We start from the raw sequence: 72,089 nt of genomic DNA, 5'->3' as shown, positions 1-72,089 counted from the left end.
GCCCTTTTTGTTTTTTGCCTTGGGTTTCTCTGCCCTCCACTTTTACTATTCTCCTTTCTATCTTTTGCTTCTGCCTCCATTCTATTTCCACCTGTCTCCCTGCATAGGTTCCCATCCCCCTGCCATGTTAGTTTAACTCCTCCCCAACAGCACTGGCAAACACTCCCCCTCGGACATTGGTTCCGGTCCTGCCCAAGTGCAGACCGTCTGGTTTGTATTGGTCCCACCTCCCACAGAACCAGTTCCAATGTCCCAGGAATTTGAATCCCTCCCTTTTGCACCATTCCTCAAGCCACGTATTTATCTGAGCTATCCTGCGATTCCTACTCTGACTAGCACGTGGCACTGGTAGCAATCCTGAAATTACTACATTTGAGGTCCTACTTTTTAATTTAGCTCCTAGCTCCCTAAATTCGTCTCGTAGGACTTCATCCCGTTTTTTACCTTTATCGTTGGTACCTATATGCACCATGACAACTGGCTGTTCACCCTCCCTTTTCAGAATGTCCTGCACCCGCTCTGAGACATCCTTGACCCTTGCACCAGGGAGGCAACATACCATCCTGAAGTCTCGGTTGCGGCCGCAAAAATGCCTATCTCTTCCCCTTACAATGGAATCCCCTATCACTATAGCTGCCCACTCTTTTTCCTGCCCTCCTGTGCAGCAGAGCCACCCATGGTGCCATGAACTTAGCTGCTGCTGCTCCCCCCTGATGAGTCATCCCCCTCAACAGTACCCAAAACAGTGTATCTGTTTTGCACGGGGATGACTGCAGGGTACCCCTGCACTACCTTCCTTGCACTGCTCTTCCAGTTGGTCACCCATTTATTATCTGGCTGTGTACCCTTTACCTGCGGTAAAACCAACTCGCTAAATGTGCTATTCACGTCATTCCCAGCATCGTGGATGCTCCAGAGTTCATTCACCCGCAGCTCCAGTGCCGCAATGCGATCCATCAGGAGCTGCAGGTGGATACACTTCCCGCACACGTAATAATCTGCCTTCCTGTTTTTGCCACCAAAGTGGATAATCTCACACTTATCCACATTATACTGCATCTGTCATGCATTTGCCCGTTCACCTAACCTGCCCAAGTCCCCCTGCAGCCTCCTAGCATCCTCCTCACAGCTCGCATTGCCACCCAGCTTAGTGTCATCTGAAAACGTGGAGATATTACACTCAATTTCTTCGTCTAAATCATTAATGTATATTGTAAATAGCTGGGGTCCCAGCACTGAACCCTGCGGCACCCCACTAGTCACTGACTGCCATTCTGAAAAGAATCCATTTATTCCCTCTCTTTGCTTCCTGTCTGCCAACCAGTTCTCTGTCCACGTCAATACATTACCCCCAATATCATGTGCCTTAATTTTGCACACTAATCTCTTGTGTGGACCTTGTCAAAAGCCTTTTGAAAGTCCAAATACACCACATCCACTGGTTCTCCCTTATCCACTCTACTAGTTACATCCTCAAAAAATTCTAGAAGATTTGTCAAGCATGATTTCCCTTTCATAAAACCATGCTGACTTGGACCGATCCTGTCACTGCTTTCCAAATGCGCTGCTTTACAGCTTTAATAATTGATTCCAACATTTTCCCCACTACCGATGTCAGGCTAACCAGTCTATAATTCCCTGTTTTCTCTCTCCCTCCTTTTTTTAAAAGTGGGGTTACATTAGCTACCCTCCAATCCATAGGAACTGAAACAGAGTCTATAGAATGTTGGAAAATGACCACCAATGCATCCACTATTTCTAGGGCCACTTCCTTAAGTACGCTGGGATGCAGACTATCAGGCCTTGGGATTTATCGGCCTTCAGTCTCTTCAATTTCCCTAACACAATTTCCTGACTAATAAGAATTTCCCTCAGTTCCCCCTTCTCGCTAGACCCTCGGTCCCCCAGTATTTTCGGGAGGTTATTCATGTGTTCCTTAGTGAAGACAGAACCAAAGTATTGGTTCAGTTGGTCTGCCATTTCCTTGTTCCCCATTATGAATTCCCCTGATTCTGACTGAAAGGGACCTACATTAGTCTTCACTAATCTTTTTCTTTTCACATATCTGTACAAGTTTTTGCAGTCAGTTTTTATGTTACCTGCAAGCTTACTCTCATATTTTATTTTCCCCTTCCTAATTAAACCCTTAGTCCTACTCTGTTGAATTCTAAATTTCTCCCAGTCCTCAGGTTTGCTGCTTTTTCTGGCCAATTTATATGCCACTTCCTTGGATTTAACACTTGCCCTAATTTCCTTTGTTAGCCACTGTTGAGCCACCCTCCCTTTTTTATTCTTACGCCAAACAGGGATGTACAATTGTTGTAGTTCATCCATGTGATATTTAAATGTCTGCCATTGCCTATCCACCATCAACCCTTTAAATATCATTCTCCAGTCTATCCTAGCCAATTCACATCTCATACCATCGAAGTTTCCTTTCTTTAAGTTCAGGATCCTAGTCTCTGAATTAACTGTGTCACTCGCCATCTTAATGAACAATTCGACCATATTATGGTCACTCTTCCTCAAGGGGCTCCGCACAACCAGATTGCTAATTAATCCTCTCTCGTTACACAAGACCCAGTCTAGGATGGCCTGCTCTCTAGTTGGTTCCTCGACATATTGGTCAGGAAAACCATCCCTTATACACTCCAGGAAATCTTCCTCCATAGTATTGCTACCAGTTTGGTTAGCCCAATCAATATGCAGATTAAAGTCACCCATGATAGCTGCTGTACCCTTATTGCACGGGTCCCTAATTTCCTGTTTGATGCCATCCCCAACCTCCCTACTACTGTTTGGTGGTCTGTACACAACTCTCACTAATGTTTTCTGCCCTTTGGTGTTTCACAGCTCTAACCATGTAGATTCCACATCATCCACACTAATGTCCCTCCTCACTATTGCGTTAATCTCCTCTTTAACCAGTAACGCTACCCCACCTCCTTTTCCTTCCTGTCTGTCCTTCCTGAATATTGAATACCCCTGTATGTTGAGTTCCAGCCTTGGTTACCTTGGAGACATGTCTCTGTAATCCCAATTACATCATATCCGTGAACAGCAATCTGAGCTGTCAATTCATCCACCTTATTACGAATGCTCCTCGCATTGAGACTCGGAGCCTTCAGGCTTGTTTTTTTAAACTCTTTGTCCTTTTAGAATTATGTTGTAATGTGGCCCTTTTTGATTTTTGCCCTTGATTTCGCTGCCCTCCACTCTGCTTTTCCCCTTCCTACCTTTTGCTTCTGCCCCCATTCGACTTCCCTCTACCTCCCTGCATAGATTCCCATCCTCCTGCCTTTTTAGTTTAACCCCTCCCCAACAGCACTAGCAAACACTCCGCCTAGGACATCAGTTCCGGTCCTGCCCAGGTGCAGACCGTCCGGTTTGTACTGGTCCCAGCTCCCCAAGAACCAGTTCCAATGTCCCAGGAATTTGAATCCCTCCCCCTTGCACCATTCCTCAAGCCATGTAGTTAGCTGAGCTATCCTGCAATTCCTACTCTGACTAGCATGTGGCACTGGTAGCCATCCTGAGCTTACTACCTTTGAGGTCCTACTTTTTAATTTAACTCCAAGCTCCCTATATTCAGCTTGTAGGACCTCATCCCATTTTTACCTATATCGTTGGTACCTATATGTACCATGACAGCTGGCTGTTCACTCTCCCCCTCCAGAATGCGCTGCAGCCACTCTGAGACATCCTTGACCCTTGCACCAGGGAGGCACATACCATCCTGGAGTCTCATTTGCGGCCGCAGAAACGCTTATCTATTCCCCTTGCAATAGAATCCCCTATCACTATGGCTCTCCCACTCTTTTTCTTGCCCTTCTGTGCAGCAGAGCCACCCATGGTGCCATGGACTTGTCTGCTGCTGCCTTCCCCTGATGAGTATCTCCCCCAACAGTACCCAAGGTGGTGTATCTATTTTTGAGGGAGATGCCCACAGGGGACCCCTGCACTACCTTCCTTCCACTGCTCTTCCTGATGATCACCCATTCCCTATCTGCCTGTGTAACCAATACCTGCGGTGTGACCAACTAACTAAATGTGCTATTCATGACATCCTTAGCATCGCGGATGCTCCAGAGTGAATCCATGCGCAGCTCCAGTGCCCCAATTAGGTCTGTCAGGAGCTGCAGCTGGATACACTTCCTGCACATGTAGTTGTCAGGGACACTGGAAGCGTCCTTGACTTCCCTCATAGCACAGGAGGAGCATGACATGGGTCTGGGCTCTCCTGCTATGACTTAACCCTTAAATTATTTAATTTGGCAACAATGCCAAAGGTTTCTTACTGCTAAGAACAAGAAAAAAGATAAAGAAAAAGAAAACTACTCCCCACTCAACCAGCCAATCACTTACCTTCTTGGCTGTGACATCACCCTTCGATTACTTTTTACTTCTTTCTTACTTTTGACCCTGCTGCAGCTAGCTGCTCCCGAACTGCCGCCGATTTCGGACTGCCACTAGGCCTTTATAGGCCGCCGCTGGTCCTCCTCCAGCCACTGCTCCCGAACTGCCGCCGATCCCGGATTGCCACTGGGCCTTTATAGGCCGCCGCTGCTCCTCCTCCGGCTACTGCTCCCGAACGCGGATGTTCCACAGAGCACTAATGCGCAACAACGCTCCTCCCCTTCGATTAAGGGGAGGGCCACTGCACACTTTGGTAGGCCCTTTGGTGGCCACCACAGGTCCACTAGGGCAGTGTGAGACCGGGCCAGCAGCATTCCGAAACCACCCGGCCAATTTCCCAGGAGGATGTAGTGCCCCCATCTCCTGGGTGAAAACTGCCTTGCACCCTGTTAGCGCACCGCCCCCCCTGCCGCCGGAGGCACTATAAAAGGGGGCAATTTCATCCTCTTGGCATTTGCACTCCAGGAAGGAAGTGGTGCACTAAATCAAGCGCTCCACTTCTTTCCTGGAGTGCTACAGGACACAGGCGGGGTGGTAGTTTTGCAACAATGCGTTCCAAGGCTCCTTCCCTCCCTTAAAAAGAAGAGTATTACTGCAGGCCCAGTGAGCTGGACCCCGACAGCAGCCGCGATCCAGCTCAATCAGCTTGATGCACTGCAGCAGAGTGCCGGGCTGATCGACAGCGGCCTAAGAGGAATGAATAAATTGAAACCACCATTCTTTAAATATTAAGAACATAAGAACATAAGAAATAGGAACAGGAGTAGACCATACGGCCCCTCGAGCATCCTCCGCCATTCAATAAGATCATGGCTGATCTGATCATGGACTCAGCTCCACTTCCCTGCCCACTCTCCATAACCCCTTATCCCCTTAGCGTTTAAGAAACTGTCTATTTCTGTATTAAATTTATTCAATGTCCCGACTTCCACGCTGTCTGAGGCAGCAAATTCCACAGTTTTACAACCCTCTGAGAGAAGAACTATCTCCTCATCTCAGTTTTAAATGGGTGACCCCTTATTCTAAGATTATGCCCTCTGGTTCTAGTCTCCCCTGTTAAGCTCATAATAACGTAATGCAACTGAGTACAGCGTGGGAGGCCTTTCTTAGGCAAAACCATGCGATGACCCCACAAAAGACAGTCCGCCTGTATGGACATTTCGTCTTTGCGCCGCTGGAACGGCTTGATCTCTTCATGCATCTCTGCTGTGATGCTGGACCAGCTCCCATGGAGGACACAATATTTTACAAGGGACAGTAAAGGATCCTGGCTGGTCCAGGTCCTGATCTGTCGGGCCGTAACGTGTGACTTTTCGCTTTCAAATGCATCCATCACCAAGATGAGGGAATTGAGTGTAATATCTCCAAGTTTGTAGATGACACTAAGCTGGGTGGCGGTGTGAGCTGTGAGGAGGATGCTAAAAGGCTGCAGGGTGACTTGGACAGGTTAGGTGAGTGGGCAAACGAGTGGCAGATGCAGTATAATGGGGATAAATGTGAGGTTATCCACTTTGGTGGCAAAAACACGAAGGCAGAATATTATCTGAATGGCAGCAGATTTGGAAAGGGGGAGGTGCAATGAGACCTGGGTGTCGTGGTACATCAGTTATTGAAAGTTGGCATGCAGGTACACCAGGTGGTGAGGAAGGCAAATGGTATGTTTGCCTTCATAGCTAGGGGATTTGACTATAGGAGCAGGGAGGTCTTACTGCAGTTGTACAGGGCCTTAGTGAGACCTCGCCTGGAATATTGTGTTCAGTTTTGGTCTCCTAATCTGAGGAAGGACATTCTTGCTATTGAGGGAGTGCAGCGAAGGTTCACCAGACAGATTCCCGGGATGACAGGACTGACATATGAGGAGAGACTGGATCGACTGGGCCTGTATTCACTGGAGTTTAGAAGGATGAGAGGGGATCTCATAGAAACATATAAGATTCTGACGGGACTGGACAGGTTAGATGCGGGAAGAATGTTCCCAATGTTGGGGAAGTCCAGAACCAGGGGACATAGTCTTAGGATAAGGGGTAAGCCATTTAGGACTGAGATGAGTAGAAACTTCTTCACTCAGAGAGTTGTTAACCTGTGGAATTCCCTACCGCAGAGAGTTGTTGATGCCAGTTCATTGGATCTATTAAAAGGGGAGTTAGATATGGCCCTTACGGCTAAAGAGATCAAGGGGTATGGAGAGAAAGCAGGAAAAGGGTACTGAGGTGAATGATCAGCCATGATCTTATTGAATGGTGGTGCAGGCTCGAAGGGCCAATTGGCCTACTCCTGCACCTATTTTCTTCTATGTTTCTATGCAGGCTGTGCCATTTCCACCACGGTGGTGGGCAATGGTAGCCGGCTGAGAGCATCAGCGCATTTCTCTGTACCTGGTCTGTGGCCGATTAAATAGTTGTATGCAGTCAGCGTGAGCGCCCATCTTTGGATACGGGCAGAGGCATTGGTGTTAAACCCTTTGCTTCCTGAGAATAGCAATATGAGCGGTTTATGGTCAGTTTCTAATTCAAACTTGAGACCAAACAGATACTGGTGCATTTTTTTCATCCCGTAAACGCATGCCAGAGCTTCTTTTTTAATCATGTTGTAGGCTCTTTCGGTCTTGGACAAACTCTTGGAAGCATAGGTGACTGGTTGTAATGTTCCCGATTCGTTTGCTTGTTGTAACACAAACCCGACCCCGTATGAAGATGCATCGCAAGCTAGCACTAAACGTTTACATAGGTTATACAGAACAAGCAGTTTGTTGGAACATAACAGATTTCTGGTTTTCTCTTGTGATTTCCCCCATACCCAATCATCTCCCTTGCATAGCAGCACATGTCGGGGTTCTAGCAAGGTGCTTAACCCGGATAGGAAATTACCAAAATAATTGAGGAGTCCCAGGAATGATCGCAGCTCCGTCATGTTCTGTGGTCTCGGTGCGTTCTTGATGGCCTCCATCTTCGCGTCGGTGGGTCTGATGCCATCTGCCGCGATTCTTCTCCCTAAGAACTCGACCTCTGGCACCAGGAAAACACACTTCGAGCGTTTCAACTTGAGCCCCATGCAATCTAGCTGACTTAGAACCTATTCCAGGTTCTTCAAGTCTTCGATGGTGTCCCGACCTGTTACCAGTATATCATCCTGGAAAACCACGGTGCGCAGAACCGACTTTAGCAGGCTCTCCATGTTCATTTGGAAAATTGCCGCGACCGATCGAATCCCAAATGGGCAGCTATTGTAGATGAATAGACCTTTGTGCGTGTTGATGCAGGTGAGGCCTTTCGAAGATTTCACCAGCTCCTGCGTCATGTAGGCCGAGGTCAGGTCCAACTTGGTGAACGTCTTTTCTCCAGCCAGGGTCGCAAACAGGTCATCTGCCTTGGGTAGTGGTTACTGCTCCTGTAGCGAAAAACATTACTTTATAGTCCCCACAAATTCTGACTGTGCCGTCACATTTGAGAACCGGAATAATTGGACTGGCCCACTCGTTGAACTCCATTGGCGCGATGATGCCTTCTCGCTGCAGCCTGTCCAGTTCAATTTCCACTTTCTCTCGCATCATATATGGCAACGCCCGTGCCTTGTGGTGGATGGGTCGTGTACCGGGAACCATGTGGATCTGCACCTTCGCCTGTGAGAAACTTCCAATGCTTGGCTCAAACAACGACGGGAACTTGCTCAGAACCTGGGCACATGAGGCGCCTTCGACGAACGAGAGCACTCAGATGTCATCCCAGTTCTAGTGGATTTTTCCCAGCCAGCTTCTGCCGAACAGTGTGGGGCCATCTCCTGGTACAATCCATAGTTGGAGTTTGTGCACTGCTCCATCATAGGAGACTTTTACTGCTGTGCTGCCAATAACAGGGATCAGCTCTTTAGTGTAAGTTATTAGCTTGGTATGAATGGGGCTAACCTTGGGCCTGTGTGCCTTGTTGCACCACAACCTGTCGAAGGTCTTTTTGCTCATGATAGACTGACTCGCACCCATGTCCAGTTCCATGGATACTGGAATTCCGTCCAGTTCGACTTTTAACATGATCGGTGGACATTTCATGGTGAAGGTGTGTACCCCGTACACTTCTGCCTCCTTGGTTCGAGACTGTAGTTCAGCCTGATCCATCTTGGATCGATCCTCCTTTGCAACGTGGTGGTTTGCAGGGTTTGCAGCTCGTCTGCACATTCGTGGAGGTGTCCCATTGTTCCATAGCCTTTGCACGCATAGTATTTGATGCGGCATTGATGGGCTCGATGATCATCTCCGCAGTGCCAACAAGGTGTCAACTGCCTCGCATTAATGATTGATGGTGGACTCTGGGTCATCTGAGGTCATGCAGCACCGGCGTGTACGTTCTGCCATATGCATTCCTGCCTGAAAACAATGTTACTTTGTGTACAGTACTAGCCGAAACCTCTTTATGCTGCAAAATTTGTTTGGTGTTTTCATTGGTGGACATAAATGCCTGGGCTATCGTTATGGCTTTGCTCAGATTCGTTGTTTCACAGTCAATAGTTTGCGAAGGATAACTTCATGGCCAATGCCAAGCACAAAAAAGTCTCTTAGCATTTGCTCAAGAAATCCATCGAATTCGCAAAGTCCTGCAAGGTGCCTTGGTTCGGCGACGTAGCTCACCACTTCCTGGCCTTCAGACCATTGACACGTATAGAATCGATACCTTGCCATCAAAACGCTTTCCTTCGGATTTAGGTGCTCCCGGACCAGCGCACACAGTTCTTCATAGGATTTGGTTGTTGGTTTCACCGGAGCTAGAAGATTCTTCATGAGGTCATAGGTTGTTGCCCCACAGACAGCTAGGAGGATCGCCCTTCGTTTGGCAGCGTTCTCGTTCACTTCCAACTCGTTGGCCACGAAGTATTGGTCGAGTCGCTCCATGAAGGCCTCCCAATCATCTCCTTCTGAGAATTTCTCCAGGATACCAACAGTTCTTTGTACTTTCGTGTGGTTGTTCGTTATCTTGTCGCCAGTTGTTAAGCTCATAATAAAGTAATGCAACTGAGTACTGTAGACAATAAGTAAGTGTGACCTTAGCTCCTTTATTCAAACTCCAGAGTGCTGGTACAGCATGGGAGGCCTGCTTATATACAGTGCTCCCAAGGGATGCTGGGATCCCTTGGGACGCCAACAGGTAAGCCCTCTCGTGGTTGTATGATACAGGTTGCCTAGGGTTACATACCTAACATCCCCCATCAGTGGAAACATCCTCTCTGCATCCACCTTGTCAAGCCCCCTCATAATCGTATACATTTCGATAAGATCACCTCTCATTCTTCTGAATTTTATTGAGTATAGACCCAACCTACTTAACCTTTCCTCATAAGTCAACCCCCTCATCTCCAGAATCAACCTAGTGAACCTTCTCTGAACTGCCTCCAAAGCAAGTATATCCTTTCGTAAATATGGAAACCAAAACTGCCGCAGTATTCCAGGTGTGGCCTCACCAATACGTTATATAGCTGTAGCAAGACTTCCCTGCTTTTATACTCCATCCCCTTTGCAATAAAGGCCAAGATTCCAATGGCCTTCCCGATCATTTGCTGTACCTCCATACTATCTTTTGGTGTTTCATGCGCAACTACCCCCAGGTCCCACTGTACTGCAGCACTTTGCAATCTTTCTCCATTTAAATAATAACTTGCTCTTTGATTTTTTTCTGCTGAAGTGCATGACCTCATACTTTACAACATTATACTCCATCTGCCAAATTTTTGCCCACTCACTTAGCCTGTCTAAGTCCTTTTGCAGATTTTTTGTGTCCTCCTCACACATTGCTTTTTCTCCCATATTTGTATCGTCAGCAAACTTGGCTACGTTACACTCAGTCCCTTCTTCCAAGTTGTTAATATAGATTGTAAATAGTTGGGGTCCCAGCACTGATCCCTGCGGCACCCCACTGGTTACTGATTGCCAACCTGAGAATGAACAATTTATCCTGACTCTTTGTTTTCTGTTAGTTAGCCAATCCTCTATCCATGCTATTATATTACCCCCAACCCCGTGAACTTTTATCTTGTGCAGTAACCTTTTATGTGACACCTTGTCAAATGCCTTCTGGAAGTCCAAATACACCGCATCCACTGGTTCCCCTTCATCCACCCTGTTCATTACATCCTCAAAGAATTCCAGAAAATTTGTCAAACATGACTTCCCCTTCATAAATCCATGCTGACTCTGCCTGACCGAATATTGTCCTTACCTTGGCAACCTCCCCTTTAAATTTCGCCCCCGAAGAACCCGGCCTCCCAATCAAGGCCTCCTGCAGCTACCAGTATTTTCATCCAGTGACCAAAAATCAGGTCCAGGGTGCTACCAGGACAATGTGCACAACAATGATGTCACAATTTCCAAGCAAAGGAGATCAGGGTGCAACATCCCATCACACCGCAAACCTTCCGCCAAAGTTAGCTGGAGTCATTCATCTTGCCGCCCCGGTTGGTTAGTCATTACCACCCTCGCGGAGGCAATAACAGAAGGCACTCAGGAGGCCAATTTCTCAGCTTAGCTTTTAATTCCAGATTTTTTAAAGTTTTAATTAACTGAATTGAAAGTCCCCAGTTACTGTGGTGGGACTTGAACATATGTTGCTGGATTGTTAGTCTAGGCCTCGGGATTACTAGTCCAGTAACATAACCACTATGCTACCATAATCACATGTTAGTCAAACATGATTTACCTTTAACAAATCCATGCTGATTTTCATTTATTAGCCCATATTTTTTCAAATGCCAATTAATTTTGCCTGGGTTTATCCCTCTTGCCTTTTAGAAGCTGAGGTGTAACATTTTCAATCCTCCAGTCCTCTGGCACCACTCCCATATCTATGGAGGATTGGAAAATTGTGGCCAGAGCCGCCATAATTTCAACCATTACTTCCTTTAAAAACCTACGATGCATCCCATTTGGACCAGGTGACTTTTCTACTTTGAGGATTGCCAATCTTTTAAGTACATCCTCTTTATCTATTTTTATTCTATCCTATATCGCTACTACCTCCTCCTTTACTGCTACATTGGCAGCGTCCTCTTCTCTGAATACCAATGCAAAGTATTCAGTTAGTACCTCAGCCACACCTCTGTCTCCACAAGAATATATTCTTTTTGGTCACTAATCAGCCCCACCCTTCTTTTGACTACCCTTTTACTATTTATATGTTTATAAAAGACTTTTGGGTTCCCTTTTATGTTAGCTGCTAATCTATTCTCATATTCTCTTTGCCCCTCTTATTCCCTTTATTGATATTTCTGCTGAGCTTTCTTTATTCAATCTGGTTCTCTACTGTATTATATACCTTTCATTTGTCATATAGAAAGACTTGCATTTATAGAGCGCCTTTCATGACTACCGGACGTCTCAAAGTGCTTTACAGCCAATGAAGTATTGGCTCTTTTATCTGTCTCATTTTAATCTCTATGGGCTAGATTTTCCCTATGTTTCCGCCTCTGTTCGTGCCGCAGAGGGGCAATAACGGCAGCGGAGATAGTGTCCAGGCGGGTGGTCAGCTTCTTGCAGCCGGCCAGAAATTTTTTGCCGGTTTTGCGGGGGCACAGAGCAGCACCACCGAGGAGTGTCAAGCCAGCATGCAATGCCGCTGGTTTCAATTGTGCGGTGAACTCTGTTGCACGCTCACCAGATTGCGCCCCGTAGCGGACCATGGTGAGACCGCCTGGAAAACCAAGCGGTCAGAGCTGTCCCAGCGGGGGTGAGGGATCGAATTGGTGAATGAGGTTAGTTTGATTGTTTTGTTAAGTTTTATTTTTGCAATGTAGCATTTTGTGGGTTGTTTAAGGTATTGGGAATGCTTGATGTGTTTTTAGATGCAACTTTCTTTTCCACAGAGCCTCTCTTAGGGTACACCGAGGCCAGCTCTTTAGCAATGGATTTTCAGTTGCTCAGCTGGCCTTGCACCCTAAGAGGGGTGGGTAATGCCTCCCTTAGCACTCCGCCCCACACTCAGAGCTCAGTTGATGAATTTTGCTGACTGAGGCGCAAATTTTACCGCCCCGCCACCATTACCGCCCCAAAATGACCAAAACTGAAAATTCAGCCCCAAATCTTTAGTCATCCGTGGAGCTGTAACTTCAGATGCTCTTCCTTTCCCCCTTGTAGAAATGTATCTATTCTATACCCAAACCGTCTCCTCTTTGAAGGCCTCCCATTGTTCAATTACTGTTTTTCCTACCAATTTATGATTCCAATCCACCTGGGCCAGATCCCTTTTGAACTCACTGAAATTAGCCCTCTTCTAGTTAAGTATTTTTATGCTTGATGGTTCTTTGTCCTTTTCCATAACTATTCTAAACTATGTGATATTATCACTGTTCCCCAAATGCTCCCTCACTGAAACATGCTCCACTTGCATCGCTTCATTCACCAGAATTAGATCCAGCACTGCTTCCTGCCTCATTGGGCTGGAAGCACACTGATAAAGCAATTTCTTTTGTACACAGTTCAGGAATTCCTCCCCTTTTTTTGCCCTTTGTACTGTTACTATCCCAATCTATATTAGAATCATTGAAGTCACCCATTATCAATACTCTGCTTGCATCTTTCTGTTATTTATCTGTAAATGTTTTCCTCTATCTCCTTTCCACTATTTGGTGGCCTATAGTATACATCCAGTAGCATAATAGCTCCTCTATTGTTCTTCAATTCTAATCAAATAGATTCTGTTTTGATCTCTCACATACATCATCCCTCTCCAGTGTTATAATAGTTTTTTGATCAAAACTGCCATCCCCTTCCTTTATTCATTCCCTATGAATGTTCTATAGATATGTGAAGAGGAAAAGATTAGTGAAGACTAATGTCGGTCCATTGCAGTCAGAATCAGGTGAATTTATAATGGGGAACAAGGAAATGGCAGACCAATTGGAAGACACTAAGGAAGACACAAAAAACCTTCCTGAAATACTAGGGGCCGAGGGTCTAGCGAGAAGGAGGAACTAAAGGAAATCCTTATTAGTCAGCAAATTGTATTAGGGAAATTGATGGGATTGAAGGTCGATAAATCCCCAGAGCCTGATAGTCTGCATCCCAGAATACTTAAGGAAGTGGCCCTAGAAATAGTGGATGCATTGGTGGTCATTTTCCAACATTCTATAGACTCTGGATCAGTTCCTATGGATTGGAGGATAGCTAATGTAACCCCACTTTTAAAAAAGGATGGGGAGAGAAAACAGGGAATTATAGATCGGTTAGCCTGACATCGGTGGTGGGGAAAATGTTGCAATCAATTATTAAAGATGTGATAGCAGCACATTTGGAAAGCAGTGACAGGATCGGTCCAAGTCAGCATGGATTTATGAAAGGGAAATCAAGCTTGACAAATCTTCTAGAATTTTTTGAGGATGTAACTAGTAGAGTGGACAAGGGAGAACCAGTGGATGTGGTGTAATTGGACTTTCAAAAGGCTTTTGACAAGGTCCCACACAAGAGATTAGTGTGCAAAATTAAAGCACATGGTATTGGGGGTAATGTATTGACGTGGATAGAGAACTGGTTGGCTGACAGGAAGCAAAGAGAGGGAATAAACGGGTCCTTTTCAGAATAGCAGGCAGTGATTAGTGGGGTACCACAAGGTTCAGTGCTGGGACCCCAGCTATTTACAATATACATTAATGATTTAGACGAAGGAATTGAATGTAATATCTCCAAGTTTGCAGATTACACTGAGCTGGATGGCAGTGTGAGCTGTGAGGAGGATGCTAAGAAGCTGCAGGGTGACTTGGACAGGTTCGGTGAGTGGGCAAATGCATGGCAGATGCAGTATAATGTAGATAAATGTGAGGTTATCCACTTTGATGGTAAAAACAGGAAGACAGAATATTATCTGAATGGTGACAGATTAGGAAAAGGGGAGACCTGGGTGTCATGGTACATCAGTCACTGAAAGTTGGCATGCAGGTACAGCAGGCGGTGAAGAAAGCAAATGGCATGTTGGCCTTCATAGCGAGAGGATTTGAGTATAGGAGCAGGGAGGTCTTACTGCAGTTGTACAGGGCCTTAATGAGGCCACACCTTGAATATTGTGTACAGTTTTGGTCTCCTAATCTGAGGAAGGACATTCTTGATATTGAGGGAGTGCAGCAAAGGTTCACCAGACTGATTCGAGGGTTGACAGGACTGACATATGAAGAAAGACTGGATCAACTAGGCTTGTATTCACTGGAATTTAGAAGAATGAGAGGGGATCTCATAGAAACATATAAAATTCTGATGGGATTGGACAGGTTAGATGCAGGAAGAATGTTTCCGATGTTGGGGAAGTCCAGAACCAGGGGTCACAGTCTAAGGATAAGGGGTAAACCATTTAGGACTGAGATGAGGAGAAACTTCTTCACTCAGAGAATTGTGAACCTGTGGAATTCTCTACCATAGCAAATTGTTGAGGCCAGTTCGTTAGGTATATTCACAAGAGAGATAGGTGTGGCCCTTACGGCTAAAGGGATCAAGAGGTATGGAGAGAAAACAGGAATGGGGTACTGAAGTTGCATGATCAGCCATGATCATATTGAATGGTGGTGCAGGCTCGAATGGGCCGAATGGCCTACTCCTGCACCTATTTTCTATGTTTCGATGTTTCTTTGTTTCTTGTAGCCAGGAATATTAAATTCCCAATCTTCCCCTTCTTTGAGACAGATCTCTGTTATCATGTCCTCAAGACATCCCAGATGCTTTACAACCAATGAAATGTAGTGATTGTTATTATGTAGACAAACACAGCAGCTAATTTGTACATAGCAAGATTTCACAAATAGCAAGGGCCTTGGTTTAATGTCACTTCCAAAAGATGATACCTTCAACAATACAGCACCCACGCAGTACTTCACTCAATTATCAGCCTACAATTATGTGTTCATATTAATAGATGAGGCTTGAACCCACTGGCCTTCTGATTTAGAATAGAGAGTGCTACGAACTGGGCCAACTGGCCAATGCACATTTGTAAATGGTACATTCTAAGAAATATGGCAAGGTAAGACCACACAATAGTATCATGTACTGGGTAGATGGCCCAAGACTTTGTGTCACAAAGTGTTCCCCACCATCCACCTCCCATTACAACCTCTGACACACCAGCTCCGCATACCAAGATCACCCGTTGACCATGACCACACCCCAGCAGCCCTCTTCCTTTCGCACAGCGAACACACCATTCACAGTTCTGCCAAGCCCTGTTTCCCCTCATTATTCCCATCCTAAAGACTCCCTTTCAAAATAAACATCAGACCCCATTACCCTTCCATACCACACTATTGCCCCCTCTCAATACTTCTAAACCTCTCAACCAATCTGCAAACCCTGTCAAACCACAACCTCCCCCATTCTGCTGCACATCTTTTACATACTTGTACCTTTAAATATCTTTCTTCCTATCTTCTAATATAGCCTACACTTCAAAAAATAGGTCAGACAGTAAACTGAATATATAACAACAATATCAACTAGCATTTATAAAGCACCTTTAACGTAGTGAAACATCCCAAGGCGCTTCACAGGGATATTATGAGATTTTTTTTAATTTGACACTGAGCCGCATAAGTAGAAATTAGCACAGGTGACCAAAAGCTTGGTCAAAGAGACATGTTTTAAGGAGCGTCTTGCAAGAGGAAAGAGAGGTAGAGAGATGGAGAGGTTTAGGCAGGGAGTTCCAGAGCTTGTGGTCTAGGCAACAGAAGGCACAGCCACAAATGGTTGAGTGTTTATAATCAGGGATGCTCAAGAGGGCAGATTAGAGGAGCACAGACATCTCGGAGGGTTGTGGGGCTGGAGGAGATTACAGAGATAGGGAGGGGTGAGGTCATGGAGTGATTTGAAAATATAGGTGAACAAATATACTATAATAATCGAGGCCATTCATGTACAATCTGGGGTTGGGGACAAGGACTCCCAAAGCCCAGAGATCCCATGTCCTTGGAGCGGTGGAACATTGGCAGCGGAATGCCTGGCACATTACCAAGTGATGATTGTGGTCCAAACCAAGACATCCAGCCCGAGATGCAGCATGGACCCATAAAGATGTCAGACATGTGAGCAGACTTTGGGCCTCCTTTAAAAGGGGCCAATGAGCAGGACCATTTCAATTTCTGGGGACTGTCCCCTCCTCCCCCAAAGTGAACCAACCTTGGGTGGAATTTCCAGTCTCCTCGGGTAACCAAGTGCCTGAGATGTGTCCTTAATAGTGCAGGTGCCTGCCATACAAATAAAGGGACTTCCTCCTGACAATACAAACTTTGGCAGGGTCAGCGGCCAAGGTCTGAGACAGGTGCATCCCTGCACTTACACAAGGATATTCTCTCTTCACCGAATTTTGGCCCCAATTTTGAAACTGTATACAATATAACTGCTCCCCAATTTCTCAACACGGCTGCACATTTTTCTGCCTTTCTGATGGACTGCTGATTCTATGAAAGTAAACCATTGACATAAAACCTTCACAGACATGACATTTAAATACCTAGACAAAAGCATCAGATCTGAGTGTCCCAAAATAATGGCATCATTAAGTGTGACATCATTAGTGTTGCAGGCCGCAGAAGTGCTTTTGGGAAATAACTTTTCAGAAAGAAGCCATTTGAAGTGAGTTTGCTATTTGTAAGTACAATAACTACCATGAATTGTACAAACCACTTTTGGCAGAACCTAGACATTTCTGTTGAACTGCAGCTGGTGGCATTAAAACAGCAGCACTTAACTACTTAAGTCCTATTTGCACCAAAGCTACAAATTCATGGGTCATGCTCATTTGTGGCTAAGTTAGAGCAGCATTAAGTATTATTTTATTGATTCAGTGCTCTTAACCTACCCCTTACGTCAGTCAAATTTCCAAATCCCACGCCTTTGGCCCTTCCCTCGTCATGATGCCTCCACCGTTGGTGGCTTGCTTGACCACTTCACCACTATATCTGCCATGATCTTAGTCGAAGTAAAGCTAACATTGTTTCACAACTTTATTATTCCTTCTGGTACAGCATCCATTTTTTCACTCTGTCAAGTGAGGGGCACAACTGACCACCCATCAACTGATCATGCTCTCCTCAGTAGAAAGCAAAGATCACTCCAGGATTATCCTGGAGGGCAACTATAACCCAAGGCTCATGTTTTCCTTTCCTCCTTAAATCCTTCTCCTAGCCCCTTCATTCTCATCTCATGCATTCAAACTTGTCATTTATGTTCAAAAAACATGTTCAGAAAACAGTATTCTGTTGGATTTGCCTTTTTGGAAGTTACGTTGAAGGTTTATAGTGAATCTTTTAAGTGATATAAACTTTTTATTATACATTCTGATTTACTATGTACTGTTCCTATTATTTCCCAGCAATCAATTTACAGTGGTTATGTTACAATCATTCATTGTTCCACTGTGAACATCATCATACATAGATGGCTGAACTGTACTGACTGTCAATGTTCACTATGTCAGCATGTCAGTAAGAAAATGTATCCCAAAAATTGAATAAAATCATCTCACAATAAATATATAAGAAGAAATAATAATACCCTGAAGTCAATTCAATTTATAATCTTCTGTTAAGGTTTCAACATCATCATAGGCAGTCCCTCAGAATCGAGGAAGACTTGCTTCCACTCTAAAAGTGAATCCTTAGGTGGCTGAACAGTCCAATACGAGAACCACAGTCCCTGTCACAGGTGGGACAGATAGTCGTTGAGGGAAAGGATGGGTGGGACTGGTTTGCCGCACGCTCATTCCGCTGTCTGCGCTTGATTTCTGCATGCTCTCCACTTAGGGCAGTCTTTGGCCAGGTACTCCCAGGTGTCGGTGGCGATGTTGCACTTTATCAGGGAGGCTTTGAGGGTGTTCTTGTAATGTTTCCTCTGCCCCCCTTTGGCTCGCTTGCCGTGAAGAAGTTCCGAATAGAGCGCTTGCTTTGGGAGCCTCGTGTCTAGCATGCGAACGATGTGGCCTGCCCAGCGGAGCTGATCAAGTGTGGTCAGTGCTTCAATGCTGGGGATGTTGGCCTGGCCGAGGACGCTAACGTTGGTGCGTCTGTCCTCCCAGGGGATTTGTAGGATCTTGCGGAGAAATCATTGCTGGTATTTCTCCAGCGACTTGAGGTGTCTACTGTACATGGTTCATGTCTCTGAGCCATACAGGAGGGTGGGTATTATTACAGCCCTGTAGATCATGAGCTTGGTGGTGGATTTGAGGGCCTGGTCTTCAAACACTCTTTTCCTCAGGTGGCTGAAGGCAGCACTGGTGCACTGGAGGCGGTAGTGAATCTCATCGTCAATGTCTGCTCTTGTTGAAAAGAGGCTCCCGAGATTTGGGATATGGTCCACGTTGTCCTAGGCTGCGCTGTGGATCTTGATGACTGGGAGGGAGTGCTGTGTGGTGAGGATAGGCTGGTGGAGGACCTTTGTCTCATGGATGTTTAGCGTAAGGCACATGCTTTCGTAGGCCTCAGTAAATACGTTGACTGTGGCTTGGAGTTCAGCCTCAGTATGTGCGCAGACGCAGGCGTCGTCCGCGTACTGTAGCTCGACAACAGACTTTGGGGTGGTCTTGGACCTGGCCTGGAGTTGATTTGAAACTACCCAAGTTCCTTTTTAACAGCTTATGATGTTATCTGAATCCTATAATAAGATTATTGCCTAATATTCTCTATTCTGCCCATTCATAGTCTAAGGGCTAAATTTTCCCCAATTATCAGCGCCCTTTTTTTGGCGTGCACTGTTTTTTTTTGAGAAAATAAAAACATAATTCCATTAGGTACGATCTTTTTAGGTTATGATTGTTTTGCGTCATGGGGGCGTAACCTGATGTCTGCGCCAGTTTTTCACATTTAAACAAGTTTGGCCAAATTACATTTTTCCTCGGACGGCGTATGTGACTACTCCCAAAAAACCTTCTGGGCACTTAACAAAAACCAACGCACATTACAAAATTGGCGCAGAAAGACACCATTGTTTTAGGCGAAGTTTTGGAGGGAGTCAAGAAGGGAAAGGATATGCATCATGAATCTTAATTTTTTCAAAGTCAAAAGGGAGAAATTGGAAGTCTAATGCAATTCTTTAATTTTTGATTTTTTTCAAAAGTACCACCCCACCATTGAACGTCTCGTCACCTGGCTCGAGGGTCGGAGCGTCAGCCGGCAGAATTGCTCCTTTGCCTGGGCACAGAGACTCGAGGCTCACCTTCAAAAGAAGCCCGGGGGAGTGGGGTGGAAGCCGAGCCCCGAGCCCCTGGGTCCAGGCGAGGGAGCGATTCTGCCGGCCTACGCTCCAACCCTCGAGCCCGGTGAGGAGACGTTCAGTGGTGGGGTGGTACTTCAAAAAAAATCAAAAATTAAAGAATTGCATTAGACTTTGTTGCCCCACATGTCTTCATTGAATGCCTAGCTTCCCATTCTAAGCAAGCCTATTGCGCATGAGCAGACCAGGGTGTGGTCCATACAAGGGCATCCACCTTGGAGAGCGAGAGAAAAGAAGAGGTTTGAGTGCTTTGTCCTGCTGTTTTGAGCTTGTTGCAAAGCTACAATTAAATTATGGGGCAATATTGACAATGCCATACCTCATGCAAGCCTTCTGCATGATGGTGCTGCGGAAGAGAAGATTGATTAGGCATCATCACCTGAGGAACCTCAGAGCACATAGGATGATGGGCAGGAAGCCTTACCCACATTGGGTATATCGAGACAGGCGTTCATACCTGCACCTGAGTGATGCAGACTGTGTCAGAAGGCTGCGTTTCCACAAAGAAATTGTAACTGAGATCTGTGAGTTAATAAAAGCAGACCTGCAACCTAGAAGCATCAGGAAGACTGCTTTGTCAGTTGAAGCAAAGGTTACAGCTGCACTTTCATTTTATGCATCTGGATCATTCCAGGCCACAACTGGGGATTTGTGTGCCATTTCTCAACATGAAACACAGATCTGCATTCGGCATGTGACTACTGCACTATATTCCCGGAGGAATGACTACAAAAAGTTCCCCATGACCTCCCAGCAATGCGTGACAGGGCTGTGGGCTTCACCAGGATTGCTGGCTTCCCAAAGGTACATGACAGCATTGATTGTACCCACATCGCCTTGTGAGCACCTTTGAAGAATTCCGAGATGTATCGGAACAGAAAAGGCTTCCACTCCATGAATATACAGCTCGTCTGTGACGACATGCATCGCATCTTGGCAGTTGATGCGAGATATCCTGGGAGCACCATGATGCATTCATCCTACATGAGAGCATGATATCTGCCATGTTTCAGCAGCAGCCAGAAGGGCAGAGCTGGCTGCTGGGGGATAAAGGGTACGGCCTCGCCACCTGGTTCATGACGCCTCTACACGTAACTCGGACAGAAGCTGACCGGGAATACAACATGTCGCACATTGCGACGCGGAGCATAATAGAGAGGACCATTGGCATCTTGAAACAGCGTTTCCGATGCCTGGACCATTCCGGAGGCTACTTGCAATACTCCCCTGAGATTGTCGGTCAGTTCACTGTTGTCTGCTGCATGCTGCACAACTTAGCCACCATGAGGCAGCAGCAGCTGGTAGGAGAAGACCCACCTGAGGTGAGAGTGGCCGATGATGACGAGGAAGATGCAGATGATGAGGAGGATGAGGACGAGGGCGGGCCGTCGTGCACCTTTAACGATTGCTCGAGCCTTGCACCAGCAGCTCATCCGTGAACGCTTTGCTGCCTGAAGGCTCAACGGCAACTATTCCAAATGGACCATGTTTACTATTTGGACCTGTTCCGTAATGTTGTGTTGTGTTAATGGAACAAATAATGGAAACGATTCTTCTTTAGTTCAAAAAATTGTATTAATAATGGAACAAATAAAGTAAATGATTCAGTTATAATTTAAAATATATTTTATTCAAAATTTTAACACTTGTTTGTACTTAACTTAACTTTAATAAAAATATTCTTGCATCAAACTATGAAGTATTCAGTTAAGATCACTTACAAACTTTAAGATCATTTACAACTTTAAGATCACTTACAATCTTTTAAACTTGTAAATTTATATCACTTTCAAAAAACTTTTAAATTGAGAATAGTTACAATAGTAACAACAATAATAACAACAACAACAACAACAACAACAGCAGCAGCAGCAAAGAAAGGCTGCAGCCATCTCTCCTCCACCTTATTTTAAGACCACCCACTGCGCTTAGTGTTGGTGACTCCATCCCTGCCCGCAGGCGGTGCGCAGCGTTTCTCGGGTTGGTACCAAGCTTATTCTTTCGAGCATCTTGGGTAATGTGCACTTCTTGATGGGTGCATGGGCAGGCGGTAATGTGGAAGGCCCAGCTTGGGCCTCTTCAGAGGTTGGTCTGGGGATTGGAGTGGGAGTGGCAATTGATTCTGGCAATGGCAGTGGGGTCTGGCTGTGTTCCCTTTTTGCAGCAGCTACCTGAGACATTCCCTCCCTAATGTTCACAGACAGTGTATCAGCTACCTGCAACATTTAGCAGGATAGCTTAGATGAATACGTGGCTTGAGGAATGGTGCAAGAGGGAGAGATTCAAATTCTTGGGACATTGGAACCGGTTCTGGGGGAGGTGGGACCAGTACAAGTCGGACGGTTTGCACCTGGGCAGGACTGGATCCGATGTCCCAGGGGGAGTGTTTGCTAGTGCTGTTGGGGAGGATTTAAACTAATAAGACAGGGGGATGGGAATCTATGCAGGGAGAAAGAGGGAAGTAAAATGAGGTCAGAAGTAAAAGGTAGAAAGGAGAACAGTAAAAGTGGAGGGCAGAAAAATAAAAGACAGTGATCAAAAAGGACCACATTACAGTATAATTCTAAAAAGACAAAGGGTTAACTGCGCAGATAGCTGTAAATAGATAAGATGTAATTGGGATTGCGGAAACTTGGCTCCAGGATGACCAAGGCTGGGAATTCAACATCCAAGGGTATTCAATATTCAGGAAAGATAGACAGAAAGGTAAAGGAGGTGGGGTAGCGTTGCTGGTTAAAGAGGAGATTAACGCAATATTAAGGAAGGAGATTAGCGTGGATGAGATGGAATCGGTATGGATAGAGCTGCAGAACACCAAAGGGCAGAAAACGCTAGTGGGAGTTGTGTACAGACAACCAAACAGTCATAGTGAGGTTGGGGGTGGCATCAAACAGGAAATTAAGGATCCGTACAATAAAGGTACAGCAGTTATCATGGGTGACTTTAATCTACATATTGATTGGGCTAAGCAAACTGGTAGCAATACGGTGGAGGAGGATTTCCTGAAGTGTATAAGAGATGGTTTTCTAGACCAATATGTCGAGGAACCAACTAGAGAGCTGGCCATCCTAGACTGGGTGTTGTGTAATGAGAGAGGATTAATTAGCAATCTTGTTGTGCAAGGTCCCTTAGGGAAGAGTGATCATAATATGGTAGAATTCTTCATTAAGATGGAGAGTGACACAGTTAATACAGAGGCTAGGGTCCTGAACTTAAGGAAAGGTAACTTCAGTGGTATGAGACGTGAATTGGCTAGAATAGACTGGCGAGTGATACTTAAAGGGTTGATGGTGGATAGGCAATGGCAGACATTTAAAGATCACAAGGATGAACGTCAACAATTGTACATCCCTGTCTGGCATAAAAATAAAATGGGGAGGGTGGCTCAACCGTGGCTTAGAAGGGAAATTAGGGATAGTGCTAAATCCAAGGAAAAGGCATATAAATTGGCCAAATGAAGCAGCAGCTCTGAGGACTGGGAGAAATATAGAATTCAGCAGAGGAGGACAAAGGGTTTAATTAGGAAGGGAAAATAAAATGAGAGTAAGCTTGCAGGGAACATTAAAACTGACTGCAAAAACTTCTACAGATAGGTGACGAGAAAAAGATTAGTGAAGACAAATGTAGGTCCCTTACAGTCAGAATCAGGTGAAGTCATAATGGGGAACAAGAAAATGGCAGACCAATTGAACAAATACTTTGGTTCTGTCTTCACTAAGGAAGACACAAGTAGCCTTCCGGAAATACTAGGGGAACGAGGGTCTAGCAAGAAGGAGGAACTTAAAGAAATCCTTATTAGTCAGCAAATTGTGTTAGGGAAATTGATGGGATTGAAGGTCGATAAATCCCCAGGGCCTGAAAGTCTGCATCCCAGAGTACTTAAGGAAGTGGCCCTAGAAATAGTGGATGCATTGGTGGTCATTTTCCAACATTCTATCGACTCTGGATCAGTTCCTATGGATTGGAGGATAGCTAATGTAACCCCACTTTTTAAAAAAGGAGGGGGAGAGAAAACAGGGAATTATAGATCAGTCAGCCTGACATCGGTGGTGGGGAAAAGGTTGGAATTAATTATTAAAGATGTAATAGCAGCGCATTTGGAAAGCAGTGACAGGATCGGTCCAAGTCAGCATGGATTTATGAAAGGGAAATCAAGCTTGACAAATCTTCGAGAATTTTTGGGGATGTAACTAGTAGAGTGGACAAGGGGGAGCCAGTGATGTGGTGTATTTAGACTTTCAAACAGCTTTTAACAAGGTCCCACATAAGAGATTAATGCGCAAAATTAAAGCACATGGTATTGGGGGTAATATACTGACGTGGATAGAAAACTGTTTGGCAGACAGAAAGCAGAGAGTCGGAATAAACAGGTCCTTTTCAGAATGGCAGGCAATGACTAGTGAGGTACCGCAAGGTTCAGTGCTGGGACCCCAGCTATTTACAATATATATTAATGATTTAGACGAAGGAATTGAATGTAATATCTCCAAGTTTGCAGATGACACTAAGCTGGGTGGCAGTGTGAGCTGTGAGGTGGATGCTAAGAGGCTGCAGGGTGATTTGGACAGGTTAGGTGAGTGGGCAAATACATGGCAGATGCGGTATAATGTGGATGAATGTGAGGTTATCCACTTTGGTAGTAATAACAGGAGGGCTGATTATTATCTGAATGGTGACAGATTGGTAAATGCAGAGGTGTAATGAGACCTGCGTATCATGGTACATTAGTCATTGAAGGTTGGCATACAGGTGCAGCAGGCAGTGAAAAAAGCAAATGGTATGTTGGCCTTCATAGCGAGAGGATTTGAGTATAGGAGCAGGGAGGTTTTACTACAGTTGTACAGGGCCTTGGTAGGGCCACACCTTGAATCTTGTGTACAGTTTTGGTCTCCTAATCTGAGGAAGGACATTCTTGCTATTGAGGGAGTGCAGCAAAGGTTCACCAGACTGATTCGAGGGTTGACAGGACTGACATATGAAGAAAGACTGGATCGACTAGGCTTGTATTCGCTGGAATTTAGAAGAATGAGAGGGGATCTCATAGAAACATATAAAATTCTGACAGGATTGGACAGGTTAGATGCAGCAAGAATGTTCCCAATGTTGGGGAAGTCCAGAACCAGGGGTCACAGTCTAAGGATAAGTGGTAAGCTATTTAGGACCGAGATGAGGAGAAACTTCTTCACTCAGACAGTCGTGGGCATGTCCAATTCTCTACCACAGAAAGTTGTTGGGGCCTGTTCGTTAGATATATTCAAAAGGGAGTTAGATGTGGCCCTCATGGCTAAAGGGGTCAAGGGGTATGGAGAGAAAGCAGGAATGGGGTACTGAAATGCATGATCAGCCATATTGAATGGTGGTGCAGGCTCGAAGGGCCAAATGGCCGACTCCTGCACCTATTTTCTATGTTTCAATGTTTCATCCCTAATGTGCCTGGACAGTGTTCCCATTTCTCAAGAGAGTGTTGTTACTTCTCCCAACAGTCCCAATACCTCATCACGCACCCCACTGATGGTGTCCAGGTGTGATCACGTAAGGTCAATGCTCTCTTCACTCATTGCCATCATCTGAACCACATATGTTACATCCTGCACCTCAGGAGAGCGCTGTCGAGCTCTCCTTCCCCTCCTCACCCTGGGTGTGGCCCGCTGCTCCCCACTAAGAGCCGCAGCCTTGGACGGTGGGGCCCTGGGTATGGCTTGCTGCACCCCACTGGCACCCACAGGCTCGGACTGTGTGAAACCATGGAATGTCCCAACACTCGCACCACTCAGGAAAGGGGCTGGCACCTCAATGGGCGGCACCAGCACCTCCTCCAGAGTGCGTACAACAGTGGGGGCTTCATCCTCGCCCTCCCTCTGCCCCTCCCCTCCCCTTCCTCCTTACCCACATCCCCATGTTCTTGGTCTGGAACGTCGAATCTGCATTGGCTTCAGCCTCGTCAGGTTGGCCTCAAGTTCTGCAGAATAGCACAAAACAGACAAATGGTTAGCAGCAGAGGAGGGGGCAGGGTGGCATGAGTAGCCTCACACAGCGCAGGCAGCAGGCTCATTTGAAGGACAACGATGAATGATAGCACATTGCATTAACCGAAGCGTAGCTGACGGAGACATCCCCATGAACCGAAGCATGGCTAGCCCGCGCAAGTACTTAACATTTTGCAAAGCCAGACTGTGGAATTTGCAGGGCTTACCCTCTCCCTCGAGTGTGGGCCCAGCTTGTGCAGTGGTGGTTGCTTTTCTCCAGGCAGGACCCATCAAAGCAGCGACCCTGTCTTCCAAGGGTGTCAGTGGGTGAAGATTTGCCGGACCTCCTTCTGTACGAGTTCTCTCTCTTTTGTTGTGTGCGACCTTCCTCTGCAAAGATGAAAATATAACTTTTTAGAGAGGGTGATGGGTGGGACAGATAGATGGTCACATTTACAATTGCAATTCCAGTGAATAAATTAAAATATTACTTGCACTAACTGCTTGACCAAGATCCTGCCATTTCTTTTTGCACTGGCCTCCAGACCTCGGGGTGGTCACCATTGCACAGTAATCTCGTGAAAGTTGGTTCCAGTGTTTCTTCATTTCTTTTGGTGAAACTTTTATTTGACCTCTGCTGGTGTCCAGCTCAAGACATCTGGCCTCAATTACAGTAATCAGGGCTTCCACTTCGTCCTGTGAGAAATTCTTGGTCCTTGAGCCACGTTGCAGCTCCGATTTTAAGTTCTCACACACCGCTGAGAATTAAAGTTCTCAAACACAACTGGCTCTTTAAAAATGTCTGAATGCAGACTGGGAGGTGTACTGGGCACACGCGCCCACAGCAGTCACGTAAAAAACATCATTTACTTTTTCGCACATGTGCAGAAGTGGGGGCATCCTTTTTTTGGTGCAGACATTAGGCTCCACTCCCCGAAGCTAAAGGACAGGCTGCGCACCGCCAATTTCAAAAATTAGAACGGGGAAACTTTCACATTTTTTTTGGCTTGGACGGTCCCCCAAAAAACGGAAATATGCCAAAAAAAACAGCATTGGGGAAAATTGAGCCCAATCGACTGAAATCTAGCACATTTGATTTTCAATGTTTTAAATTTTAATTTACTAATAACTCACCATCAGAAGAAAGTATTTAGCTGTGTTAACAGGCTGAGAGAGATTGGTGTAACCTCTAGAGCAAGTAAGAATAACAGACGTCCTATTACATCGCACCCCTCCAAAGCTTTCGTGCAATCTTGCAGCTCTCTCAGTGCTTAGCGTATATGGTCATATAACCATATGTACAGGTTGAAACTGTTGTCAGATTTAAATCTTAAAAGGGCTTCATAAAGCAAATCCTTACAATACACCGTAACTACATGATACATGGCCAGTTACTGACACAAAGTTGGGCACATGTCTGTCAATATATGTACTTCTTAAACTTAAAACACTTCAATATTACTTCTCTACTTGCAGAACAAAATAACACATAGTAAAAGGAAACAGACTAGAACTAGAAGAGTGGCCAGAAATTGCATGCTCTTGACTTCCTCTGAGGAGGCTAGCCTGGGTATCTTTGTCTACCGGAGCACTGAGGAAGTAGACCAAGGTGAAGCTGAAAGTCAGGCTCAGGGTGTCATCTGGCTCTTGTTAGTCTACTTTGCCTTTCTCATTTACTGACACACACATAAAACAGGAGGAGGAACAGGAGGGAATCAGTTGTCCGGATGGCTGTATGGGCGCCATCAGTGACCCTAAATACTTTGGGAAATAAAGCAGTGCAGTGAAATTGAGCATCTGTATTGTATTCGTATTTCTTTCTGAAGGAAAGGAAAAGAAAATGCTATCTATCCTCAACAATACATCACTCCAAGCAAATTGGCTGCCACTGCTAATCATCCCTGAGCTGGTCTGGAAGGAGGTAAAGACAGAAAAGTTGAAGGTGGAGATGACCTTTATTGCATTGACAGTGCCGTCCCTGTGATAGAGAAGGTGTCCTTTCAGCAGCAGATTCAGCTCTTCAATTGCCACTGTATTGAACTGGAGCCTGCAGAGGCAGTTGCACTCAGTCATCGCTAGGTGCAGGCATCGTCCACTGGTGTTATCTGATCCCCTGGCATGCCTTCATGCCTTCTTGGATCGTCTTTGGTCTCTTTCACAAAATCAGTTGACAGGTCATTTCGATTTTGCAATAGAATGGTAGGTTTAAAAAAATTACAGCACACTATTAAGAGTTCACTTCCTGACAGGCAATAACCTTGCTGGTCTTTAACCCCCATTTTAAATAGCCAGATTTTGTCCTGGGTGGGAAATCCAAGAAATTAAGGGGTGCATCATAGTATTCTCATTTGAACTGAATGTCAATGTCCAATAAAGCTCTGGCAAGCAATATCGGTAGAAAACCAGATACAGTCAGCTGCACAGTGCGCAAAACAAGTGGGGAGGCAGCAAGTTTCAGAACTCGCTGTTTTGTGGGTTCTGTTTGTCCAGTTCCCACTGGTGAAACTGCATTCACCTCCAGGAATTTTTACCCTGTATTGCATTGTTTCAAGATAATTTAAATAAAACTGTTGCCATTCCACAATTTTAGCACAGTTTTTTGCTTTCAATTAACCTTGCAGGTATTATTTTCTACTATTCTGAAAGAATATGCATATTAAATATTTTACCAGCTTCCGTGTATGCAAGTAATTGCATCATTGAGCTTTTCAATATTCAGCCAGAATTAACCACCCCTAGCAAGACAAAGAGGTGTCCAGAAAGATACATCTCACTTTCATTGAAAATTAATAGTAAATTAGTAGTTACATAAGCAAATCACTAAGGTAATTACAAGAATTGTTCAACTAAAGCAATAATGAGCATGAAGGTGTGTATTATTAATGGCTGTTACATATTGGGATGTCACAGTGTTTGATAAAGTACGACTGCTACAATCCTACATATGTGCATAACAAACAGACCTATTAACACAGGCTTTCTAAAACTGATGGTGCCTTACACTGCAAGTTTTTTTTTAAACAGTCTTAAGATAGAGACATATACAATTGGTCATAAGAAAAGGTACTGCACAAGTCCCCTAGTAGTGAAGCAGTTGAAATGCTGATTTCATACAATAATTTACATTTATATATCATCTTTAATGTAGCTTCACAATTGGGGGTCAAGACAAGGAAAGGAATATTTGTTTATTTGTTCTGGGATGTGGATGTCGCTGGAAAGGCCAGCATTTGTTGCCCATCCCTAATTGCCCTTGAGAAGGTGGTGGTGAGCCGCCTTCTTGAAATGCTGCAGTCCTTGTGGTAAAGTTAGGGAGGTAGTTCCAGGATTTGGATCCAGTGATGATTAAGGAACGGCGATATACTTCCGAGTCAGGATGGTGTGTAACTTAGAAACATAGAAACATAGAAATTTACAGCGCAGAAGGAGACCATTTCGGCCCACTGTGTCCACGCCGGCCGACAAAGAGCCGCACGGCCCTTGGTCAGCAACCATAAAGGTTACATATGAACAATGACGGAAAGGCAAAGAGTACCCAGCCCAACCAGTCCGCCTCACACAACTGCGACACCCCTTATACTGAAACATTCTACACTCCACCCCAACCGGAGCCATGTGATCTCCTGGGAGAGGCAAAAACCAGATAAAAACCCAGGCCAATTTAGGGAGAAAAAATCTGGGAAAATTCCTCTTGACCCATCCAGGCGATCGAAACATTTCCAGGAGATCACCCTGGCCGTATTCTATTCCCTGCAGTACTTACCATTATATCTGCACCGTCCAACAAAAGGTCATCCAGTCTAATCCCAATTATCAGCTCTAAGTCTGTAACCCTGCAGGTTACTGCACTTTAAGTGCCCATCCAACCATCCCTTAAAAGTGGTGAGGGTTTCTGCATCCACCACTCTTCCAGGCAGTGAGTTCCAGATCCCCACAACCCTCTGTGTAAAGAAGCCCCCCCCCTCAAATCACCTCCAAACCTTCCACCAGCCACCTTAAAACTATGCCCCCTCGTAATAGACCCCTCCACCAATGGAAATAAACCCTTACTATCCACTATGTCCAGGCCCCTCAATATTTTGTACACCTAAATGAGGTCTCCTCTCAACCTCCTCTGTTCCAATGAGAACAAACACAGCCTATCCAATCTGTCATCATAACTAAGATTCTCCATTCCAGGCAGCATCCTAGTATATCTCCTCTGCACCCTCTCTCGTGTAATCATGTTCTTCCTATAATACGGTGACCAGAACTGCACACAGTATTCCAGCTGTGGCCAAATCAAAGTATTATACAATTTAAGCATAGCCTCCCTGCTCTTATATTCTATGCCTCAGCCAATAAAGGCAAGCATTCCGTAAGCCTTCTTAACCACCTTATCCACCTGGCCTGCTACGTTCAGGGATCTGCGGACAAGCACTCCAAGGTCCCTTTGCTTCTACACTATTAAATGGCCTACCACTTAATTGTGTATACCCTTTCCTTATTAGCCCTGCCAAAGTGCATCACCTCACACTTCTCTGAATTAAATTCCATTTGCCACTGCTCTGCCCACCTGACCAGTAGATTGATATCCTCCTCTAGCCCATGACTTTCCTCTTCATTATCAAACACAGCCAATTTTAGTGTCGTCTGCAAACGTCTTAATCATACTTCATATTCAAATCCAAATTGTTGATATATATCACAAAAGCAAGAGACCCAGTATTGAGCCCCGCGGAACCCCACTGGAAACATCCTTCCAGGAACAAAAACATCCATCAATCATTACCCTTTGCTTTCTGCCTCCAAGCCAATTTTGGATCCAACTTGCCCTGGATCCCATGGGCTTTAACCTTCATGACCAATCGACCATGCGGGACCTTATCAAAAGCCTTGCTAAAGTCCATATATACTACATTGTACGCACTACCCTCATTGATCCTCTTGGTTACCTCCTCAAAAAATTCAATCAGGTTAGTCAAACACGATCTTCCCTTAATAAATCTGTGCTGACTGTCCCTAATTAATCCTTGCCTTTCCAAATGCAGATTTATCCTGTCTTTCAGAATTTTATCCAATAATTTTCCCACCACTCAGGTTAGGCTGACAGACCTATCCCTTTTTCCCTTCTTAAACAAGTGTACTACATTAGCAGTCCTCCAATCCTCTGGCACCATGCCCAGATCCAAAGAGGACTGGAAAATGATGGTCAAGGCCTCTGCTATTTCCTCTTTTACTTCGCTCAACAGCCTGGGATACATTTCATCCGGGCCTGGGGACTTATCTACTTTCAAAGCTGCTAAACCCCTTAATACTTCCTCTCTCACTATAGTTATTTCATCCATAATATCAAACTCCTCCTCGATAGCAGTATCTGCATTACCCTTTTCCTTTGTGAAAACAGATGCAAAGTATTCACTAAGAACCCTACCAACATCTTCCGCCTCCACACAAAGATTTCCCTCATGGTCTCTAATAGGCCCTACCCTTTCTTTAGTTACCCTTTTACTCTTAATATATTTATAGAACATCTTAGGGTTTTCCTTACTTTTACTGGCCAAGAATTTCTTGTGCTCTCTCTTAGCATTCCTAATATCCTTTTTAATTTTGCCTCTTAACTTCCTATATTCCTCTAAAGATTCTGAAGTATTTAGCCGTTGATATATGACATAAGCCTCCCTTTTTTTCGTTATCCTCCCCTGTAAGTCCCCAGACATCCAGGGGGTTCTAGAATTATTTTTCCCAACCTTTTTCTTTAAGGACACATGTTTGGCCTGAACCTTCCAGATCTCCTCCTTGAATGCCTCCCACTGTTCTGACACTGATTTACCCACAAGTAGCTGTTTCCAATCCACTTGGAGGGGAATTTGCAGGTGATGGTGCTCCCATGCGCTTGCTGCCCTTATTCTTCTAGGTGGTAGAGGTCGCGGGTTTGGGAGGTGCTGCCAAAGAAGTCGTGGCGAGTTATTGCAGAGCATCTTATACATGGTACACATTGCAGCCACGGTGCGTTGGTGGTGGAGGGAGTGAATGTTGAAGATGGTGGAAGGGGTGCCAATCAAGCGGGCTGCTTTGTCCTGGATGGTGTTCTTGAGTGTTGTTGGAGCTGCACGTATCCAGGTAAATGGAGAGCATCCCATCACACTCTTGACTTGTGCCTTGTCGATGGTGGAAAGGCTTTGGGAAGTCAGGAGGTGAGACACTCACTGCAGAATAGCCAGCCTCTGACCCACTCTTGTTGCCACAGTATTTATGTGGTTGGTCCAGTTAAGTTTCTGGTCAATGGTGACCCTTAGGATGTGGATGGTGGGGAATTCAGCGATGGCAATGCCGTTGAACATCAAGGGGAGGTGGTTAAACTCTTGCCTTTGGATAAGGTCATTGCCTAGCTTTTTTTTGGCGTGAATGTTACTTGCCTCTTATCAGCTCAAGCCTGAATGTCGTTCAGGTCTTGTTGCATGCGGGCATGGACTGCTTCATTATCTGAGGAGTTACGAATGGAACTGAACACTGTGCAATCATCAGCGAACATCCCCACTTCTGACCTTATGATGGAGGAAGGTCATTGATGAAACAGCTGAAGATGGTTGGTCCTAAGACACTGCCCTGAGAAACTCCTGCAGTGATGTCCTCGGGCTGAGATGATTGACTTCCAACAACCACAAACATATTCCTTTGTGCTGGGTATGACTCCAGTCAATGGTGAGTTTTTCCCCTGATTCCCATCTCTTTCAATTTTACTAGGGCTCCTTGATGCCACACTTGGTGAAATGCTGCCTTGATGTCAAGGGCAGTCACTCTCAACTCACCTCTGGAATTCAGCTCTTTTGTCCATGTTTGGACCAAGGCTGTAATGAGGTCTAGTGCCAAGTGGTCCTGACAGAACTCAAACTGAGCATCGGTGAGCAGGTTATTGGTGATTAAGTGCCACTTGATAACACTGTCGACGACACCTTCCATCACTTTGCTGATGATTGAGAGTAGACTGATGGAGTGATAATTGGTCGGATTGGATTTGTCCTGCTTTTTGTGGACTGGACATACCTGGGCAGTTTTCCACATTGTCGTGAAGGTGCCAGTGTTGTAGCTGCACTGGAAGAGCTTGGCTAGAGGCGCAGCTAGTTCTGGAGCACAAGCCTTCAGCACAACAGCTGGGATGTTGTCGGGGCTCACAGCCTTTGCTGTATTCAATGTGCTCAGCCTCTTCTTGATATCAGGTGGAGCATGATAAGATAATAAAGGATGAAACTGAGTACTGTGTAAAATGAGCAAGTGTGACCTTAGCTCCTTTAATGAGACTCCAGAGTGCAGGTACCTTGTGGGTGGCCTGCTTATTTACCGTGCTCCCAAGGGATGCTGGGATCCCTTGGGACTCCAACCGGTAGGCCCTCTGGTGGTAGTGTAATACAGGTTGAAATGGGTTAAATACATAACATCACTCCCTCATGAAGTCAACAGTACACTTATTTACAAGGCGAGATGATCTGGGGCTTTACGCTCCCTTGTCGATCGTCTCGGTACAAATGTGGGTGTGGGTGAGTTGATTAGTTCTTCACTGGGCTGCTGAGCAGCTGGCCTTGCCGGGCTGCTGGGGATGGTGAGTTCGGCTTCGCGATCAACCACGATGTCAGTTGCCACTTGTGTGTGTGTTGGAGGGTCAAAGTTGGTGGTGTCTTCTTCGGTTTGATCGTAGCTATTGGTGAACTGCAATTTGATTGGTCCACATGTTTTCTGTCCGTTAGTCCATTGGCCAATTTGACCTGAAGCACCCTATTCCCCTCTTTAGCTGTGACCGTGCCAGCGAACCATTTGGGACCATTTCCATAATTGACTAAAACACAGGATCATTGATCTCAATATCACGTGACAAATTTGCGCAGTCATGGTACAGTTTGTTGATGCCGCCTGCCCTCCACGTGATCCTGGAGATCAGGGTGGACAAGAGAGAGCCTTGTTTTGAGCGCCGTTTTCATGAGCAGCTCGGCTGGGGGAAGTCCGGTGATGAATGGAGTCTGGTGCAGTAGCTGAGCAGCAGTCAGGACAACCGGGTCTGCAGGGAGCCTTCCGACACACGTTTCAAGCTTTGCTAGATGGTCTGAACTTCCCGTTCTGCCTGGGCGTTGGATGCGGGCTTGAACGGGGCAGATGTGACGTGCTTGATCCCATTGTGGGTCATGAATTCCTTGAATTGAGCACTGGTGAAACAAGGCTCATTGTCGCTGACCAGGACATCAGGCAGGCCGTGCATGGCAAACATGGCTCGTAGGCTTTCAATAGTGGCCATGGATGTGCTTACAGACATTATCACAAATTCAATCCATTTTGAGTAAGCGTCCACGACAACCAAAAATATTTTGCCTGGAAATGGGCCTGCATAGTCCACGTGGATCCTCAACCACGGTTTGGAGGGCCACGACCACAAACTTAGCAGTGCCTCTCTGGGTGCATTGCTCAGCTGAGAGCAAGTGTTGCACTGGCGCACGCATGACTCTAAATCTGAGTCGATGTCGGGCCACCATACATGGGATCCGGCTATGGCTTTCATCATTACTGTCATGTTTGTAACTACAATGTAACACCACTGTATTACTGTATACACTCAACTTAGATGCACACCTTGACCACAGGGGATGAACTTGTGGGAGACACTCCTTACCTGATCACACAGGTATATAAAGGGAGGTCCCATGCAGGGTCATCACTTCTGGAATCCTGCAATGAAGAGTTAAGGTCACAGAGTGGCCTTGTCCCTGGAATGTGCCATATGTGGTTTCATACTGTAGAGTAAGGACTTTACATTGGCGACGAGAAATGGGAATTCACGACCACAAGAATGGCCACCGGTAGCATAAAGGAACGGTACTGTGTTGGGGAAGACTGGGACGATTTTGTCGAGAGGCTTCAGCAAAGCTTCATTCCGAAAGACTGGCTGGGGCCGACAAGCGACGGGCTCATCTCCTGACCAGCTGCGGGCCAAAGACTTATGCACTCATGAAGGACTTACTGACACCCGAAAAGCCTTCAGACAAAACCTTTGAAGAGCTTAGCAAATTAATCGGGGAGCATCTCAAACCGGCGAGCAGCATACACATGGCTCGACATAGATTCTACACCCACCGATGTCGTGAAGGACAGAGCATACCGGACTTTGTAGTGGACCTCCAGCGTTTGGCCAGCCTCTGTAAGTTCACAGACGCCTGCAGGGGAGAGATGCTAAGGGACTTCTTTATCAAGGGTATCGGTCATATGGGAATTTTTCGCAAGTTAATTGAGACCAAGGAGTTGACCTTGGAAGCAGCAGTGTTGTTAGCTCAAACTTTCATGGCGGGGGTGGAAGAGACGAAAATGATTTACGCGCGCAATTCTACCTCTAACGCGGCGATGGATCAGGGAGTCAACATTGTCAATGATACTCAGAGCCCCGCAGGCAGGCAGGGGCAGTCCGACATTTACCAGGCAGCAATAGACCCCAGAGCAGGACCTCAACAGAGACAATGGCAGGCTGAGCGGACGATCACGCCATCACAGTGGACAAGGCGGCCCGGGATGGGGCCATTGACACCCACTAATAGGGTACTTAAGAACAGTCAAAGGGACAGTCAGCGCAGAATTCCTGGCCATAGTCCCTTTGTCCCCGACACCGGAAACTTTAAATCATGCTGGAGGTGTGGGGAAAACACTCAGCCAGATCTTGCAGATTCCAACAGTTTGTCTGCAGAACCTGCAATCTCAGTGGCCACTTAGCTCGAATGTGCAGGAAGTCTGCAACCAGACTAATATATGAGGCAGATGGACCAGAAGAGGGTTCTGTGAGGGAGGATGACTTTTGGGGCAAATCGATGAACCATGCGGGTCCATGTGGCGAATATTCACAGTTCATACACCAAAACGCCACCAATGATGATGAGGGTTCTGTTGAACGGTATCCCAGCACACATGGGGCTGGACACTGAGGCCAGCCAGTCACTCATGGGCATTCAACAATTTGAGAATCTATGGCCACTCAAAGTCAGTAGACCCAAATTAGAACGTATTGAGACACAATTACGGACTTACACCAAATAAATCATTCTGGTGCTAGGCACTGCAATGATGGCTGTCACACATAATGGGTTAGTGAACCGGCTGCCACTCTGGATTGTCCCGGGCAATGGTCCCGCACTGTTGGGGAGGAGCTGATTAGCCGAGATGAACTGGAAATGGGGGGATGTTCACGCAATGTCCTCGGTGGAGCGAAGTTCATGCTCACAAGTCCTACAACAATTCGAGTCACTATTCCAACCGGGCGTCGGGACTTTCAAAGGCACTAAAGTAGTAATATATATCACCCCGGACGCCAGGCCAGTGCACCACAAAGCTAGAGTGGTGCCGGATGTGATGCGGGAAAAGCTCAAGAGCGAATTGGACCAGCTGTTGTGAGAGGGCATCATCTCGCCTGTTGAATTCAGCGACTGGGTGAGCCCCATCGTTCCCGTTCTAAAAGCGGATGGCTCCGTCAGGATCTGTGGCGACTACAAGGCCACCATCAATCGGGTGTCCCTACAAGACCAATACCCACTCCCAAGAGCGGAGGATCTTTTCACCACGCTGGCAGGCGGCAAGCTGTTCACCAAATTGGACCTCACCTCAGCCTATATGACCCAGGAATTGGCCGACGAATCCAAACTACTGACCACCATCACCACGCACAAGGGACTGTTTGCATATAACAAGTGCCCATTTGGCATTCGATCAGCAGCCGCAATCTTTCAACATAACATGGAAAGCCTGCTTAAATCCATTCCGGGAGCGATTGTATTCCAGGACGACATCCTCATCACGGGTCGAGACACCGAGGAACACCTCCACAACCTGGAGGAGGTGCTATGCCGACTGGACCGGGTAGGCCTGCGACTTAAGAAGTCTAAATGCATGTTCTTAGCTCCTGAGGTTGAGTTTCTGGGCAGGAAGTTTGCTGCAGATGGGATTCGGCCCACCGAATCCAAAACAGAGGCAATTCGACGAGCACCCAGGCCCTGCAACACATCGGAGCTGCGTTCATTCCTGGGACTGTTGAACTATTTCGAGAACTTTCTGTCGAACTTAAGCACATTGTTGGAGCTGCTACATGTGCTCCTGCGTAAGGGCTGTGATTGGTTTTGGGGGGACTGTCAGGAACGGGCTTTTGATTGGGCGCGAAACCTAATTTGTTCAAACAAGTTGTTGACCCTGTTCGACCCCTGTAAACGTGTAGTTCTGACGTGATGCATCGTCCTATGGGGTTGGGTGTGTGTTGTAGCAGGGTAATGCTGAGGATCAGCTATAACCTGTGACTTATGCCTTCAGGTCGCTTTCTCAAGCAGAATGGGGTGGTCGAGAAGGAAGCGCTTGCATGTGTCTATGGTGTAAAAAAAATGCATCAGTACCTCTTCGGTAGGAAATTTGAATTAGAGACGGACCACAAGCCACTCACATCCCTGCTGTTAGACAGCAAGCCTGTCAATGCCAACGCATCAGCTCGCATACAGCGGTGGGCTCTCACGCTAGCTACTTATGACTACTCCATCCGGCACCGGCCCGGCACTGAAAACTGCGCTGACGCGCTCAGCAGGCTCCCACTGGCCACCACCGAGGGGGCAGCTGAGCAAAGCACTGAGATGGTCATGGCTGTCGATGCCTTTGACAGTGCGGGCTCCCCCATCACAGCCCACCAGATCAAAATCTGGACAAACAGAGATCCCCTCCTATCCCTGATTAAGAAATGTGTCCTGACTGGGGATTGGGCGCCCGCACACGGAGCATGCCCTGAGGAGGTCAGGCCGTTCTACAGACGGATGGATGAGCTCTCCATCCAAGCTGACTGCCTACTATGGGGCAGCCGGGTAGTCATGCCCCAGAGGGACAGGGAGGCATTCATCAGGGAACTCCACAGCGAGCACCCAGGCATTGTGATGATGAAGGCCATTGCCCGGTCACACATTTGGTGGCCCGAAATTGATTCAGACCTGGAACACTGTGTTCGCAGGTGCACGACCTGTGCCCAGCTGGGTAATGTCCTCAGGGAGGCCCCGCTCAGCCCATGGCCCTGGCCCACCAAGCCATGGTCACGCATTCATGTTGACTATGCGGGCCCGTTCATGGGGAAGATGTTTCTCATTGCAGTAGATGTGTACTCGAAATGGATCGAGTGCATCATCCTGAATTCATGCACGTCATCCACCACCGTGGAAAGCCTACGTGTGATCTTTGCAACCCATGGCTTGCCGGACATCCTGGTTAGTGATAATGGCCCGTGTTTCACGAGTTATGAATTCCGGGAGTTTATGTCAGGCAATGACATCAACCACGTCAGGACTCCGCCCTCTAATGGCCAGGCGGAACGAGCAGTCCAAATCATTAAGCAAGGTATGCTCAGGATTCAAGGACCCTCCCTACAATGCCGCCTATCTGCCTCCTGCTGGCCTATAGATCCCGACCGCACTCGCTCACGGGGGTCCCGCCCGCAGAGCTACTTATGAAACGGACATTCAAAACTCAGTTGTCCCTCATCCACCCAGTCCTGATCAACATAGTTGAGGGCAAGCGCAAGTCACAAAATGAGTACCATGACCGAGGGAGAGATGTATAGAAATAAATAATCCTGTTTTCGTCCTCAATCACGCCGTGGGGCCCAAATGACTTGAGGGTACTGTAATTGGCAAAGTAGGGAATAGGGTCATTGTGGTAAAGCTCAACAATGGCCAGATATGCCGTAAGCATCTGGACCAAGTAAAAAAAAGATTCAGCATGGACACGGAGGAACCTGAAGAAGACCATGAGGTGGAACTCACACTCCCACCAGCGAACGTGCAACAAGAGCAAACAGAAGAATGCGCAGTCCCTGAGGTCAGCCCGGACAGGCCAGAATCACCACAGGTGACAGACACTCACATCAATGTCCAACAACCAGAGCCCCAACTGCGGCGCTCCACGAGGGAGTGTAGACCACATGAAAGACTAAACCTATGATCCCACTAAGACTTTGGAGGGGGGAAAGGTGATGTCATGTTTGTAACTACAATGTAACACCACTGTATTACTGTATACACTCAACTTAGATGCACACCTTGACCACAGGGGGTGAACTTGTGGGAGACATACCTTACCTGATCACACAGGTATATAAAGGGAGGTCCCACGCAGGGTCATCACTTCTGGAGTTCTGCAATAAAGAGTTAAGGTCACAGAGTGGCCTTGTCCCTGGAATGTGCCTTGTGTAGTTTCATGCTGTAGAGTAAGGACTTTACAATTACAATGCCTGGGTGGGTGCTGTGCAGTTCACAAATGAACGTATCTCTGCCTTTCTTGGGCAAGACCACACGATTGCCCACAACAGACAGTCCGCCTGCAGCGACATTTCGTCTTTGCGCCTGTCCAACGGCGTAATCGCCTCTTGCATCTCTGTTGGGATGCTGGACGAGCTCCCATGGAGGACACAGTTTTTTACCAAGGACAGTAAGGATCCTGGCTGGTCCTGTCGCGAAAAACGGTTAATATTTACTTTATACACCCCACAAATTCTGACCGTGCCGTCCTCTTGAAGTACCGAGACAATCAGACTGGCCCATTCGTTGAATTCTACCGGCGTGATGATGCCTTCTCGCTGCAGCCTGTCCAGCTCAATTTCCACTTTCTCACGCATCATATACGGTACCGCCCGTGCCTTATGGTGGATGGGTCGCGTACCGGGAACCAAATAGATCTGCACTTTCGCCCTCGAGAAACTGCCAATGCCTGGCTCGAACAACGATGGAAATTTGCTCAGAACCTGGGCACATGAGGAGTCATCGATGGACGAGAGGGCTCGGATGTCGTCCCAGTTCCAGCGGATTTTTCCCAGCCAACTTCTGCCAAACGATGTGGGGCCATCCCCTGGAACAATTCTTCATAGGATTTAGCCATTGGTTTTGCCGGAGCTAGGAGACTGGATCAACTGGGCTTGTATTCACTGGAGTTCAGAAGAATGAGAGGGGACCTCATAGAAACATATAAAATTCTGACGGGGTTAGACAGGTTAGATGCAGGAAGAATGTTCCCAATGTTGGGGAAGTCCAGAACCAGGGGTCACAGTCTAAGGATAAGGGGTAAGCCATTTAGGACCGAGATGCGGAGGAACTTCTTCACCCAGAGAGTGGTGAACCTGTGGAATTCTCTACCACAGAAAGTTGTTGAGGCCAATTCACTAAATATATTCAAAAAGGAGTTAGATGAGGTCCTTACTGCTAAGGGGATCAAGGGGTATGGCGAGAAAGCAGGAATGGGGTACTGAAGTTGAATGTTCAGCCATGAACTCATTGAATGGCGGTGCAGGCTAGAAGGGCCGAATGGCCTACTCCTGCACCTATTTTCTATGTTCTATGTTCTATGTTCATGAGTCCAAGGTTGTTGCCCCGCAGACAGTTAGGAGGATTGCCCTGCGTTTGGCAGCATTCTCGTCCCCTTCCAGCTCGTTGGCCACAAAGTATTGGTCGAGTCTCTCCATGAAGGCCTCCCAATCGTCCCCTTCTGAAACTTCTCCAGGATACCAACTGTTCTTTGCATTTTTGCGCGGTTGTTCGTTATCTCGTCACCAATTGATAAGCTCATAATAAAGGATGAAACTGAGTACAGTGTACAATGAGCAAGCATGACCTTAGCTCCTTTAATAAGACTCCAGAGTGCAAGTACCTCGTGGGTGGCCTGCTTATATACCATGCTCCCAAGGGATGCTGGGATCCAATAGGTAGGCCCTCTGGTGGTAGTGTAATACAGGTTGCAAGGGGTTAAATACATAACAGAATGAATCTGGTTGAAGACTGGCTTCTGTGATGATGGGAACCTCAGGAGGAGTCCGACATGGATCATCCACTCAGGGTAGGTGAACAAAAGCATGGTCAAAGAGGTAGGTTTTAAAGTAGTTTATGAAAGTGGGGAGGGAGAAAGCAAGGCCAGGGCCGAGGGGGGGGGGGGGGCGTGGTTACATAGAAACATAGAAAATAGATGCAGGAGTAGGCCATTCGGCCCTTTGAGCCTGCACCACCATTTAATAAGATCATGGCTGATCATTCACCTCAGTACCCCTTTCCTGCTTTCTCTCCATACCCCTTGATCCCTTTAGCCGTAAGGGCCATACCTAACTCCCTCTTGAATATATCCAATGAACTGGCATCAACAACTCTCTGCGGTAGGGAATTCCACAGGTTAACAACTCTCTGAGTGAAGAAGTTTCTCCTCATCTCAGTCCTAAATGGCTTACTCCTTTTCCTGAGACTATGTCCCCTGGTTCTGGACTTCCTCAACATCGGGAACATTCTTCCTGCATCTAACCTGTCCAGTCCCGTCAGTATTTTATATGTTTTTATGAGATCCCCCCTCATCCTTCTAAACTCCAGTGAATACAGGCCCAGTCGATCCAGCCTCTCCTCATATGTCAGTCCTGCCATCCCGGGAATCAGTCTGGTGGACCTTTGCTGCACTCCCTCAATAGCAAGAACATCCTTCCTCAGATTAGGAGACAAAAACTGAACACAATATTCCAGGTGAGGCCTCACTAGGGCCCTGTACAATTGCAGTAAGACCTCCCTGCTCCAATACTCAAATCCCCTCGCTATGAAGGCAAACATACCATTTGCCTTCTTCACCGCCTGCTGTACCTGCATGCCAACTTTTAATGACTGATGTACCATGACACCCAGGTCTCATTGCACCTCCCCTTTTCCTAATCTGCCATCATTCAGATAATAGTCTGCCTTCGTGTTTTTGCACCAAAGTGGATAACCTCACATTTATCCACATTATACTGCATCTACCACACATTTGGCCACTCACCTAACCTGTCCAAGTCATCCTGCAGCCTTTTGGTGTCCTCCTCACAGTTCACACCGCCACCCAGCTTAGTGTCATCTGCAAACTTGGAGATGTTACACTCAATTCCTTCATCTACATCATTAATGTATATTGTAAATAGCTGGGGTCTCAGCACTGAGCCCTGCCGCACCCCACTAGTCACTGCCTGCCATTCTGAAAAGGACCCGTTTATCCCGACTCTCTGCTTCCTGTCTGCCAACCAGTTCTCTATCCACGTCAGTACATTACCCCCAATACCATGTGCTTTAGTTTTGCACACTAATCTCTTGTGTGGGACCTTGTCAAATGTTGAGGAAAAAGTTCCATGATGTCGGGGTAAGAGGTTTGAAAGCTCTGCTGCCAGCAGTAGAGCAGCGGTGTGCACAGTAGGGATGTTTGATGAGATTTGAAATTGGTGCTCTGAGGTTTGGGAAACCAAAGAAGGCCGAAAGATATGGGTGATATGTGAGCAGAACTTTGTGTAAGATAGGATGTGACCGGTGGTTGTACACAAGGTATAAAGTGTACCTCCGTGTGGCTGAGGAATTCCTCCCAGAGTCTCAGTGCGGATTTCATCCACTATGGGGTACAATGGACATGATCTTTACGGCGCAACAACTGCAAGTGAAATGCAGGGAACAGCACCAACCCTTGTACATGGCCTTCTTTGACCTTACAAAGGCCTTTGACACTGTTAACCGTGAGGGACGATGGAGAGTCCTCTTCCGTTTCAGCTGCCCCCAAAAGTTTATCGCCATCCTGCGCCTGCTCCACGATGACATGCAGGCCATGATCCTGGCCAATGGATCCACCACAGACCCAAACCATGTCCGGACCAAGGTCAAGCAGGGCTGCGTCATTGCGCCAACCGTCTTCTCGACCTTCCTCACTGCAATGCTCCACCTCACACTCAACAAGCTCCCCACTGGAATGGAACTAAACTATAGAACCAGTTGGAACATGTTCAACCTTCGTCGCCTCCAGGCCAGATCCAAGACCGTCCCATCCTCTGTCATCGAACTTCAGTACGTGGATGACGCTTGCGTGTGCGCACGTTCAGAGGCTGAACTCCAAGTCATCATCAACATCTTCACCGAGGTGTACGAAAGCATGCGCCTTACACTAAACATCCGTAAGACAAAGATCCTCCACTAACCTGACCCCGCTACACAGTACTGCCCCCAAGTCATCAAGATCCACGCCGCAGCCCTGGACAACAGGGACCACTTTCCATACCTTGGAAGCCTATTATCAGCAAGGGCAGACTTCAACACCATCTCCAGTGCGCTAGTGCGGCCTTTGGCCGCCTGAGGAAGAAACATAGAAACATAGAAAATAGATGCAGGAATAGGCCATTCGGCCCTTCAAGCCTGCACCGCCATTCAATAAGATCATGGCTGATCATTCCTTCAATACCCCTTTCCTGCTTTCTCTCCATACCCCTTGATCCCCTTAGCCGTAAGGCCCATATCTAACTCCTTCTTGAATATATCCAATGAACTGGCATCAACAACTCTCTGCGGTGGGGAATTCCACAGGTTAACAACTCTCTGAGTGAAGAAGTTTCTCCTCATTGCAGTCCTAAATGGCCTACCCCTTATCCTAAGACTATTTCCCCTGGTTCTGGACTTCCCCAACATCGGGAACATTCTTCCCGCATCTAACCTGTCCAGTCCCGTCAGAATCTTATACATTTCTATGAGATCTCCTCTCATCCTTCTAAACTCCAGTGAATACAGGCCCAGTTGATCCAGTCTCTCCTCATATGACAGTCCAACCATCCCGTTTCAGTCTGGTGAACCTTCGCTGCACTCCCTCAATAGCAAGAACATCCTTCCTCAGAATAGGAGACAAAAACTGAACACAATATTCCAGGTGAGGCCTCACTAAGGCCCTGTACAACTGCAGTAAGACCTACCTGCTCCTACAGTCAAATCCCCTAGCTATGAAGGCCAACATACCATTTGCCTTCTTCACCGCCTGCTGTACCTGCATGCCAACTTTCAATGACAGTGACAAGAAGATAGTGTTTGAATATCAGGCCCTCAAATCTGGCACCAAGCTTATGGTCTACAGGGCTGCAGTGATACCCACCCTCCTGTATGGCTCAGAGTCGTGGACCATATGCAGTAGACACCTCAAATCGCTATTGAAATACTACTAGCGATGCCTCCACAAGATCCTGCAAATCCCCTGGGAGGACAGACGCACCAACATCAGTGTTCTCGATCAGGCCCACATCCCCAGCATCGAAGCACTGACCACACTCGACCAGTTCCGTTGGGTGGGCCACATTGTTTGCATGCCTGACACAAAATCCCCAAAGCAAGCGCTCTACTCGGAACTCCGACACGGCAAGCGAGCCCAAGGTGGGCAGAGGAAACGTTTCAAGGACACCCTCAAAGCCTCCTTGATAAAATACAACATTCCCACCAACACCTGGGAATCCCTGGCCAAAGATTGCCCTAAGTGGAGGAAGTGCATCCGGGAGGGCGTGAGCACCTCGAGTCTCGTCACCGAGAGCATGCAGAAAACAAGCGCAGGCAGCGGAAGGAGCGTGCGGCAAACCAGACTCCCCACCCACCCTTTCCTCCAATGACTGTCTGTCCGACCTGCGACAGAGACTATAATTCCCGTATTGCACTGTTCAGTCACCTGAGAACTCACTTTTGGAGTGGAAGCAGGTCTTCCTCGATTTCGAGGGACTGCCTTTGATGATGGTAGTTGCACACAAGGTAAAAAGTGCATTCAGACAGTTGAGTCTGGAAGTGAGAAAGGTATATTAGGAAAGTTTCAGCGGCAATGGGCTTCAGGTAGAAATGGAGATGGATGACGTTTTGGTCTTGCCAATGTTGAGCTTCAGGAAGGTTTTGGTGTCAAACAGACAGTCAAACAGCACAGCAACAGTCATGGAATTAAGAGTATTTATTTGTATGTTCAGGTTGATGTCCCAATATATCCCATTTGCAATAGGTTTTTTTAGTTCTCATAAGTTGCTCACCAAAACTATACATTACCTGGGAGGAAGTGAGGTTGGGCATAGCCAGTATGCATATCTATAAATGCATCCACTTGGATGAATGTGGCACAGCAAAGGTGTTGGAGATTCTATAGAGCACCTGACTTACCCATGTTCCCAATAAAGACAGGACATAATGGGTATGTACTCGAATAGGAAGGAAGTAATTAATGGTGTCCTACAAAGATCTGTGCTGGGGCCTCAAATATTCAATATATTTATTAATGACTTAGATAACACAATTGAGAGCTTTATATCCAAGTTTCTGATGACACAAAGATTGGTGGTATAGTTAAAAACAAAAATAAGTAATTTAGATGGGAGCATAAAATTACAAGGAAACATTGAAAGATTTAGTGACCTGGCGAAATAGTGGCAGATGGATTTCAATGCAGGTAAGTGTGAAGTCATCCATTTTGGACTAAAAAAGGATACATCTGAGTATTATTTAAATGGGCAAAAGCTACGAACAGTGGAGGGCCAAAGAGATTTGGGGGCTGAAATTGCCCTGTGCTCCTTCCGGGGGTGGTAACCTTCCGGGCCCGGGTCAGTTATCGCCCGGGTGGGAAGTCCTGCCCCCGGCATGGAATTGCCCTTTGCGCCCCTCAAACGAGGCAGAGCGCTGTCTCAGCCACTTCATCTCGTAGGAATGGCGCTCTCGAGGCGTCAGCCCAATGCTGAGTCTAGCGCCGCACTGAAGAGGTCAGCGCTACACAGAAGCTCCACGTAGCGCTGACTTGCCACAACGCCCTTCCCCTTCATTTAAAGGGGAGGGCCGCTGCGGACTTTGCTGGCCGCTTGGGGGCCACCAGGGACAATCTCGATCAGGCCAGCAGCCCGGCACCCAAAGAGGAGTGCTGGGCTGCATGATGGCAGCCCGGTCGAGATGAGGACGTTATTATCGGGCCAACGGAAGAGTCGGCCAACAAAACAAAATGTCAGCCCTGGGCGCACGCAGCCTCCCCTCTAAGGGGTGCCCCAGTCGGATGTCTGTATGCTGTGCCAGCCTCGCTTCCCGAGAGGCAATTTCCCCCGCGGGGCGCAAAGGGGTTGGCGTGAGGCAGTGAGGGGTCGTCACGCACAGCGATGATGTGTGCGCCGGCCCGGGGTGCTAATCGCGGGCGTGGAGCTAACTTCAAATCGCCCCCAAAATCTCTGGGGCAATTTTGCCCTAGGCACAACTGCCGCCCACCCCTTGGGCGAAAAGGCAATCACGCCCCGTTAGCAACGCCCAGCGGCGCTAACAGGCTGCATAAAAGGAGCAATTTTTTACCCTTTGGGATCCATGTACATAGATTACTAAAATATAGTGGTCAGCTACAAAAAATAATCCAAAAGACTAATGGAATGTTAGCCATTATAACTAGAGGAGGAAGTTTTACTACAGCTATATAAAGCTCAGGTTAGACCACATCTGGAGTACTGTGTACCATTCTGGGCACTGCACCTTAGAAAGGATATATTGGCAGGAGAAGGAATACAACGCAAATTCACCAGGACGGGTCTAGGACAAGTGGACATAATCTTAAAATCAGAGTCAGGCCATTTGGGAGAGAAGTTAGGAAACACTACTTCCTGTAAAAGATGATAGAAGTGTAGAACTCTCTCCCACAAAAACCAGTAGATACTAGCTCAATTAATAATTTTGAATCTGAGATCGATAGATTTTTTTCCATCCAAGCATAAAAAAGGATATGGAGCAAAGGCAGGTGGATGAAGTTAAGATACAGATCAGCCATAATCTCATTGAATGGCAGAACAGGGCTGAATGGTCTACTCCTGTTCCTATGTTCCTCCAAGTGAAATATCCAAAAGTGTTGAAGTGAAAAGTATCCAGATGAAAATCTGGCCTCAATATTGCAAAAGGAATTTTTTAAATGATCTTAAAAATGCAGTGCTCCAATGTATTGTGCAACAGAGTGATGGGACAAGATTTGCTCTCATATCTTCATACTGAGTTCATTTCTCAGTGTGCCATCAGGCAGTGGCACGGAACAGAGGTCACACAGAGAAAGAGGGGGAGCTGGAGGAAAAGTCACTCACAACCAGTCTGGCAAAACTTCGAGTGGCTGATTTCATGGGATTCTCCAAAGAGATGAGTGAATGTATTAAAAAAAACTATGGGAAAGATGCTAGGACACTGCCACCCACATTTCCCTAACATAATCCATTGTTCATGCTCCGTCATATACCCTTTAAGATTCTGCTGCTTATTTTATATCCTGTTTCAACAAGCAAGTCTTGTGATCTTAGTTTTCTTCGAAGCAAAATGATCATAGAACTGCGTCTTTCATGTTAAAAACAGACAACAATTAAGGGACTGTTGACCCTTCAGTCAGCTAGCCCTGCAGCAATTCGGGTAGTGTATGCTGCTACTGTTACTGCATGTCTGCTTAAAGGATCCTCTGAAAACTAAAGACACAAAGGGGGAGAAGGGGGAGAAATTCGGTCGTGCCTCAGTTGGGGCCGTAACCCAGGCGGGAGTGTTAATTTTTACACCTTGATAAAGTTTGCGCCTCCCACAGAGAAATTTGTTGGAATTGGGCGAAGAGCTGAAGGTGGCGCAAGATCAGCCGTTACACACTTGACTTGGGGGGGTGGGGGGGCGCTAACGAAAGTTCTGTCGCTAAATTTTGCGGAGCCATTGCGCATGCGCTGAACTCCGATTCAGATCCCAGGAAAATCCGAGTCTTAAAGGCACGGCAAGATAAGTTAGCGCTTGAGCAGCTCCAGCTCCACAGAGTCTTCAGAGCATGAAGATGGAGGAGCAAGGAGAATGCCAGCTATCTCCGCGCTTCTCGCCCACTGCCCTTGATACCTTGCTGGAGACAGTGGAGACTCGCTGGAATGTCCTCCAGCCTGGTACAGCTGTTGCAGCTACACACGGTGGCCACAACAGCGACGCAATGTTGCAATAGATTCAATTACCTTACTAGAGTCAACAGGATGAGTACCCTTTTCATTCACCTTCCAATGCCTTCATGTGAACCTCACTGTCTCGCACAATGTAAAGACTTTGCACTGCCTATCCCTTCTCTATGTCTATCAGGCCATGCTTCTCCTTGCTGAAGTCAGCCTGAGATCTCTCTATCACCTCACTAGACATGCCCTGCCCATTCAAAGGCCTCACCTTCTAGCTCCTTACTCAGCCTGAGCCCACATAGCAGCATCTTTCAACTCTTCATATATGGTGACAGGCCTAAGCCTCATACTTACTGGTAGTTGCTTGTGCCCCAGACCCATCGTTCATTCATCTACTGTGCGATGCCTCACATGATGAAATGCAGATATGCACACTTTGTCATATTACTCACGAGTACCCTACTGCAGACACATGTGGCACACCAGCACCTACACAGCCACTAACAGCTTTTTGTTTTTGTCATTGCAGGTCAAACTCGCGCACAATATGCACGAGCTGCATCATAGGGGTGAGGTGAACCCTACCTCCAGGACCTTACCGAGGTGAAGGAGCGAGTGTCCGCCCTTATGGATGCTCCAGTCGTGGCGGTGGAGGGCGGAGAAGCAGAGCCCCCACTCGACAGTGATGGTATGTGAATGAGATGGGCAGTTTCTGGGAGTCCCCTTAGCCTTGAGCCCACATGCCTTACAACATCTTGGAACAGAAATAATGATGCCCCCCTACTTCTTGCCTTCCTTCCCCCTCCCCAGCTGATAACTGCACTTCTGTTGCTTTATGCTTACAGATGATGAGCCAGAAGAGCAGTAAACTGCCCATGAGTGGACATCTTCATAGGATGGGGAAGATGAGGAGGAGGAGGTGGAGAGCAGTGTGTCGGCGCAGCGCAACACGTCCCCATTGGGAGCGAGTGGGGAGACAACTCCAGTAGAAGAGGCTGTCTTCCTGAGGTTGGATGAACCTGAGGCTCCTGGCCCTAGTGGCTTGCAGCAATGCCCAGTGTGAGGGGAAGCTCGAGGGCCAGCTCTCCAGAGGGTAAGTCAGCCTATGAGTCCTGCTCGCAGAAAGGCAGAGGAGGAACTGGAATTAGAGGCTATGACCAGGGAGCCAATGCAGATGCACCATGAGCTAATGGGTGCATTGGCCAGGATCCCACCAGTATGGATGCACTTGCTTTGAGTGTGGTGGGGGTCACCTCAACGTTTGCATTTGTGTCTCAGTGGCCCATCGAGCCCATCCTTAGTAGATACCAATGGATGATGGATGCCAGAAGTGACCATGGAGGCCCAGACATGATGACGTGGGCCATGGCTGACGTGGCAGGAGTCATTGAGCGGCAGGCCGAGACCACGCTACACTTGCATTCTGCCATGTCGTCAGTGCGCTGTCTGCTCTGATGCAGGCTCAAATTGATGCCAGGCAAGTGCTGACTGCTGCCATCATGTCTGGATCCCCAGCAGTCCAACAGGGAGTTAACGGTGCCGAAGTAGGCCAGCAATCTGCACTCCACCAGACGCTCTGCCCAGGGGGGAATGGCAGTCAGTCGGTCGAGATGGAATCTGATGTCCTCTCTCAGGAGGACACCATTCCAGCTCCCAGCACTGCCATTCCGCCTTTGCACCTGCCATGGTCTGCACCCCAGCCATCCAAGACTGCTGCCGTCCATTCTCAGGTGCGGCTGTCAGCAGCCGGGCCTTCCAGACCCAGAGCTGTTCCAGGGCATCCTGCTAGGCCATCTGTCATGTCTCCCTCAGACACACAGCAGCCCTCAAGTGGCCTTGCTGCAGGCACTGAGGACCCATTGAGGAGGAGGAGTAGACGAGGGAGGGGGGTGAGACAGAGGGGTGGGAAATGCCAGCGTAAGACCCACTGAATAAATGTGTCCCCATGGAACCTATGTACATATGTTGGGACGTTTCAGCATCTGTTGTGTTTTTGAAGGGGTGTAATATGTCCTTACTATACAATATAAATGCACACGAGGCCCATACTTGAGAGAAGGTCACTCTGTGACCAGTAACCTTTATTAGCCAGCACTGAAGTGATGAAGGTGGGAGGAGCCTTCCCTTTTATACCTGAAAGTCCAAGTTAGGAGTGTCTCCCACAACTTCACCACCTAGTGGTCAATGTTCTCACGGTGTACAACTTAGGTCAGTTTATGCATGGGCTACAATGACAGTTAAATACATGACAGGGTGAGTGCTCCATTTTATTTTATTGTAGGGTGTGGGATTTTTGGGATTGTTCAAAACATGTTTGCAAAATAAAATATTAGTTTAACCGTTTGCTTCAGCCTCTGGTATTTGACTGTGGACTTGTGACAGAGTTGTGGCATTATCGTGGCACAATGCGCAATCATTATTAGCTGCATCTCTCAGCTACCTCCATTTAAGCAAACCGATCCCTTATGAGCTACTGCCGAATAACCCTGGCACCGTCAACATTGGCACACTGCCTCCTTCATGGCTGCTGCTGGACCTTGTCGTATTGCTGGACATTCGAGGCATCGCCAGGCTCCTGTTCCTCTTCCTCCTCCTCCTCCTCCTCTTCCTCGTCCTCCTGAGGTGGGCCTGCGATCCACACTGACAAGGTCTGGAACCTCATGATGGCCAATTTATGCAGCATGCAGCACACTACAATGAATAGTGGGATCTGTTGAGGGGAGTATTGAAGGCTGCCTCCAGAGCAGTCCAGGCATCGGAATCACTGCTTCAGCAGCCCTATATCTGCTCTATGATGTTGTGGGTGGCGACATGGCTCTCATTGTAGCATTCCTCCAGCTCTGTGGTGGGGTTACTGGTCACAGAGTGACCTTCTCTCAAGTATGGGCCAGGTGTCCAGGCTGTATCCCTTGTCCCCAAGCAGCAAGCCTCGGCCTTGCCGTGGTGGCTGAAATGGTCGAGGCACAGTGCTCTCCTGGAGGATAAAGGCGTCATGTGCGCTTCCACGATAGCAAGCATTGACTGCGAGGATGTGCTGCGTGTGGTCACACACCAGTTGCACATTTAGGGAGTGGTATCCCTTTCTCTTTCTGAAGATCTCTGCATTCTGGAATGATGCTCGCAAGGCCATGTGCGTGCAGTCAATTGCTCCTTGCACTCTAGGGAAATCGGCTATCCTGGCATACCCACATGCGCTCTCCCTGGTCATCGGGAAATTAATTAAGTCCATTCTATGCGTGTAGAGTGCCTGTGTGACATTGTGGATGCAGTGATGTGCTGCGAATTGTCAGATACTGCATATGTCCCCTGATGCAGCCTGGAAGGAACCAGAGGCATAGAAGGTGAGTACCACCATGACCTTCACTGCGACAGGCAACGCGGTCCTAGTGCCGATGTGAGGCTGCAGATCTTACTGCAGGAGATGGCATATCTTTGTAACTACCTCCTTTTGGAAGCACAGCCTTCTGGTACACTGCCCCTTGGACAGGTCCAGGTTTGAGCGCGCCGCCAGTAAAGCCGTAGGGGGTAAGGCCTCCTGCCCCAACATCTAGGGGCTCTCCCCGTTCAGCCACTGACATGGCCAACAGCCCTTCTCTCTTGAGGCCGCTTTGCTAGAGCATGTAAAGTGCGACACTGGCGAACTAGTAATGCCCGCATTAAAGTTTTCCAAAATACTTTTTCTCAAGCTCAACTGGTATGTCTGTCTGTCACTTCAAATTCGGAGTCTCACGCACAATGCTCTGTGTAAACGTTCCACTGATTGTGGCCTCCGAGGGAAGCGCTGCCTCATCCCTTTAAGTAGTCGACAGTTAACGACTCTGCAAGCCTGTACCAACTGTTTTTCCAGACATTGTTATTGGCAGGTGTTAAATGAGCCGGCCGCACCTAATATAGCGAGCTGGGCGCAAGTGTGGGCATTGCACCAGGATTGACGTCATGATCGGAGTAATCGTTAGCAACCAAATCGTTAGCAACGATTTGCGCCCCCACTAAACCTGTAACGAATTTTCCGGCGTAACGCTAAAAGCTGCATGCCCAGTCACTAAGCTCTGACGCTCGCATTAGCACCCAACTGAGGCTATAGACAACCCAAAATCCAGCCCATAACCTATTAAAGGGAAAGGGTCCCTATCTTTATCAAAAAATGTTTGCCAAATGAAGAAAAAGGATTTGGCAGATACTTGACATGATGATGCGATGCCTGTCAAAATGTCTCATTGTGTTGTGAAAACAATGAAAACAACAAGCAGTCATTTTGGCTCTTCTCTCTCCCCAGTGACAAGTACAGTGCCTCTTTAATAATGTGCTGTATAACTTTGATCCTGTACTGTGGGACAGTATGATTAAATATTGACTGCAGTTTAGGACCAAAGCTGAAAACTATTGACCCAAAGATTACAGAAGTGATGACATTGTGTTATGATGCCTGAAGCCAAAGAATTTGAAGGCATTATTCACACTTAAGGTCACTTCTGCAACCAGAGGGGCAATAGTTTACCAATTACAGCCTAAAAACTGCCATCAATATTTGCTTTATTATACCCTTGAGATCAATTTATTTTAAAAACAACAAACATTTTCACCTCTTGTTCTTCGTGATGTCAGTAGCCACATTCCTTGTTCTACTGCCCATTGACACCACTCATTGGAGACTATTACTATATGATGTCAGTTAACAGACAGTAATGAAAGCTATACTCTCATATATGACAAATCTTCAGTACACTTTTCGCAATTCATTCCAAAGGGTCAATCATTTACATTGCTATATATACAATGATGGCCATAGTGACTTAGACTGGCATCTCACTGAAAGAGAACTATTCTTCTATTAATCATGTGATTGAGTATTTTGTGTCTAGTTACAATATGGGTGCATGCAACAGGCACTATTTAATGTCATTCTGCAATAAACTACATTAATGTCATTAATGACATTTTTCTACGTTAAAGGCACTATATAAATACAAGTTGTTGTTATGTCAAAAGCTCTTATAACACCACTTACTAACTTCACGGTAAAGTGAGGAGGTTCTAAGGCCCATAGCTAAAAGAGATTTTGAAGGTTTGCTCCTACAGATTACGTTTGTCATTAAAATTGTTTTTTAAATTCCACGGATGGAGTTAAAGCCAGTACTATAATATCTGGGTTCTGGTGAAATCACATAACTTAGGCTCTCCCCTGGTGTTTGAATGTGTTTATTCAGTCAGTTACTGAGCAATATAAACTAAGAAGGTTTGGTTTCTGATCATGTTGAATCCGCTGATCTCAGCCAGGTGGTGGTAAGGATACGACAACTGGACCCATGGGTTAGAAAGAAGAAAATCTGCCATTCTCAAACCCACTCTTGATCACTATACAACAATCCCTGCCTGATGCGTGTGTATGGAGATTTTGGTGAGGACAGGACTGGCTCAATTGTGATACTCCCTGCAGTTAAACAGCTTGGCCACATTCACTGCTAAGGCTTATAAAATGAATAATGAAAGAGGGCACCAACCACCTGTGGAACTGTATGTCAAACTGTGGTCAATGTCTTCACAAGAGGGGGGAACCGGTGAAAAATAGTAAGAAAAGAGGGATAAAAAGAAACATAGAAACATAGAAAATAGGTGCAGGAGTAGGCCATTCGGCCCTTCGAGCCTGCACTGCCATTCAATCTGATCATGGCTGATCATTCAACCTCAGCACCCCATCCCAGCCTTCTCTCCATATCCCTATCCATACCCCCTGATCCCTATACTGCGTCATTGGCTCAGTGGTAGCACTTTCAATGCAAGTCAGAAGGTCGTGGGTTCAAAACATACCTCAGAGACTTGAGCACATAATTTGGCTGATATTTCAATGCAATATTGTAGGAGTGCTGGTCTATTGGAGGTGCTGTCTTTCAGATGAGATGTTAAACTGAGGCCTGCTCTCAGATGGAAGTAAAAGATCCCCTGGCTCTTTTTGAAGAAGATCAGTGAAGTTCCCCCCAATGTCCTGGCTAATACTTATCCCTCAACTATCATCATTCAAAAATTAGTTTATCTGGTCATTTATCTTGTTACTGTTTGTGGGACCTTGCTGTGCACAAATTGTTTTCCTATATTACAACAGTGACTATACTTCAAAAGTACTTCATTAGCTGTGAAGCACTTTGAGATGTCCTGGGTCATCAAAGGCACTATATAAATGTAAGTTATTTTTTTCTTCTATTTGCTTGATTATGTTCTCTTGTCGCTTTATATGATACATGTAGCATGCAGACCAATGGTCTATGCTCAGTGATTCTACCAAGCTAATTTTATTTTTTTAAAGATTAAATTGACTTTGTTTTTGTGAACAATGCTGATCCATATGTACATGTATCTTGCTGAAATAAAGTAATTTTTTAACTTTTTTGCTCTTAGAACCATAATGTTGCCATGTTTTATTCTGTTGTCTCTCACTAAATCCATCAGTAAATTCAGCTGAAAAAAATGAAAGGGATAAAAATAAACTTTCATTTACATTTTTGATTTTTAACTAATCACCTAAATAAATAGAAGAAATGTTGGGGGCCAGTTTGGGCTTTTTAAACATCTTAGGGTAGATTTTCAACTTGTTGCCCGAGCATAGAAACATAGAAACACAGAAAATAGGTGCAGGAGTAGGCCATTCGGCCCTTCGAGCCTGCACCGCCATTCAATGAGTTCATGGCTGATCATCCCTCAGTACCCCCTTCCTGCTTTCTCTCCATACCCCTTGATCGCTTTAGCATAAGGGCCATATCTAACTCCCTCTTGAATATATCCAATGAACTGGCTTCAACAACTCTCTGCGGTAGGGAATTCCACAGGTTAACAACTCTCTGAGTGAAGAAGTTTATCCTCATCTCAGTCCTAAATGGCTTATTCACTTATCCTTAGGCTGTGTCTCCTGGTTCTGGACTTCCCCAAAATCGAAGAACATTCTTCCTGCATCTAACCTGTCCAGTCCGGTCAGAATTTTATATGTTTCTATGAGATCTCCTCTCATCCTTCTAAACTCCAGTAAATAAAGGCCCAGTCGATCCAATCTCTCCTCATATGTCAGTCCAGCCATCCCGGGAATCAGCCTGGTGAACCTTCACTGCACTCCCTCAATAGCAAGAACGTCCTTCCTCAGATTAGGAGACCGAAACTGAACACAGGCCCTTTACAACTGCAGTAAGACCTCCCCGCTCCTATACGCAAATCCTCTAGCTATGGAGGCCAACATATCATTTGCCTTCTTCACCGTCTGCTGTACCTGCATGCCAACTTTCAATGACAGATGTACCATGACGCCCAGGTCTCGTTGTACCTCCCCTTTTCCTAATCTGCCGCCATTCAGATAATATTCTGCCTTCGTGTTTTTGCCCCCAACGTGGATAACCTCACATTTATCCACATTATATTGCATCTGCCATGCATTTTCCCATTCAGCTAACCTGTCCAAGTCACTCTGCAGCCTCTTAGCGTCCTCCTCACAGCTCACACTGCCACCCAGTTTAGTGTCATCTGCAAACTTGGAGATATTACACTCAATTCCTTCATCCAAATCATTAATGTATATTGTAAATAGCTGGGGTCCCAGCACTGAAACCTGCGACACCCCACTAGCCACTGCCTGCCATTCTGAAAAGGACCAGTTTATCCCGATTCTCTTTTTCCTGAGTGCCAACCAGCTCTCTATCCACGTCAGTACATTACCCCCAGTACCATATGCTTTAATTCTGCATATCAATCCCTTGTGTGGAACCTTGTCAAAAGCCTTTTGAAAGCCCAAATACACCACATCCACTGGTTCTCCCTTGTCCACTCTACTAGTTACATCCGCAAAAAATTCCAGAAGATTTGTCAAGCATGATTTCCCTTTCATAAATCCATGCTGACTTGGACCGTTCCTATCACTGCTTTCCAAAGGTGCTGTTATTTCATCTTTAATAATTGATTCCAACATTTTCCCCACGACTGATGTCAGGCTAACCGGTCTATAATTACCCGCTTTCTTTCTCTCTCCTTTCTTAAAAAGTGGCGTTACATTAGCTACCCTCCAGTCCATAGGAACTGATCCAGAGTTGATAGACTGTTGGAAAATGATCACCAAAGCATCCACTATTTCTAGGGCCACTTCCTTAAGTACTCTGGGATGCAGACTATCAGACCCCGGGGTTTTATCGGCCTTCAATTCCATCAATTTCCCTAACACAATTTCCCACCTAATAAGGATATACTTCAGTTCCTCCTTCTCACTAGACCCTCGGTCCCCTAGTACATTCGGAAAGTTACTTGTGTCTTCCTTCGTGAAGAAAGAACCAAAGTATTTGTTCAACTGGTCTGCCATTTCTTTGTTCCCCATTATAAATTCACCTGAATCTGACTGCAAGGGACCTACGTTTGTCTTCACTAATCTTTTTCTTTTCACATATCTATAGAGCTTTTGCAGTCAGTTTTTATGTTCCCGGCAAGCTTCTCTCACACTCTATTTTTCCCCTCCTACTTAAACCCTTTATCCTCCTCTGCTGAATTCTAAATTTCTCCCAGTCCTCAGGTTTGTTGCTTTTTCTGACCAATTTATATGCCTCTTCCTTGGATTTAACACTATCCTTAATTTCCCTTGTTAGCCACGGTTGAGCCACCTTCCCCGTTTTTACTCCAGACAGGGATATACAATTGTTGAAGTTCATCCACGTGATCTTTAAATGTTTGCCATTGCCTATCCACCATCAACCCACCAAGTATCATTTACCAGTCTACTCTAGCCAATTCATGTCTCATACCATCGAAGTTATCTTTCCCTAAGTTCAGGACCCTAGTCTCTGAATTAACTGTGTCACTCTCCATCTTAATGAAGAATTCTACCATATTATGGTCACTCTTCTCCAAGAGGCCTCACACAACAAGATTGCTAATTAGTCCTTTCTCATTACACATCACCCAGTCTAGGATGGCCAGCCCTCTGGTTGGTTCCTCGACATATTGGTCCAGAAAACCATCCCTAATACACTCCAGGAAATCCTCCTCCACCGTATGGCTACCAGTTTCGTTAGCCCAATCTACATGTAGATTAAAGTCGCCCATGATAACTGCTGTACCTTTATTGCACGCATCTCTAATTTCTTGTTTGATGCTGTCCCCAACCTCATTACTACTGTTTGGTGGTCTGTATATACCTCCCACTAGCATTTTTTGCCCTTTGGTATTCCACAGCTCCACCCATACAGACTCCACATCATCGAAGCTAATGTCCTTCCTTACTATTGCATTAATTTCCTGTTTAACCAGCAACACTACCCCACCTCCTTTTCCTTTCTGACTATCCTTCCTGAATGTTGAATACCCCTGGATGTTGAGGTCCCAGCCTTGATCACCCTGGAGCCATGTCTCCGTGATGCCAATTATATCATATTCATTAATTGCTGCATGTGCAGTTAATTCGTCCACCTTATTATGAATACTCCTCGCATTGAGGCACAGAGCCTTCAGGCTTGTCTTTTTAACACACTTTGCCCTTTTAGAATTTTGCTGCAATGTGGCCCTTTTTGATTTTTGCCTTGGGTTTCTCTGCTCTCCACTTTTACTTTTCTTCTTTCTATCTTTTGCTTCTGCCCCTATTTTACTTCCCTCTGTCTCCCTGCATAGGTTCTCATCCCCCTGCCATATTAGTTTAACCCCTCCCCAACAGCACTAGCAAACACTTCCCCTTGGACATTGGTTCCGGTCCTGCTCAGGTGCAGACCATCCGGTTTGTACTGGTCCCACCTCCCCCAGAACCGGTTCCAATGTTCCAGGAATTTGAATCCCTCCCTTCTGCACCACTCCTCAAGCCACATATTTATCTGAGCTATCCTGCGATTCCTACTCTGACTAGCACATGGCACTGGCAGCAATCCTCAGATTACTACCTTTGCGGTCCTACTTTTTAATTTAACTCCTCGCTGCCTAAATTCATAAAACTGGCATTGCCAATCAGATGCCCATTATAGAAAATGCCATTGATGTCATTGAAATAAAAATTGGGTGGTTTCTATAACCGATGGCCAATCTGCAACACCAGTTTCACACTCGGGGCAGCAAGTTTTAAAATATACCTCCATTTCTGTTCTGATGGTTAAAGAGCAACACATGCCTATCATGATCAATTAGTGTATATCTTGGACTGTGAAGTTAATTGATAACAATTGGCCTATCTAGCTGTAATACAGAGCACTAAGTTGTGTACAATGTTCCCACTGCTTCTCCTGTCTCTCAAAAATTAGCTACTATTCAATGTATGTACACTAAAACAATTCAGAAATGCAGAGATAATAGGCAAATAGTATATACTACAATAATCGGATAAATGATCAATATTTTAACACAATGGCAGGAATCGAGTGTGTGAGGCAAGCAGCAAATCCCCCAACATGATTTTAGCTTGGCGCCTAATTTTAATATGATTGAAAGTCTGGCCACCCAATCACGTTGGGAAAAGGACAGCCCACCCACTTTCATGGCAAAGTGTCTGGCAGGCCGCATGAGGCCTATTTGAAGTGGGAGTGCATCTCTTAAAGTGAGTTTGCATTCCCTGCTTTCATAATTTTCTGTCATGCATGGATGGCCATTTTAGTAATGAAGCGGAGGACTGCTCCTAGGTTTTCTGCTGCCTCCCCGGAAGTATTGGGGGCAGAGGTCAGGGCAAGGAGGGATGTACTGTTCTTTAGCACCCGCAGGTGCATACGCAGGGTGACTAACCAGCAAGCCTGGACATCGGTAGCTGAGAGGATCGGTGCCAGCAGCATCACCTCCAGGACCTGGGTTCAATGTAGAAAGAGCTTCAAAGACCTGACAAGAGCAGCAAGAATAAGTACAGCTTTTCATCTATCCATTTCTCTCAACAACACCTGGCAACACTCATTTCACCCCCTCCACAGCACTTTCAACAATTCATTTTCCCCATCAGATCCTTCAGCGTACAAGGGCACACTGAAACACCTCTCTTTCTCATTCCAAATACACTCACCGCCTCCTTTCCTCTCTTCACACCACTAACAGCATTCTAATCTCACATTCTTGTACTTGCAGAACAACAAACTTCTCCTAGCACTCCTAACTCACTTCACATTCCACACACTTGGATTTACATTTATTACCTGCCCATCCTCATTCCATCTTCTTTCTTCTCCAGCTCTCCACGCATACATTATAGGCACAAACCCTACATATCTCCACTTTACTTTTTAAAAGCCACTCATTAACTCACACCCTCTCTTTCTGCAGGACAAAACAGCACATTATGCAAGGCAGGAACAAGATTGGCGGAGAAGTATGTGACATCATAGCCCTCGCCCAAACAGAGCACGAGGCCTTGGGATTAATGACCAGGTCAAGCCATGAGCATTGGGGAAAGGCAACTTATTTGAGCAGCGTGTCTGTGCATATTACTTGTAATCTTTCATTCACCTCAGCAAATATTCAGAAAACTTGACAACTTCAAACTGCATTCTGAAAACTGTCACCTGCTAATGTCCAACCTTTCAGTGCTATTCTAACTCTTGTACCTTTACTCGGTCCTCTAGGGCCAGGCCAAACCGAGTAAAGGGACAAGAGTTAGGATGGCACTGAAAGGTTCGATATTAGCAAGTGACAGTCTTTAGAATGCATCCTCAGGGAGATTGCCCTCCTCCAAGGTGTCTTCTTCTGCAGGGACAACACACCTTTGACGAGGACAATCCTCCTGAGGATGCACCTTCATACGCAGCATTACTCCCAGGCGCCATCACAAAGTAAGCTCTCTGAAGTGATTTTAACTGCCCGCCCCATTTCTGCCGGGTGAGGTGGGTTAAAATTGGCCCTCAAGAAGCAGGCCTGAAGAGTTCATTACCATTTTTAGGTGTCAGGCTTTCTCTAGGTTAAAATAAACAATCCTTACAGTTTTTTTTTTAGAATGGAACAGTTTCTTAGACTGAAATAGATGAGTTTTCTCTTGTCACTTGACAAATAGATTGGATCCTTCAGTTCTAGATGTTACACATGGAATATGTCAACTCCCAATGTCACAGAGTTCTATGCATTCGAAAGGATATTAACAGCTAAGCAAGAGCTATTGATCTCTGAAAGATTCTGGTGTTTTATACACTAAATGATAAATTTTATGATGGGATATTTGAACACCTCTCAGGTATAGACCACGATCTGAAAATTCTAAATCTGCCACTAATCCTTGCCTAGGCTGATACATTTTTTTTCAAATAAACCAGCACAAATTTCACAATTTATGACAAGTGGTTTATAGAGAATAAACTGCTCATCTCACAGTTGACATTACTCATTTGTTAAATAACCAATATCACGCTGCAGTTTACTTCTTCCAAATCACCAATCCTCGACGAGTATCTGCTAAATAATAAAGGCTACATTATATTTTCACAAACTTCACTTATCTACATCCCAAGAACAATACCACCAAACACTATGAAGCTCAAACAGGCTTTAGAAATAAACAAAAATGCTATCTATTTCATATTGCAAAGACTAAATATGTCTGACAAAGATATCGGGAACACAGTGGGGTCGAAATTCAGGCCCGCCAGAAACCTGCCGCACCTACGATTTTTTTACTGTATGGGAAGAGTTCGACTTCTGATTGATATTCAGGTCTTTGTCAATTTTTTTCGACAAGACCGGAAGTCGGTCATAATAGGTGTAGAAGTGCGACGCTAAGTGCTGGTGAGGGGCGGAAGTTGGGCCAGGACCGAGTCTTCGCTGCTGTCACTCAGCGGCAGAGCGGTGTTAACGTCAGTGCTCGTGTACGTCACCACGTCTCTCCCCTCATTTAAAGGGGAGAGAATCGGCGATTCTGTAGGTTCATCCACGGGGCCACCAGGAAGGGTTTCGGCTTGGCCAGCAGCCTGGCACCCAAGAGGGGTTGCCAGGCTGCATGTTGGTGGCCCGGCCAAACCTGGAGCGATAAATATTTAGCCGATCAGGAAGTCAGTCGGTAAAAAAAAAACATGGCGGCTGCTGCAGTGCACCTTCCCCTTGAAGCGCCACTGCAATGCTGTGCTGCACACACACAATACAAGGTGCCCCAACAGAAAAAGCTGTTGCGGGCACGGCGCGGCGGTTGAAAGATTTTGGCAGATAAATTTCAGGCGGATTGGAATGTAGGTGTGGGAGATCGACGGTGCGTGCTTTGATGACGTGCTTGTGATGGTTGGCAGTAGCAGGGCGGAAGTGGGGACAGGCGAAAAAGTCCCCGAGGTGAATTTGGGTCGTGGCGGCCAATCAACTGCAACGCAGCGGCCACTCGATTCCGCCGCATGGCCGCTGCAAAATGGCGGTAACTTGCCTTATCCGGACCCTCAATTTCAGCCCCTGTGAATTGAGGTATTCACGGAAAACTGCCTGAGTTTTGTTCTGTCATCATCAGCACTTTGTTGATCTAATTGTTATTTTAGATTTCACCGTCAACCATCTATTATCCTATTTACATTAATTAACCATTTGCAGTGTTAGTGACTTCCATCTTCCCACATTATCTAAACTGATTTTCATTTGATAATTGAATATGACTTTTCATATGACTTTTCCTTTTCAACTTAAGAGTAGTACAGACATCACAACTGCTCTGGTTGTCATTGTGTGCTCTGGTAAAATCATTTATTTTGTGACTTGGAATGTAGAATTTCTGAAACAAAATGTGACTTTAATCATTTGCAAGATGCAAAGCTCTTTATATTTAGAAAGAAAGAAAACAGAAAGAAAGAAATTGTTTGCATTTCATGATCTCAGGAATCCCAGATTAATTGGAAACCTATTAACTGCATCATCACCAGCTAACATGCATCTAATATTAAGCATAATTCAGTTGGAGAATTAAATTATTTGGATGGTGTCTGAGGAAAAATTGGCCCCCATTCCTCACTGATAACAACAATTGTTGTAAGTGAATCTCTGTACAGGCTACAATTTATCCATTATGCTAAATGTTAGGGATCAAGCCTTACTGAATTCTAAGCCAACATAACCCTTTAATTACAATGATCATTTGTTCGATACTGAGCTGAAGAATGGCTGAAAAACTTCTATGTATATTTTGGTTGTGACTACCTTCAAAAGTACTTCTTTATTTCATTTGGAAGACATTATATTGCATTGCCTGAGGCATTTGTATCAGAGAACAAGGTCGACTTGCCTCAAGGCCATGTCTAATAAAAAAATCTAAATCTTTCCCCAGGGAAGCATTTGCCAATTTCAAACTTCGTTCATCAACTAATGTTCAGCAGTGAGAAGATTTAACTTCTTTAATGTGGTTTAATGTATTTTGAATCGCTCTGTAAATATATAGTTTATTTGCCGATCTTCGATGGCATTGCTCATAGTGAATTAGAAAATATACTGTTTTATGCAATGTTATGTACTGATTGAACAAGATAAATTGCATTTTTTTCCTGGGTATTCTAGGAGTGTTAGTGGTATTCTATGATTATGTGCATATTTGCATGGAAATTAGTAAAAGTTTATTTAATTATGTACACTGTTATCTCTTAACTATTTTTAAATCTAGAATGAGAGGAAGATGTTTCAGCTTGAAATTAGATAGAAGGTAGGTCCTAGAAACTGCATGCAGCACTCAGGGTAACTGAAGAGGTGCTGTAAGAGAAATGTGGCATGAGGGGTACCAGTGGGACAAGGGTTAAAGTGCTGGTTCCTGCACCGACTCATAAGGAGGTAAAAGGCCTCTCTTCTGCCTTGTACCAAGGCTCCAGAAGTTATTAATTCAATAATATTCCGACAGGATGCGATTTGAGAACCTAAACAGACATTGATAAGACCTTGCGAAGAGGCTCGAGGCAGACTCACGGGCATCAAGGAGAATCAACAAATTTTGACCTAATGAAGTCATTCTAGTCACGGCTTAAGGTGGTCACGAGGGTCGGCCTGTCAATCCAAAGTAGCACTGATAAGGTAGTCCGATTAGAGAAGTAGCACTGATAAGGTAGTCCAATTAGAGATCTAGTGAGGTCTTACCAGGGAACGGAGTGGTTTTTGAAATGTATAAATGTTGTATGATTGTGCTGTTCGGAGAGCATTTCCACTCACAGGCGGCTGTGATGAGAGGTGTTCCCGGACGTTTGTAATAAAAGATCATTATACTTTGCCATCCGTCTTTGTCTGATAACTTTGAGAATTGCTACATGGGCTGGGGTGAGCATCGACCCTCTATATCAGTGGGTACCGCTCGTGGGAGGAGAAGCCTTCCCATTTTCCCCTTACATTTGGCAATGCGAGCAGGGTACGGACTTCCCAAACGGAACAATGACCCAGCTGTTGGGGTGAGTAGATTTTAATTTACCACCTTCAAGTTAGAGCTGTGGCATTGTAAACCGCAAGGGAAGGATATCTGTACAAAGAACCATCTGTAGCGAGTCCCGGAGGGACGGAGACGGAGGACAAGGACGATCTAAGGGTGGAAGGGGAAGGGGGTCAAAGGTATATCCTAAGACGTGCGCGTGTAGGTAGCGCGGCAGTGCAAGGGAAGATATAGGGGAAGGTCTATTGACCCAAAGCAGTACGAGCGCACGGCGCAGGGATGAGACATATTGACCTGGAAGCATGGCAGTACGCGTGTATGGCACTGAGGGAAGACATATAGATATATAGATTGAGGACATAGCGATGACGACCCCGCAGAGATGAAGCATATTGACCCGAAGCGTGGCAGTACGAGTGTACGGCGCTGAGGGAAGACATATAGATATATAGATAACATCCTGCATACCTAACACGAATGAAAGGGAATGCCCGAGACTCCTACACCTTCCCCAAGGTAAGGTGGGTAACTCGGCTAATAAAAAGGCGAATAAAACCAATCATTAATTGTAATTTGCGTAACCACTTAATGCCATAAAAAAGCTGACAGTGACTATCTTAAGTGACATATGGATCCAAAAATCGAGCCGGCCAAACAATGAATAAGCTTTGTTGAATGAAGAGAGACTTTTGTGAATGTCTGTCTTTGAGTGAGAGTGCTTATGTGATTTTTTGACTGCGGAATTAATTTTTCATGTGTCTGAAAGCCTGTTTGGAAAAATAGTGAAGCTGTCTGTTTGTTTTAGCTCCACCCACATTTTCAGACAGAGTGAAAGTTTTTTTAACCCTTTGTAGTGTTGTCCTGTATGAGGGAAGTTTTAAGACATTTTAAGTTAGAAACGCAGATGTGGATTTATTCGGATGATAAGTTACGGAGCTAGGAAATGCACAAAGGATAGGTTTGTTGAACAAAAGATAAAAAAATACATGGTCCCGGTGGTTTTAAAAAAAAAAGAATTTATTTGACGCTCACTTACTTGTCGACAGAAAACACGCAATCATTGATTACATTGGGTTGAAAGACATAAATTTAGTCTAGGAATGAGATAAAGAATGCCTTTTTAAAAAGCATGCGAGGGTCTCTCGAGGCTGCGGGAAGGGGAAGTACGCTCCCATTTTCTTTTGTGTAAAACCTTGACGCAAAAGCTTCTAGTTCAGTAAAAAAGAGTTTTAAATAAAGATTGGCATTACAAAATTTGAATTGGGATTTTGTGATATTAAGAGAAGGCACAGCAAAATACTGAGATGGATTCAAACTAAAAAAAGTATATTAAATTAAATCTGATCTCTTCAAAAAAAAAGGAGGAATAAAACTAAAAGGTTTGGAAACAATCTAGAAATACCTTCAGGGATCAGGTCAAACTCCTGGGTGAGTGGCGAGCTATCTGCAAAGGTGTAAAAGGGACTTTTGAAAAAAAAATTTTAAAACAGCAAGCTTTAGCAGGTTAGAAAAAAGGACATTGTAACGGCCTTGAAACTGGAACATTTGAGATAACAAAAAGCAGCTCTCAAAGCCTACGTGCTAGACTCCGTTCTAGTTATGAAAAAAAAGATAAAGACGCAACTTTGAAAGAAAACAAATTGAATGAATTTGAAAGAAAAAGTGTCTTCGATTGTCTGATGATTTTAAATTAACAAATTTACGGAGACACGAGCTCTCTGTGTAAAATACAAAACCTAATTTGAAGAAAGGAGATTTGAAAAAAAAAAGACGTAACGTACTAAATAGGTGCTGGAAAAAAAGGGGTGTTTGCAATGGAAAAAGACATAACTTACTAAATTGAAAACAAAAGAATTTGAAGAGGTAAAAGACACTCCATTGATAATGATTTTAAATTACGAGAAAGTTTCACTGCAGTTCGAAAGATTTCCAAAATGGACATTGTTTATCAAGAAAGGTCCCGAACAGTCTAAGCAAGCAGCAGGATTTTGAAAATAACTAAGAGAAAAGATCGAAGCTATGCGAACTCAGCACAGAAAGAAAATAAACTGGGAATTAGAAAATCTTACTGAATTTTAAAATTGGATTTCAGCAAACAAAATAGCTATTAAAAATGTATGGTTTCGTTTTAAATCAATTTTTAAAAAAATTATTTGGCAAGTACTTGAATTAGAAGTTAAGAAGAAATTGGAGTTTAATCTAAAATGCTGTCTTTCCTGATGAGAAGACTTTTATTATGACGGTTTTACTAATGATTTCTGCTGTTTTAATGGATTCCTAATTTCTAAGCAAGTTTTGAAGGTACAAAGACTTGGAAAAATTTCGGATGATTACACGAAGTCACGTAATGACATCAGGCCTTCTTACAAACCTGTAAGGGAGTTAACCCTTTCCATTGACAGATGTTTAATACTGGACATTATTAATTTGGATTTCTGAATAAAAAAGACTCACCTGACAGATAGAGGAAATAGAAACATAGAAACATAGAAAATAGGTGCAGGAGCAGGCCATTCAGCCCTTCTAGCCTGCACCGCCATTCAATGAGTTCATGGCTGAACATGAAACTTCAGTACCCCCTTCCTGCTTTCTCGCCATAACCCTTGATCCCCCGAGTAGTAAGGACTTCATCTAACTCCCTTTTGAATATATTTAGTGAATTGGCCTCAACTACTTTCTGTGGTAGAGAATTCCACAGGTTCACCACTCTCTGGGTGAAGAAGTTTCTCCTCATCTCGGTCCTAAATGGCTTATCCCTTATCCTCAGACTGTGACCCCTGGTTCTGGACTTCCCCAACATTGGGAACATTCTTTCTGCATCTAACCTGTCTAAACCCGTCAGAATTTTAAACGTTTCGATGAGGTCCCCTCTCATTCTTCTGAACTCCAGTGAATACAAGCCCAATTGATCCAATCTTTCTTGATAGGTCAGTCCCGCCATCCCGGGAATCAGTCTGGTGAACCTTCGCTGCACTCCCTCAATAGCAAGAATGTCCTTCCTCAAGTTAGGAGACCAAAACTGTACACAATACTCCAGGTGTGGCCTCACCAAGGCCCTGTACAACTGTAGCAACACCTCCCTGCCCCTGTATTCAAATCCCCTCGCTATGAAGGCAAACATGCCATTTGCTTTCTTAACCGCCTGCTGTACCTGCATGCCAACCTTCAATGACTGATGTACCATGACACCCAGGTCTCGTTGCACCTTCCCTTTTCCTAATCTGTCACCATTCAGATAATAGTCTGTCTCTCTGTTTTTACCACCAAAGTGGATAACCTCACATTTATCCACATTATACTTCATCTGCCATGCATTTGCCCACTCACCTAACCTATCCAAGTCACTCTGCAGCCTAATAGCATCCTCCTCGCAGCTCACACTGCCACCCAACTTAGTATCATCCGCAAATTTGGAGATACTGCATTTAATCCCCTCGTCTAAATCATTAATGTACAATGTAAACAGCTGGGGCCCCAGCACAGAACCTTGCGGCACTCCACTAGTCACTGCCTGCCATTCTGAAAAGTACCCGTTTACTCCTACTCTTTGCTTCCTGTCTGACAACCAGTTCTCAATCCACGTCAGCACACTACCCCCAATCCCATGTGCTTTAACTTTGCACATTAATCTCTTGTGTGGGACCTTGTCGAAAGCCTTCTGAAAGTCCAAATATACCACATCAACTGGTTCTCCTTTGTCCACTTTACTGGAAACATCCTCAAAAAATTCCAGAAGATTTGTCAAGCATGATTTCCCTTTCACAAATCCATGCTGACTTGGACCTATCATGTCACCATTTTCCAGATGCATTGCTATGACATCCTTAATAATTGATTCCATCATTTTACCCACTACTGAGGTCAGGCTGACCGGTCTATAATTCCCTGTTTTCTCTCTCCCTCCTTTTTTAAAAAGTGGGGTTACATTGGCTACCCTCCACTCCATAGGAACTGATCCAGAGTCAATGGAATGTTGGAAAATGACTGTCAATGCATCCGCTATTTCCAAGGCCACCTCCTTAAGTACTCTAGGATGCAGTCCATCAGGCCCTGGGGATTTATCGGCCTTCAATCCCATCAATTTCCCCAACACAATTTCCCGACTAATAAAGATTTCCCTCAGTTCCTCTTCCTTACTAGACCTTCTGACCCCTTTTATATCCGGAAGGTTGTTTGTATCCTCCTTAGTGAATACCGAACCAAAGTACTTGTTCAATTGATCCGCCATTTCTTTGTTCCCCGTTATGACTTCCCCTGATTCTGACTGCAGGGGACCTACGTTTGTCTTCACCAACCTTTTTCTCTTTACATACCTATAGAAACTTTTGCAATCCGCCTTAATGTTCCCTGCAAGCTTCTTCTCGTACTCCATTTTCCCTGTCCTAATCAAACCCTTTGTCCTCCTCTGCTGAGTTCTAAATTTCTCCCAGTCCCCAGGTTCGCTGCTATTTCTGGCCAATTTGTATGCCACTTCCTTGGCTTTAATACTATCCCTGATTTCCCTAGATAGCCACGGTTGAGCCACCTTCCCCTTTTTATTTTTACGCCAGACAGGAATGTACAATTGTTGTACTTCATCCATGCGGTCTCTAAATGTCTGCCATTGCCCATCCACAGTCAACCCCCTAAGTATCATTCGCCAATCTATCCTAGCCAATTCACGCCTCATACCTTCAAAGTTACCCTTCTTTAAGTTCTGGACCATGGTCTCTGAAATTACTGTTTCATTCTCCATCCTAATGCAGAATTCCACCATATTATGGTCACTCTTCCCCAAGGGGCCTCGCACAATGAGATTGCTAATTAATCCTCTCTCATTACACAACACCCAGTCTAAGATGGCCTCCCCCCTAGTTGGTTCCTCAACATATTGGTCTAGAAAACCATCCCTTATGCACTCCAGGAAATCCTCCTCCACCGTATTGCTTCCAGTTTGGCTAGCCCAATCTATGTGCATATTAAAGTCACCCATTATAACTGCTACACCTTTATTGCATGCACCCCTAATTTCCTGTTTGATGCCCTCCCCAACATCCCTATTACTGTTTGGAGGTCTGTACACAACTCCTACTAACGTTTTTTGCCCTTTGGTGTTCTGCAGCTCTACCCATATAGATTCCACATCATCCAAGCTAATGTCTTTCCTAACTATTGCATTAATCTCCTCTTTAACCAGCAATGCTACCCCACCTCCTTTTCCTTTTATTCTATCCTTCCTGAATGTTGAATACCCCTGAATGTTGAGTTCCCAGCCCTGATCATCCTGGAGCCACGTCTCCGTAATCCCAATCACATCATATTTGTTAACATCTATTTGCACAATTAATTCATCCACCTTATTGCGGATACTCCTTGCATTAAGACACAAAGCCTTCAGGCTTGTTTTATTAACACCCTTTGTCCTTTTAGAATTTTGCTGTACAGTGGCCCTTTTTGTTCTTTGCCTTGGGTTTCTCTGCCCTCCACTTTTCCTCATCTCCTTTCTGTCTTTTGCTTTTGGCTCCTTTTTGTTTCCCTCTGTCTCCCTGCATTGGTTCCCATCCCCCTGCCATATTAGTTTAAATCCTCCCCAACAGCACTAGCAAACACTCCCCCTAGGACATTGGTTCCAGTCCTGCCCAGGTGCAGACCGTCCGGTTTGTACTGGTCCCACCTCCCCCAGAACCGGTCCCAATGCCCCAGGAATTTGAATCCCTCCCTGCTGCACCACTGCTCAAGCCACGTATTCATCTGCGCTATCCTGCGATTCCTACTCTGACTATCACGTGGCACTGGTAGCAATCCCGAGATTACTACTTTTGAGGTCCTACTTTTTAATTTAGCTCCTAGCTCCTTAAATTCGTTTCGTAGGACCTCATCCCTTTTTTTGCCTATGTCGTTGGTACCAATGTGCACCACGACAACTGGCTGTTCTCCCTCCCATTTCAGAATGTCCTGCACCCGCTCCGAGACATCCTTGACCCTTGCACCAGGGAGGCAACATACCATCCTGGAGTCTCGGTTGCGGTGGGATAGTCGAAATAAAAATAAAACAGAACTAGCCTATGTAATAATACTCGCCTGATACAAATAAAAAGAAAGATACTCAAACAAAACAAATTCAAGAGTTAAAAGCTAAGATAAATAAGCTGGAAGAGATTTTTTTCAAAACGGGATCAGACGGATAGTGCAGTGCGCAGCCATTGCACCTATGGCAATAGAGCCAATGTACCCCACGGTGGGTAAGTGTAGTCCACAAACCCAACCTAACCCTTACCTCCGATTTCATAGAGTGACCTCGACATGCATGGATAAAAGATGAGTAGACCAGAACCTAACACCTGGTGATGACCAGGCTATCTGTTTAAAATTTGCAGGTAAAACACTCACCGAGATGGGACTGCAGCGGCTACTTCGACTCTGGAGACTCATGATACTGGGAACCTTAAGGCCCACGTAAGCACTGGATAATACAGACGGACTACGAGAGATATAGCACACGCAGGAAAGACACAACTACATGAACTATGGGGCTTTGTTTAATTTAACTGACGAAATATGCATCCCAACAGCCAAGCACTGGAGTAAGGACAGAACTTATTTTAACGCATGGCTATGTATAGTGTATTAAGTAAGGTTGTATTGCAGCAGGCTGCCGATGCCATGGGCGCCAGTAGATTCGGAGGACAGGAGAAAGTTCATAGGACCAAAAGGGGAAGGGCGCAGAAATCCAACTGAATGGAATGCCTGGGCGGATGAAGCTGCAAAACAAGCAGCCAAATCCACCCCGCAAGAAACAGAAGGGTGGGAACAGAATGGAGCAAAAATGGGGGTGGAACCCCAGGATGTTTAGGAAAACTGGTCAGTAGGATAAAATGAAGACCAAGGGAGGTCTCTGGAATATAAGGTGTATGTCCTGAAGCGTGACACGGTAATAACACGGAGAAGCCGGTATTGATCATGCGCAGCGCAAACAAGAAGGAATACAACCTAAAAAGGGGGGTGGATGGAGTGTGGAGGAAAGATGACAATGTAGTGGCCCCGAAATAAAGGTCCGACTGGGACACCAAACATGCCCAAAGGGACCCTGGGAAGCCCTACCGCTGCCCTGTCAACCACCCTGGGGACAACAACTCTTCCCAGCACAACCACGCAAGTCCCCCCATAAGCCCATCCATAAAGACTGGAGCCAAAGGAGGGCTAGTAATAAAAGAATCTAAAGAAAGGATATAATTTGGGGTGCGTCAGCGACTACTTAACCTAAACCTAACGGATATTATTCTTCCTAGCTTCTGTGGGAATGAAAATATAAGTCTTTCCCAGAACCTGACACAACGGATCCTCGAAGGCCACTACCCTGAAAGGGAACAGGACAAGGTTCGAACAAAAAGGGGAATACTGGAAACACTAGGCACGGGTTATGTGGCAGGGGTTACGACGATGAATTCCATAGACCTGTATGCAATAGACGACCGGGTTAACAACTTAACTCAAATCTTTCGGGGTTTACTGGGGAGGGGCATGGATAACCAAGCCCTACAAGCGCGGTTGGGAGATGGCCCAGAAGGGGAACTGCTACAGGTGGCCCATACATTCCAGAAGCATGCCAAGACAATAAATTTGATCCACGCAATGGGGAACGACATAAGTAAACAATTACAAGCTGAGATGGTTTGCTCCAGGTTTGGGGCCTGGATATTAAGTGAAGTACAACATAACTTGGAGCAGCTCCAGAATGGGGACATACCAGATTGGATCCCGAACAGCATACTTAATAATTGGACTCTAGATAAAAAAATGAATAACACGTGCGAGGTACGAAGGAATAGTCACGCATGGGTGCCAAAATTCAGATGTATTACTGGGTGGGTGAATGTGATCGGATTTGTGTTGTCCATACCACAGTATGATGTAACACAGGGAGACCCCTTATACCAGATCAATAATATCGGCGAAGTAAGAAACCAAACTCGGTTGCATTACCATCAGCCTGCCAGACGGGTGATTAAAATTAACAATAATACCAAAGGCATTGACATAACCGACTGCTATAAAAAAAACAAGTGGTTTTATGTCGAGGTACGCCACGAATGACGAATGATGATTGTGGATTCCACCAGATAAACAGATGTATGCTGAGTATCACTCCTCTTGAACACCATCTTGAGACCATCGCTGCCCCGCAAGGAAACGGAGAGTGGTGCGTGAGCACGGGGGCAGCCAACCTGACGATTAAGACCAGGGGAGGAGTCACCCCCTGTGTCCTCATTAGCCCTAACTTCTGTTTCAGACTCAAGGGAGAAATAGACATAAATGGATATCACATACATCCCGAGACAACGGAAATCATCCATGGAACAGTCACGGATACCCTCCGAGAGGGGTACAAGGAGGCGGTATGGGAACCGCAAGGCAAACAGATACCAGAATTAAATGAGGAACAATTACGTTTGGTGCAAGGAATCCAGAATCAAAGACGACAGTATATCCAGCTGATGGAAGAAGTAGACAACCTACAGAGAGACACTAACGCAATGCTGGCTGATCAGCCCTGGTACTCAAAGCTGTGGGACATTGGACTTAATATTCAAATTCGCCCATGGATAAGAATAATATCACATGTATTTGTAGTAATATAGGGCCTGGTTCTGATGGTCATAATGGGATTAACATGTGCACGAATTAAACAGGCCAAACGATACGTCAGTTATGAATAAGGCCATAAGGGATGAAAATTTAAGCAGTCCTACAGGAAGGACTTACCTTATATAATTCTGCGGGAAAGGTCTCAGGAGGTTCCGAAGCTTGAGAGATGGCCACCCAGGTGAACGGACCTATCTGGAACTTGCCTACAGGGAGATAGTTATCGGGAAATATGGCCAGCTTGGCGTATAGCCAAGGGCCAAAAGGGGGGAAATGTAAGAGAAATTTGGCATTAGGGGTACCAGCGGGACTAGGGTTAAAGTGCTGGTTCCTGCACCGACCCATAAGCAGGTAAAAGGCCTCTCTTCGGCCTTGTACCAAGGCTCCAGAAGTTATTAATTCAATAATATTCCAACAGGATACGATGTGAGAACCTAAACAGACATTGATAAGACCTTGCAAAGAGATTCGAGGCAGACTCACGGGCATCAAGGAGAATCAACAAATTCTGACCTAATGAAGTCATTCTAGTCATGGCCTTAGGTGGTCACGAGGGTCTTGGCCTGTCAATCCAAAGTAGCACTGATAAGGTAGTCCAATTAAAGATCTAGGAAGGTCTTACCAGGGAACGGAGGGGTTTTTGAAATGTATCAAAGTTGTATGATTGTGCTGTTCGGAGAGCATCTCCACTCACAGGCGACTGTGATGAGAGCTGTTCCCGGACGTTCGGAATAAAAGATCATTATACTTTGCCATCCGTCTCTGTCTGCTAAGTTCGAGAATTGCTACGTGGGCTGGGGTGAGTGTCGACCCTCTATATCAGTGGGCTCGCTCGTGGGAGGAGAAGTCTTCCCATTTTCCCCTTACAGGTGCCATGGGTTG

This window comes from Pristiophorus japonicus, chromosome 3, assembly GCF_044704955.1.
Source record: "Pristiophorus japonicus isolate sPriJap1 chromosome 3, sPriJap1.hap1, whole genome shotgun sequence".
Lineage (NCBI taxonomy): Eukaryota > Metazoa > Chordata > Chondrichthyes > Pristiophoridae > Pristiophorus > Pristiophorus japonicus.
The sequence above is the reverse complement of the archived record's forward strand: the minus strand, read 5'-3'. Positions refer to the sequence as shown.